Source organism: Pinus tabuliformis, chromosome 6 (genome assembly GCF_031772625.1).
Source record: "Pinus tabuliformis cultivar Carrire ecotype Pingquan chromosome 6, CPIR1, whole genome shotgun sequence".
In the NCBI taxonomy this organism is placed as follows: Eukaryota; Viridiplantae; Streptophyta; class Pinopsida; order Pinales; family Pinaceae; genus Pinus; species Pinus tabuliformis.
The window spans coordinates 947,935,487-948,007,575 of NC_142292.1; positions in this window are offsets into that span (position 1 = coordinate 947,935,487).

Below are 72,089 nucleotides of genomic sequence, written 5' to 3' on the forward strand. Positions count from 1 at the left end.
ACACTAAAATATTTTTATCTTGCATTTAAAAAGGTATGTTGATTTATACATTCATTTTTATTAATCTATATACTATTTTTATTTTATAACTTATACATATATTTGTTTATTTTACTAAAGATGAGGAAGGATGCAAATGGAGCACCAGATAATTTCAGAACCTTTATTGAAAACAATAAGATCGAAAGTCTAAAGAAGCAACATCTTAGGAATGTTGAACTTGATCCAACTCTTACTCATTTCATTTGGAATGGGCTTGACACTATTCAATATCAAGTAATACAAGGCGAATGTGAAGACATTGCTAAAATTATATCTAAAAGGGATTATTCCCTAGTTATTGCAGATATTCCCCATGGTTTCAATATCCCAAACATTGACTATGATAGTGACCCTTATACTTATCAAGATCTTAGTAAAGCGGTTGCGGGATTTGTAGAAGTAACATCATCACCATCATGGAGATTTGTGACATTTCATTCAGACACACAATTGGCAATGTTATTGTCAAGCTTCAAGGGGAAAATAAACTCAAGGATGCAGCTTTCATGGTAAGATGTTTAAAATGTATGTTTGATTAATGTTAACAAATTCATTTATGTACAAGTTAATTGAACTTTTACTATTTCATGTTACAGGAAAAAGTAAAATATTCTTAAACGTGAATGTCAACCATTTATAAATTATTGCGAGTTCATCCATATTGATAGTTCGGAAAAATATGATAGGTATATGTCTATGATTTTTATTTGGGTAGATGGAAAGAGTCATAGCCAAGTACTGGTTTATGATGAAAAAACTAACATATGAAGACAAAGGAGCAAAAGGAGAGATAGTTAACATTTATCAAAAACCACAGTCATTGATTAACTATCTTATAGACATATGTTCAAATGAAGGAGATTGGGTTCTGGATTTATTTTCTGGCTCATGTAAATTTTATTATATGGAATCGAATTTCAATATCGTCTTTCTTAATTTATATGTCATTATACTAATTTATTTCATTATTTCTTTTGTGCTTGATAATTAGGTACAACGCTAGCATGTTGCCTCCAAAAAAAAGAAATTGCATTGTCATTGAAAAAGATCCAGTATAGTGCAAATTTATTCAGTAACGAATTAATGCTCTTCCATTTATTCTAGATGCAATGTAAGAAATTGGGTTGAAGAAAGGGGATTTTAATGAATCACGTGTGGAAAAAAAGGAAAAGGAAACTCAACCACCATTACATGGAATGATTGGAAAGACATACATTGGGGAGATTCATAGACATCAAAGATCCATTAGAAGAGGAAAATGAGCCAAATGAAGTAGAAAATATTGTGGGAGAAGACAATGATGAAACTCTAGAGGTAGAAAATATTGTGGGAGAAGACAATGATGAAACTCTAGAGGATGAAGAGTTTGGATTACATGATATTGTTGATTAAATTTAAGTTATGCTTGGAAATCAAGCTCATTTTTTGTAACTATTAATTAGTTATACTTGTAATGTTTTGACTTTGACATTTTATGAGAAGAATAAGCATTCAATTAATGTTGTTATGTGTTCAATATTTGTATTATGTGATTTTTTCTTTAATTTTTATGTGAATCATTATTTAAAAAAAAATAGTGATTATTATTATTTGTTGACATAAAATTCATTAAAAAAACCATTATTTAACTATTTTTTGTTAAATTTTTCCTATAAAAAATGTGATTTTGACATGTCATTTCTAGCAAAAAATTATCAAAATGTGTAATTTTTTAGTTATATTTATGTTGAAAATGGTTATTTTTATGTCAATTGTTAAAAATTGTTGTTTTTTAGAGACAATTATTTGAGGTGCATTGAAAAATTAATTAACGATATATTTATATGTAGAATATTGAAACTTTAAAATATCGACCTTCTTGTTTAACTATGCAAAAAACTAAAAACCTCACTACAAAAAAAAAAACAAGAAAATATGAAGAAGAAGACCATTACAAAAATTTTTAAATTTAGAAAATAATTATTCACATTTAATACATTAGAAAATTTAAAATAAAAAAATAAGTGTTTTAAAAAAAGGGCTTGACGTAGAATCAACACTTTTTAAAACCAGCATGCAAATCACTAACATTCTAAAAATTAATGCACATAAAAAAAATTTAAAGTGTCAAAAACTATGCTAAAAAAATATGTGTATTCTACATCATCACTTTCCAAAATTGGGCCAGTTTTTTGCTACCTCTACGAAACATATAATTGTATCAGTTCTTGTTTCAAAGTTTACATTGTTTCATGTTCCTTTTCATTATGGTTGTATTAGATGTCCAATATTTCTATTATGCTTTTATGTGTGTTGATGTGAGCGATATGCTAATGAACCAGTTTATGGCTTGTGGCTTGCATTTCTACTTTGAATCCATGCCGTCTTGTTCCATGCAATGTCAATAACTTATTGTGAACCAATTCATAGTTAACATCTCATGCCTTTCCTATTTGTGTATGTCTAAGATGGGTTTAGCTCACTAAACCTTCTTGAGGCATCTTGATTTTTTATTTTTTAGTTGTTTCATTCTTGTACGCAATTCTATAGGGTATCAATCCTAGGTTGATCTCATCCCCATTCTATGGGCATTTCATTATTGCCCTCACTCTAACATATCCTCATTTGATAGCTAGGAGAAAAACTTTCTTGATCATAGACGGGACTACATACCAAATGAGGCTCCTATCCCAAATAATGTGAGGTCTAATTGGGACTTCACATAAGGGAGACACCCTAGCTATTGGTGTGGCATTTTCTTCCACCAACAGAACCTAGCTACTTATTCTTGCATTTTGGGCCAATACACATACGTTTATAAATTGACCACTATCTTGCATACACCAAAATGGATTGATACCTTTGAGGTGTAAGCCTCTCTAATCATGAGGTGTTCCTAAAGTTGAGTGATTGTAGTTGGCCAATACACATAACTTTATAAGTTGGCCATTGTCTTCCCTACATTAAAATACCTTGCAACATTGGAGGTGTAAGCCTCTCTAATTAGTTGTTGTTTTTCACCTTTAGGAATACATAACTTATCCAACCTATAGAATAATAGTACATCCTAGATATGGTAGTCAAATATGTTGTCACCATAATGCACATGAATCTATATTTGTAGTTGTTGAAACAGTTCCTTGAAGTCCTTGTCCTTTGAATATGCCTCTATGTATGTATCATGGGTGAATGGATCCACTTGCATTAAAGTTACCAAAGTTGTGATCTTTGATGTGGGTAGCCTTGAAGGAATGTTGGCCAACTTGTCCTTTTTTCCCTTATTATAATTTATCACTAAATGAAACTGTTATAGAAACCCCATCCACTTGTAATTCCTAATTTATTGTAGTTTACTTTGGGCCTATAAATACCGCAGTAGCCAGTGATTTGTGCATAATACTATCTCTTTTTTGATCAGATATTGTTACTACTTCTTCACAACTTTCACCATAGCATAGAGATCCCTGTCATAGTTAGGGTAGTTTAAAACTTCCCCATGAAATACTTCAGAATATTAGCATACAAGTCTTCCACCCTACATCAAGACCACTCCCATAGGATACCCACTTGCATCTGTCTCCACTTCAAAGGGTTGCTACAAGTTTGGTATTGCCAAAACCAGTGCTTGACTGATCTTCTTCTTTAACTCCTCAAAGGACCACTGTTGACTCTTTCTCCATTGGAAACTCTTGCTATACATTGTTATGGCATGAAGTGGTGTTTCTACTGCTAACAATGAGGCTATGAATTTCCTCAATTATTGTGCCACTCTAACAAAATTTGTGATCTCAAAAACATTAGTAGGAACTAACCACTTCATGATGGTGTCCATCTTGGTAGGATCTATCTTCATCTATCTTCCACCTATCACATACCCCAAATACACTAAAGGCAGTTGTGCAAACTCACACTTATTGAGATTTTCTAGCATTTAGTGCTTCATTAATGTCTCTAACCCTTGTGCCAAATGTAAGATGTGATCCCCTCAGGTAGCATTGTATACCGATATATCATCCAAATATAAAATAACAAATAAATCTATAAAAAAGTGCAAAATATTATTCATTAACCTCATAAACATAATTGGTGCATTACATAGGCCAAATGGAATGACTAACCACTCATACAAACCTTACCTGGTTTTGAAGGTGGTCTTCCAAGTATCTCCTCATCTGACTTGAACCTAGTGATATCCACACTTTAATTCCAACTTAGTGAAGTTCTTGTCTTGCTGCAACTAATCTAATAGATCATCTATCTTGGGTAGGGGTTACCTATTATTGAGAATAATTTGGTTTAATGTCCTGTAAAGTCCCATCCTTCTCTGGCACACTGATAATGGGCAACCCATAAGTTAAGGTACTTTGTTGAATGACACCATATTCTAGTAGTTTTTCCAATTGCTTCTTCACCTCACTTTCTCCTATAATGAACTGCCTATACAACCAAATCTTTGGCAATGGTGAGTCCAATGATAACTAGATCTCATGCTTTAGTTTCCTCTTAGGTGTCAACCCTTTAAGATCCTATGACACATCCTTGTATGATTGTAGCAACTCTTCTAGTTTATATTTCTATTTCTTGGTACACCTCTCCAAGGACGAGTTTTCTGTCACTAACTCTCCTATAAATAAATTTTCTCTTGATAATAGTAAAACATACAACAATGTAAACTTTGAAACGGGAACTATAAACTCAAAACAGGAACTCTGGCCAAAAAACCCTGAAAAAACATCAAAAACAGTGCTAAAAACGAAAAGTGTGTATACTGCAACGATGTTTTTATTTTTTAGGCATCAATTTTGAACATGTTTTAAAAATGGCAGTGACTACGAAATTTACTATTAAATTTTCGTGCAAAATATAGCTTCAAAACGAAAGTGATGATACTGGAACAATGATTTTTTTTTTTAGGGTCAATTTTCAATTTTTTTTAAAAATGCTAGTAAAACCAAATTTTTATGTGTCAAACAAAGTTGTTTATGAGGAAAAAAACACATTAATGTTTTTGGTGGAATATCATTTTTTTTTCTTAAGTATAAATTCAACATGTTTTCAACCATAACATGCTAGATACAAAAGAAATTGAAATTTTTTCAACTATAAAATTAAAAAAACCATGACATTATGAACAAATTACATCACTAAATGAATTCAAAAGTCATTATTTGTATATTGAATAAAACATACATTATATCTCTAATTTAATATTGCATTGTAGATATTGTAAACAATAAAATTTATCATAATTAAGACATATAATCCAACAACATAAAAATGCCTCATAACTTCTCATTTAACACCATATGGAAATCATTAATTTTATTTGAAGATACGATGCATACATCAGTTATATAAACTGTCTTAAACAATTATTCAAAATCACTCATATTTTCTTGCATACCATCAGAATTCACATCTTCAGATGAGTGACTGGATGTTGACGAAGATGTTCCATATTCTTGTCTTTCATCAACTAGTGCCCCATTTGAGTCCACATGCATGCCCAACATTTTAGGTTTCAAAATTCTTCTAGATCTACGACTGGTTTCAGCAGACTCCCATGTCAACACTATTTCTTCTGGTAACAACCTTTTCAGGATCTCTATTGTCTTGAAGTGAAGAGTTCCTCTCTTTGTTAAATTGAAGTCATAAACAAGTATGTCAACATCCTCCAATTTTAATATGTCTGTGCGGTGGAGATTTATATTTGTACCCTTTCTTTTTCTCTTTCTGCCATTTTTTTGTCAACTACCATCTCTGGCTTATACACACCATTGAATGGGTGTGTATTTGTGGCATACCAATGTACTTCAACACTTGTAAAATCCTCATTTTCTGTAAAGACCTTTATAGCTTTAGCAACCCAGAATGGATAGCCATTGGGATCTCCATCTGCTAGCACTGCAATCATGCAACCCTCCTTAATATCCTGTACTGAACCCCTATAAAGGTCTTCCATGGCTTCACGTTGTGCATGAGATCTTCTGGAACCAATATACATCTCTCTTTCCGCTGCCTGTGAAGAATTAATAATACCTTGAGATTGTTGCTGTTCAACAATGTTTATTTCCTCATGTTCATTCGACACATTTTGTGGCCAAATAAATGGATTTTTCAAAGGTATATCTTCATTTGTTGTTGTTGAAATGATATCACTTTAATTATTGAAAAATGACTCCCACCAAATTGAATCAGCGATGTCAAAGTACTCATATGTATATCTAATACATTTTTTAGTTTCTTCCAGGAAATCAGAATAATTTATATCTCTATTCTGTCAGCGTGCATTCTGAAATTCACCAATTGATTTTAATAACAAAATTTTTGATGCAAATATTGGGTGATCTGGAATGAACTTCAAAAATTGCAAACCTGATGACGGTTCCCATTCTGCAGTAGTTGAATACTTCTTGCCCCATATTAGTGTTTTCCCATCAATTTTTTTGATATGAAATTGATGTTGGAAACTAATGTCATTAAGTTGTTCAATGCATTTCCCCTCACCATATGATCCCAGAATAAACCTCCGCATGTCAACAGTTTCTTCCAACACATCAAAAGTAGGCTCTTACATGTATGATTTCTTAATACATTCAATTAGTGATGGCAAGCTCCCAACTTCCTTCCTCCTCAATGTGACTGAAAACCGACTGAACATCTGATCAATATGGTCATGAGTGTGCCCAACAAGAAGGAAACCAACCTTTACCTTTTGAAAAATTCTCAATTCAACAAGCATGTTTAGATATCCAAAAACAACCTGATTTTTGTTTTCACGGCAAGTGTTGTCCAATTGTAGATACAAAACTTCAGGAAGATTACCAAACCAATGAGAAATCACATCATGAATTATGGTTATGGTCATATTTGCATCATTATGAATATTTGGAGCTGTGAAGTACACCCTTGGCAACATTTTCCCATTGAAGACCATACAATCGACCAAGTGAAACTGAATAAAATTTTCCTCCTATAGATTTTTGGGTGTGCGAACAAAATGTGGTAAAATTGTTTTCTTCTGGTCCATACCATCAATTATCAAACCCAAATATTTATTTGGATTATCATAACACTTCTTTCGATGCTTGTACAACTTCTTCCTTTCATTTTTTTGTTGTTCACGATGCTTTTGAAGTTGTTTGACAATTAAATCTACACAACATAAAATAAATTCATTAATAGATACGTTTTCATAGTTGATGACTATACAATTTTAAAAGTTAAAGTTATGAATGCTTACCTCTTTCTGAGCCTTCACATTTGTCCCTTTTTTATTTAAGTAGAAGCACATGTACTGCAAATCCCCATCCTTGTCTTCTTAGGAATACTGACATTGTTGAATTCTTTCTTCCATACCTTCACAAAATATTGATATGTAATAAACCGGCCATGTCCCTCAACACCTTTTGCATATTCTTTGTATAAGTTGTAGAGTATGTATTGTCTCTCTATTTGGCATACACTCTCCATGCTTTGAAAAGAAATCTTTCATCCATGACATTGCAGTATTTGATAATGGCCCAAACTATCTTTTATGATGTAATTCTAAATAAAATGTGGGATCTTTTTCCAAATTTTCTTGAATTCTCGAGAGACGAAAATTCCCAATCGAATGAAACATTTTGAAAGATTTTCTACACATAAATTAATTCCTAATATGATAATCATAACCTGACAATGTAGATTGCATGCACCCAACTAAATATGAATTTTTCATTCTTTTATTCATTGACAAATATCTCTTCCTGCTTTCTAGTGCAAATGTGAAATCCACATGTTTTAAGCAATTTTTTTGGCAACATTCACTTGAAATGAGAGCACCGATAGAACTTCTTCTCGTCAGATATTCTACTCTACCCCTTGTATAACTAGAATAGCTTGCATTGATACGAAAAGGTTTGCTCCTACTCCTCGATACAATATTTCTTGGCAACATCTCCATCATTAGATCATCATTTGTATAAGGATTTTCATCATCATTAAGAGGAATGTTATCCACACTATGATCAACTCTGCTTTTCAAATATTGACTTGGAGGATATTCTTCATCTTCCCCTTCTTTAGTGCTACTATCATAGTCCTTAGAATTCAGACTGAATGGAAAATTTGACTCTATGTTTAATGGATATTCTTCCTCGTGTACATTGTCAGTGCTACTCTCATAGTCCATAGAATTAGGACTACGTCGAAAATGTGACTGTTTACTTATTGAAGATGCTACATCCTGTCTTTTGTCACTACTACCTTTATACTCATTAGAATTAGGACTAAGTGCATCATCCTGTCCTTCATCACTGCTGCTCTCATAGTCCTTAGAATTAGGACTAAGAGGACACTGTGACACTCCATTCTTTTGAAATTCATCATCACGCTCTTCATAACTGTTGCTCTCATAGTCCTTAGAATTAGGACTAAGTGGACACCGTGACACTCCAATATTGTGAAATTCATCATCCCGCTCTTCATCACTGTTACTCTCATAGTCCTTAGAATTATGACTAACTGGACACTGTGAGACTCCATACTTTTGAAATTCATCATCATGCTCTTCATCACTACTGCTCTCATAGTCCTTAGAATTAGGACTAAGTGGAAACTTTGACACTCCATTATTTTGAAATTCGTTATCACGCTCTTCATCACTACTGCTCTCATAGTCCTTAGAATTAGGACTAAGTGGACACTGTGACACTCCATTCTTTTGAAATTCACCATCATGCTCTTCAAAACTGCGACTCTCATAGTCCTCAGACTTAGGACTAAGTGGACACTGTGACACTCCATTCTTTTGAACTTCACCATCATGCTCTTCAAAATTGCTACTTTCATAGTCCTCAAAATTAGGACTAAGTGGACATCGTGACACTCCATTCTTTTGAACTTCACCATCATGCTCTTCATCACTGCTGCTTTCATAGTCCTTGGAATTAGGACTAAGTGGAATCTATGACTCTTTATTTATTTGAAATTCTCCATCCCCTCTTTCATCAGTGCTGCTCTCATAGTCCTTAGAATCAGGACTAAGTGGAAGAATTGACTTTCTATTCATAGTGGAAGAATTCCCGCTATATTCATCAATATGAATAGAGTTGTTACGCGATGAAGATGTTGATGGTGTATAAATCGAAACTTCACTATCAAAACACTCCATCCCTTTCAAATAGAAGATGTTGAATGATACAAATGGAGAGTTTCCTAAAGATATTATATAAAAGAATAAAATTTTCCCTCCAAAAATATTCCCTCCAAAAAGTTTCACAAAATTATTTCCCTCCAAAAATTTTTGCGAAAATATTTCCCTCCAAAAAATTTGATAGATTCATTTACCTTCATTATTTTATTCTACAATTTATTGAAAAATGTAAATTAAATTTTTTATGAAATAAATCACTAAAATTAAAATTGTAAACTACAACTTCTACATTAATTATTTTAATAGTTAAAGTATATAATATTTACTAAAAAATTGATTTTATTTTATTTATTTATTTATTTTTTAAGAATATATTCTAAAACAAATTAATCCCACATTCAACCCGTTGTAAAACAATTCTACAATATTTGCTTTATAATATTTTAAAACAAATTATCCCACGTTAACCATACGGTAAAACATCTTTGTAATTTCACTTATATATTAAATTTCATTATCACTATTACTCACGTCACATTCAGGTTTTCTGAAGTTCGTTAAAAGACTCGTGAATTTGTGGAGTAGCTATATTGCTATCAACAACATGAATTTGTGGAGTAGCTATATTGCTATCAACAACATGAATTTGCGGAGTAGCTATATTGCTATCAACAACATATTCAACGAAGAATTTTCGCAATTGAAAGGTAAGTTAAATTTTTTTCCTTGAAAACTTTTATATTAAATTAATTTAATGAAGATTTATTTATTATTATTTTTTTTTTAATTAATAATTTTTTTGAGCCAAAATAACAATTATGTCCATCATGAGCATGGTGGGCCCAATCAAACTCAATCACCCAATAGCCATGGGTGGGCCGCCGTGGTGTTGCGCAGTGGGCGGGGAGGTCGGGCGGGGTGTGAGGGTGTGGGGGGGCGGGGTGTGAGGGCTGCGGCACCCACCCCGGCGGCTCACCCGCCTATCGCGGGGGTTGGGTGATTCTAAGAATCGCCCAACCCTTGCGGCGGGTGGGAGAGCTTCCGGGGTGGGCGTCGTAGCCCGACTCGCCCCCTACCACCAACCCCCACTCTAGACACTCTGACACCCTTCACCCACACCCCATGCCCTTGCCTCTTTACCCCCCCCTCCACATCCCCACATGACTCGCCAACCCTCCCATCCCTACCCACACCTGCCCCCTCACCCTCATCCCCCCTCACTCGCACGCCCTCCCCGTCATCCACCCCCCCTCACCCACGCTCTTCCCACCCCCTCACCTCACTCGCCCTCCCACCCTCACCCATCCTCTCCACGCGGCCACCCTCCCCACGCCCTCTCTACGTGCCCTATCCACCCCCTCACCCACGCCCTCCCTCCCCGCGCACCCCCCCTCCTTCCCTCCCTCCTCTCCCACCACCCCCCCCCCCCCCCGCCCCCCCCACGGCCCCCTCGTTCCCTCCCTCCTGTCCCCACATGCCACCCCTCTGCTCCCTGCCTCCCTGCCTCCCTCCCCTCCCCACGCGTCACCCCTCCCCTCCTCTCCCTCCCCGTCCGCCACCTGTCCCTTCCCCTCCCACCCCGACACCCTCACCGCTCCCTCCCCCCGTGCCACCTCTCCCCTCCACCCCTCCCCTCCCCTCCCGTCCCCACACGCCGCCCCTCCCGTCCCCTCCCTTCCTCCCTCCCTCCTCACCCCCCTCCCCCCCCACGCACCACCCCTCCCTCCCCACCCACGGCCTCCCCGCCCTCCCACCCGACCGGCCGCTGGGCGGGCGGGTTGGCCGCCAAGGTCGCGCCACACCGGCCGCGCCACCACGGCAGCCCGCCACCCCATCCGATCGGTGGCTGGGCAATTCCTAGATTTGCCCAGCCGACGGGGTGGCCCCAGCGGCTCGTCCCCCTACCCGACCGGCAGCTGGACGATTCCGAGAATCGCCTGGTCGAAGGTTGTGCCGGGGGGGCGCCTGGGTGGCACGGCCAAGGCCGGCGCCACCCCAGTGGCTTGCCCCCCCACCTGATCGACAGCCGGGCAATTCCAGGAATGGCCTGACCGCCGATTGGGCGGGGGGGGGCGAGCACGGGCCACCAGTGAAGGCGAGGAGGCTGTGAGTGGGGGAGGCCATGGGTGAGGAGGGAGGGAGTGAGGGGAGGGAAGGCGGGGGAGGCTGTGGGCAGGGAGGGGAGGGAGGGAGGGAGAGAGGAGAGGGGGGCGGGGAGGGAGGTAGGGGCCGTGGGCGAGGGAGAGGGGAGGGAGGTAGGGGCCGTGGGCGAGGGAGAGGGGAGGGAGGTAGGTAGGGGAGGGAGGGGTTGTGGGTGGGGGTGAGGGAGAGGGGAGGCAAGGTGAGGGTGAGGGAGAGGGGAGGGGCGGGGGAGGCCATCGGTGGGGAGGAGGGAGGGAGGGAGGGACGAACGGGTCGGGGAGGATGGAGGGAGGGAGGGGGCGGTTAGCGTGTGGGTGAGCGAGGGGTGAGGGGGAGGGGCAGAGCGTGAGGGGGTGGGTAGAGATGGTGGCGGGGACGGCATGCGGGTGAGGGGGTGGGCAGAGAAGGGGAGGGCAAGGGAGGGCGAGGGCGGGTGGAAAGGTGGGCAGGCAGGTAGAGGCCATGGGAGGGCCTGTTTGGAAATGGCGAGTGTACGGGAGTGCCTAGTGTGTGAGGGGGTGTGGTAGGGGTCGGGTAGGTGGGGGCGTGTGAGGGGGAGGTGAGAGGGGTGAGGAGGAGCCGGGTGGGTGTGAGGGGGTGTGGTAGGGGTCGGGTAGGTGGGGGCGTGTGAGGGGGAGGTGAGAGGGGTGAGGGAGAGCCGGGTGGGTGTGAGGGGGTGAGGAAGTGTGTGAGGGTGGGGGGGCGAGAGGGATGGGGGAGAGGTGGGTGGGTGTGAGGGAAGAGGGTTGGCGTGGGCGCGTGGGGGTGGAAGGGGGCCGGGTGTGGCGCCCCCACACGCTCGCCCCCACCCACTGCCCGCTCGCCCACTCTCGCGCACCTCTCTCGCCCACACCCACCCTGCCCACCCGCCGACCCCGCCCACCGACTCCGCCCTCCCTCACCCACCCGGCTGCCCACCTCGCCCTGCATCCCTCACCTGACCTTTGGCTTACCCGCCGACCCGCCCGCCCACCTGTTAGGGGTGGTTGGGCGATTTTGATTATACAAATAAAAAATTTATGATATATTTTCGTTGTTAATTTAATTTAATATGTTTTTGTTATTTACTGATTTATGTGTTTCTATTTTTAAGGAAAATGGCAACAAAGAAAATTTCTGTGAATCTTTTTGGACCAAAGACTCTTAAAGGTGCATCTTCAAGAAACATTGGTGAACGAACTCCACTTGAGCTCATGGCTACAAATCTTTCAAGTGCCTCAAGTGATAAGAAGATAATTTCAGACCGGAAGAATTCAAAAGAGGTGAAATTTCCATCAAGAATCTGGTATGTGAAAGAAAAAAAAAGCACAAATATGAATATATATCTATATATTGATATACCAAATGATAATGGAAATTTTGAGGTGATGGGAAGAGTCATAGATATGTGTTCGGTACCAGACACTGAAGTTGTTTACGTAATTACAAAAGCTCCCAAGTCACATGAAAGGATTAAATACCAACTATCATATTCATTGTATGAAATGAGAGAGGTATCTACAAAGTTGTGTAAACAAATCGTAAATGAGATGACATAAAACATTGTAAGTATTGTTATTTATATTTGTATTTTGCGTTCTTGAAAGTGTCTCATTATATTTTTTTAACTTTGTTTTTATTGACATATGATATTTTGTTTGGCAAATTTTGTTGCAAGTTGTTCAATTAGGTTGGGAGGCATTCATTTCGTAGAGCATGATATCATGAAAGTTGTCAGCAGTTTTTACTTAGTGTTAGAAGAAGATATGGAAAACAAGTAAAATGTAGTAATTGATGATGCTATAAAACTACATCCAAAGAATCAGAAAAAAAGGCCTCTGGTGGATAAATCTAGCAAGGGTAAACAAGTTACTTTTGAGGACGATGAAGTTTAAACTGATAGTGAAGCATATGTTGCCATTACTGAAGATGACATTGGAACTGAGAAAAGTTGTAAAAGACCAAAAGTAACAATGCCCAAGAATAAATCTGTTGAGAATGTTATGATGAAGAAAAGTAAAGTTGAAGATTTTGAAGTAGTCATTACCAGCAGTCAAGAACCTAGTGAAACTTCAAAAGAAAGCAGAGAAATCATTACACCAGGAGCTAATTTAGATGATGGAATTATCAAAACAAAACAAAATGCCATTCGACAGAATTTGACAAAGAGAAACTTAATTGATGGTGGTTGTACATTTCAGCTTAAAGTCAGACAAACCTATAAGGCAAGTGAAGGACAATGTCAATATCAAGTCAGAAAGCCACATCATCTGCATGTTCACAACTTGAAGACATTGATGAGGTACAATCCATATGCTCATGTGGTTAGTTATGTGCTTCCTGTTGATCCACTTCAAGTTCCCAACAAAGAAGCATTTGATAAGTCAAAATGTTTTGAATACAATTATTATGTGCATGGGGGGAACCATTCTGTAGAAGCTCAAAGACAAATGATGGAGGAATATCCTAATAACCCACATTTTGAAACAATGAAATGTATCATTTATGCTGGTTTAAATGAAACAGAAGCAAAGTTAGTGGCATGGGATCATAATTTAGATAATGAATATAGGATGTCTATGACTTTCATCCAAAGGGTTATATTTATTCATAGTGAATTTCAAGAAAAATGTAGTGGGGATAGGATAAATGTTACTGCAGATTTCCGAAAAGAATGTTGTATGGAAATAGGCTATCAAATTGAAGAAAAAACCAATTCAATAGGTGGAAAAGGCAACAAAAGTAGTGATTTATTCAGAGGTGTTGATAACATTTTCCAATTGGCATTTATAACTGGAGATGTTTGGAAGTTGATTGATAAGATTTTTAGCATGTGGGAAGACATTGGCATTAAAAACCAGAGGGTCAAAAAGTCTAAGCCATTGATATGTAGCAATAGTAAATCAGCTCCTGAACTGAAGCAACTTCCAGATGATATGACTATCACACCTTGGAGGGCGATGCGAGTGAAAGATGAAAAACTTGTCAAAACAATATTATCTCGTGTGAGGTCAGGGGAATTATCATTGGAGGAAATGCCTGAAGAATTTCAAAAGTAAGTTTGCTGAATTATTTTTATTTATTTCTAGATTATAGCTATCTTTTAAATAAAACATGTTGTTCTTGGTAGTATTTGTTATACATATCATTATATTAACTTTTTGTTACTTTATCTATGCAGTCACAAAGTTTACATGAAAATTCAAGAACAAATGGTTAGATTGTTGAATGAAGATAGTTGGGATGATGTTGTATGCAACTATCCAGATTCAAGTTCTACTTCAACATTAAAAGCTTTTTATCTTGCATTTAAAAAGTTATCTTGATTTATACATTCATTTTTATTCATCTGTGTACTATTTTTAATTTATAACTTACACATATATTTATTTATTTTATAAAAGATGAGGAAGGAAGATGATGGAGCACTAGATAGTTTCAAGACCTTTATTGAAAAAATAAATAACAAAAGTCTAAGGAAGCAACATATTAAGAATGTTGAACTTGATCCAACTTTCAATCATTTCATTTGGAATGGGCTAGACACTATTCAATATCAAGTAATACAAGGCGACTGTGAAGACATTGCTAAACTCATACCAAAAAGGGATTATGTCCTAGTTATTGCAGATATTCCCCATGGTTTCAATATTCCAAACATTTACTATGATAGTGACCATTATACTTATCAAGCTCTTAATAAAGTGGTTGCGAGATTTGTAGAAGTGATGTCATCACCATTATGGAGATTTGTGACATTTTATTCAGACACACAATTGACAATGATATTGTCAAGCTTCAAGGGGAAAACAAATTCAAGGATGCAGCTTACATGGTAATATGTTTAAAATGTATATTTGATTAATGTTGAAAAATTCATTTATGTACAAGTTAGTTGAACTTTTACTATTTCATGTTACAGGCAAAAGTCAAATCTTCTTAACAATGAAGATCAACAATTTATAAATGATTGTGAGTTCATTCATATTGATAGTTGGGCAAAAGATGATAGCCATATGTCTATGATTTTTAATCGGGTAGACGGAAAGAGTCATAGCCAAATACTGACTTATGATGCTGTTGTGAGAAAACTAACATATGAAGACAAAGAAACAAAAGGAGAGATAGTTAACATTTATCAAAAACCACAATTATTGATTAACTATCTTATAGACATATGTTCAAATGAAGGAGATTGGGTTCTGGATTTATTTTCTGGCTCAGGTAAGTTTTATTATATGGAATTGAATTTCAATATGTTATTTTTTTAATTAATATGTCATTGTACTAATTTACTTCATTATTTCTTTTGTGCTTGATAATTAGGTACAACACTAGCATGCTGCCTTCAAAAAGGAAGAAATTGCATTGCAATTGAGAAAGATCCATTATAGTGCAATTTCATTCAGCAAAGAATTAATGCTCTTCAATTTCTTCCAGATGCAATGCAAGAAATTGGGTTGAAGAAAGGGGACTTTAGTGAATCACGTGTGGCAAAAAAGGAAAAGGAACCCCAACCACCATTACATGGAATGTTTGGAAAGACATACATTGGGAGATTCACAGACATCAAAGATCCATTAGAAGAGGAAAATGAGCAAAAGGAAGCAGAAAATATTGTGGAAGAAGACAATGATGAAACTCTAGAGGACGAAGAGTTTGGATTACATGAAATTATTGATTAAATTTAAATTATGCTTGGAAATCAAGTTTTGCAATGTTTTGCTTTGACATTTTATGAGAAGAATAATCAATCAATTAAGGTTGTTATGCGTTCAATATTTGTAATATGTGATTTTCGCATTGATTTTTAAGTTAATCATTATTTTTTGAAAAAATAAAGTGATTATTATTATTTTTTTGACACGATATTCATTAAAAAAACTATTATTTAACCATTTTTAGTTAAAATTTTTGTATAAAAATTGTGATTTTGACATGTCAATTCTAGCAAAAAAATGATCAAAATGTGTAGTTTTTTCATTATATTTATGTTAAAAATGGTTATTTTTATGTCCATTGTTAAAAAATATTGATTTTTAGAAATAATTATTTCATGTGGATTGAAAAATTAATTAAGGATGTATAAATATGTAGATTATCGAAAATTCAAAATATCGACTTTCTAATTTAAAAATGCAAAAAAATAAAAACCTCACTACAAAAAAATTAAAATTAAAATAAAAAACAAGAAAATATGAAGAAAACGACCACTTCAAAAACCATCAAATTTAGAAAATAATTATTTACATTTCATACATTAGAAAATTTAAAGTCAAAAAATAGGTCTTTTAAAAAAATGGTGTAATGTAGAATACCCACTTTTTTAAATCAGCATGAAAATCACTACCATTCTAAAACGTAATGTACATAAAAAAAATTAAAGTGCCAAAAACTATGCTCTAAACAAAACATGTGTGTTCTGCATCACCCCTTTTGAAACTCAGGTCACTTTTTTGCTATCTCTACGAAATGGGTAACAGTATCAGTTCCCATTTCAAAGTTTACACTATTATACTTATTTCTAGAATTAATTTGTTTCGTGGCTTGGTTGGCACTTACCAGTGAAATTTTGAACTTTCCCTTATGCATGTTAATGGTGAATGATTTTCCATCCTTGATGAGATAATACTCGTTAGACCTCCACATGAAGATTGCATCCCACATGAATATAGAGGGACTTCCAAACACCACTCCACATACATCAAGGGGAAATGCATCTAGTTCTACTTCGTCAATAAAACCAACATTGATAGCAAATATGATTTTATAATATTTGGTTACCTTTTATTTTCACATCCTGATTCAACCATCCCAATGGATATGGACTTGGATGATCACAAACTTCCAATTCCAATATGTTGACTATCTTTTCTACAGTGATATCACCTATGATCTTGAGTTGAACAAAGCATCAATATTTTTCTTCTTAAATTTTATATTTATATGGAAAGTATGGTAATTTTGTTCTCTTCATGTTGATGAAGGTTAATCAAATTCACAAATGATCTTCTCATCCACATCCAAGTTTCTTTCAACTAGGTTGCTCGAATCAATGGCCATGATATTCTTCTTCTTTGCATATTTCTTTTTGTTCTTCAGGTTAAGATTTGGATGCAAATTACAACATTTATCCTATATATGACCATCAATGTTATAGTGGTTGTAGTGGTTACTAGGATCTTTATATTGTTTTGTTCTGGCTACTATATTTTTATCTTTTCCCTTATTCCACTTCTTCTTCCCATCCTTAGAAGTGTCTTAGTGCTCCTTTTGCTTCAACCCACTTGAATTCCCATTCATTTGGTCTATGTTCTCTAGGTATTGTGCATGCATACAAGCCTTATCCACGGATCTGAGCTTGAACAACATCACTTTCTTCTGCATATGGTTATGTATACCACCCAAATGCTTGAGGAGTACATCTAAGTTCTTTGGGGAGATACCCAACATTATGGCCATATTTCTAAATTAGTGATGTAATTTTGTATACTCTACCCTTGATTATACCTAAAGTAATGCCACCGGTTAACTTTGTCCTCTACATAACTAATAGGGTAAAATTGTGAATTTGTGAGGGTTTTGAAATCATCCCACTTAGTTACTAGAGGATCTCCCTCCAACCTTAAGGTCTCAATGTGGCCTTAGTTTCAGCTGAGAAAATAAAATATTTTGTTCTTCCATTATATGATGAACACTAAAATAAACTTATAATCGCTACAACCAATGATGTATATCCATATCATAAATCTCACCTTGATATGGCTTAATGTCGAACTTCACTTCCATTTTGAATAGTGTTTTTGAATTGTTCACAACACTCGAATTAGGTTGATCTTTTTTAGGTTCTTCTTTTAGATCCTTCTTTATTTCTTCCCAATATCTTGATCTCCCCTCTGATCAGACCTCTACATTAGAACCTCCATATTCTTTGAATAGCCTGAGCTTATTGGTTAGGGCCTCTATTAGGATGATCACATTTCAGTTTATATATGCAACCTAAGCTTCTAGATACATAAACCTCTCGTCTGTGATTGTTACACGTCAATTTTTCACTATGACACTTGATCATTTTATGGATATTTTTACCATCCGTGAACATGTTGAGACCAACTCTCTTAGAAGTGAAACAACTCAATATATGTTTAAGTACATGAGAAATTTGGGTCAAATAACTCTCACACCTTGTTAAGTTCCACCTACGCTGATTTATCTAGAGTTTCCTGTGCATGCGCTAAAATTGACTCTGAGAATAATGCAGAGTTGCGCTTTGTCTGTAACTATAAAACCACGGAGGTGAATTCTAGAAAGTAAAAATAAAAAGTACATTCTAGAAACATAGTTGGTTGAATATTTCCCAACTAAAAGCTTCCAGGTGATGACTATTCGAACTATAACCCTCATTAGATGCATCTCCATCCCTTTTCTCATGGTAACTTAATCCTTCATTAAAGGAGGTTCATTCTCTTTGTAGGTATTTGAAACTTCCCCCTCTTTGATCTATAAAAGGACTAGAGGGTTGAAGAATAAAGGTGGTTAGAATTCAGAGAATACAAACTTATGTTGTTAGTTTGAGATTGGAAAGATTGTTATCTGAGGAGGAGATTGAAGGAATTTGGGAGGGAACTTATGAAATCAAGGTGAAGGTTGTAAGGCTCCTCTTATATTCTGATTAATACAAATGAGCACTTTCTCCCATTGATTTTGTCTTTTGTGAATGATGAATAGTTTGCAATTGTTTAGTATATTTATTAAGGTAAATTCAATCCCTAATTTCCTTGATCATTAGGCTAAGTTGTTTGAATTATTATATCACATGTGATTTTGATCCTTTTATGGTTTATATTTGCAGGTCTTATCAAGCATTGAAGAGCTAAATCAAGTTAGAACTAAGGATTGACATAAGGAATTTCATGAAACTGGTAAGAGGTCTATCCATTAGCCAGAATGCTTATAACTCAAACAAGTTCAACTTAGGGAAAGAGTTAGTTCATTTGTCATTATTGTTTCTAGTTTCCATTTAAGATCTAGAGAGATCACTATTGTATGTAAGAGGGATTGTCCGGTGTAACAAACTAGTGACCATACTTGGGAACGTCTTTGTTCTCATATTTTTCCTTAGCCTTGATTTTTGATTTTTCGGATTTATCCAGACCCGAGTCTTCATAAATCAATGAAATTTTAGATATGATTGGTTTTTACAAAATAGTGAAATTAATTTCTTTGAGAAAATTGGAAAAGTCATGAGTTGTTTCATTTTATTTCTCAAAATCAAAGAAAACTCTTTCTTTTCTCTAAATAGAATTTCATCAAAATTGAAAGTTGCTTTTGCATTTTACACCCTTGAAATTTTAGGGCAATGGATTTCGCGTTACAAGAATCCTTATTCTACAGTTCCTGGTTTTGATTGGCCCACAATGATTCCTAGAAGTGTTGTGTAAGATACATCCATGTATTCCACTTCTCCGGAGTCCACATTGTATGGTGTTTTTTTAGCACCTGGATATCACTCACTTGCAGGACCTTATTCAGGAGCTTCTTCCTCGAACTCATCTTCAAACATGTCAACTGGTGTAATTAACCCTACCAATGAAGGTTTGACATATAAAAAGGTCATTAATATGATTTTTGGTAATGTTGGTAATCCACGAGCTAACCCAATAGGGGATTATTATCCGCTTGGGGGGAAGCCATCATATCCTCCACGAGGAGGACCACCTTTTGGTGGACCTTACCCTGAAGCTGGGGGGCAACCCCCCACCAGAAACTACTTTAATTATGTTCAAATGCCTCAACCTAGTTTTGGTTAGGTTGTTATGCCTTAAACCATCGTTGGAATGCCTTACCCTGGATTGAATACAATCTGGAATGCTTCTCAACAGTCAATTCTTGTTGCTTCTTAGGTGCCTTTGTATCAACTTGGCCAACCTCTTGGACAACCTATGTAGAAAATGCCTTTTCAAGGTATGTCTTATCAAGTCCAACCAATCATCCAGGCTAACCCATCGACACCTACCTAGCAATCGCTTCAGCAATCTGCCCCAAGTACCCATGAAAGAGTGGGGCAGTTTGCTATGCCAACGACTGTTCAAAACCCAAGTTCAATTTCGCCTAAAAATCATATTTCAGGAGTATCACAAATAACTGTCCCACGTATATCATAGGTCACTATGCAACCCCTTGTTAAGTCTTTACTTCGGGCACCTAGTTTTCAATCCATTCCTATGATTCCTTCAGCACCTCAAATACCTGTTGTTTAGCCTAACGTCCCATATATGCAAGTACCTTTTCAAGGGCTACCTTTCCAAGGTTTACCCCAGAGTTAGTTTGTTCAAGGTACACCTTTCCAAACTCAATTTCTTCAAGGTCAACCCTTGCAGAGTCAACCTTTTCAAGGACAGTTTGTTCAATGTCAAATGGGTAAGAATCTCCCCTTCTAGAATCAACCATACCCAAGTCATATGTTTCAACAACCTATTCAACTACAATATGGTATGGCTTATCCTGGATACCCAGGAGGTATGTAGATTCCAACTACTCAAGCTATCCCAAGATGTCTTGGATATCCTCCTCCTGGTACGGGACTCGCCCCTTAGGGTAATCAAAACCATCACAGGACCCTAATCGCTAGTTTCATTTCTCTGCAACTTTGGATTTTCCTGACCTCTCTCGGTTAACTAATGATCCACTTCTTTATTTACCATATTGGTCAGCTATTCCTACTAAGTTTCCCAGTGATATTCCTAAGTTTGAACGTAAGTCAGGTGAAGATCCATCCAACCATGTCATGACCTACCATCTTTGGTGCGTGTCCAACTCATTAAACGATGGTTCTATTAGATTATGACATTTTCAATGAACCTTAATTGGTTCAGCAGCCAAATGGTATGTAGAATTGTCGCGCGCTTCCTTCAACACGTTTAATGCCCTTGCTACAACCTTTTTGACCCATTTTCAGTTACCCATTCGGTATGACAATGGAACTAAACTTTTGACTTCTTTAAAGCAATCAATGTCAACCCATATCTCATATCACATTCACGAATGGAGACGAAGATGTCGCCTAGTTAAAGTTTACATTCCAGACAATATTTTTGCCTAATGGTTCATACAATCTCTTTTACCAATAATAACTAAAGGTGTGGCCAAAGGGGGTGTTGTAACTGAAGAGCAGGTAATTTCCCACACTCAATATCTTGATCTTGTTTATACTCAGTCTGGTACTTTGTATGAAAAGATCCCAGATTTACCCCGATCTACTGCAAGTAAACCACCTCTTCCAGGATCACACGCCGTAGATGGCATGATTGGTTATGTGAGCTAGAAATATAAGAACATAGATAAAAATTATAATAATGTTAAGGTTTCGTCTCTATATGATTCACCTGATAAAGATCCTTCTCCCGAAGTTACTTCTAAAATCAATGTCGTAGATTCATCCACTGGCAAGAGTAAGTCATTTGGAAATAATAAAAAGGGAAAAGGAAAAACTAAACAAGACAATCGCTCTAAGGAGAAATAAACCAAGAATGAACCATCTAACGAAAATAGGAAAACTCGCTACCCTTGCTTGATTTGTGAGGAAGATCATTACACTAAGGAGTACCCTCATCAGGCCAAAGTTTCCAAATTCGTCAAAAGTTAGCCCACACCCGCTGTTTTGAAGGATCCTTTTCCTCCTCAAGACAATAAAATGGTCTCTCACAACCAATCCTCATCATCCCCATCGGCAGATATCATGATGATGTCTTCAAGAGTTATGGTAGCAAGGAGATCCAAATATTACACGTCAAAGAGTCCTGTTGAAAATGGAGATGACTCTAGTTAACCTGGCCAAACTTGTACGTCTACTCCTCCTTCTTTTGAACCATTACATATTGAAAAACTAAATCTTGATATGACAATTCATTCACCTCCTAAGGGTATGCTTCGTAAGTCAGCCTTTAATCCTCATGTGAGCGCTGCCCAAAATTATAACATTGTCAAAGATCTCGCTATGTCACCTTTGGCCATGTATGCCCTTGAAGTGTGCCAAACTTGTCCAACACAAAGGAAATTATTATTATCAGCCATAGGAGGTGTAGATCCTCAAGACTCCCATTTGATTGTTTTCGATCTAGAGAATCATATCCCGCGTCTCCCACACCAACCAGATTTTTAGATACCAGTTCACATCAAAACTTGATGGGTTTTTCGAACAGTGATTTCAGAAGGAGAATTGACATGTATTATGTCCATTTCCTATTGGAAAGACTTGGTTTCTCCAACAATCAATGAATCTCCCATGAATTTGAAAGCCTTCGGTGGAAGAGGTTTTCATCCATATGAACTTTTAAATGATTTTCCAATCAAGTTAGAGGGAAAAACAATTGCCATAGATGTTGAGGTTGTTGATTCTCAACTTGAATATAACCTTTTTCTTCGTTGGAGCTAGAATTATGCCATGGAGGAAGTAGTCTCGTCATATTTTAGGATGATTATGTTTCTTCAAAAAGGAAGAATTGTGAAAGTAGATCAATTGTCCTACTATACCTTTGACCCTAATTCTACCGACAGTATCCCATTTGTTGGAAACTCCACCACTCCATATGAGGAAGTTGGTGTTGTTCTGCTCAAAGACTCATCTTTGATGGGAACTTTCACGTCCCCTCCACCCATTTTTCTTCATAATGAAGCACAGATTGACATGACTACATCAAGTACTTTCGAAATGGGAGATCCATGGAAAGTACCGTCTGTATAAGAAATGATCTTATATGGTGATGAAATGGCTCGTAGTCATTTTGAGTTAGCCTATGAGGTCATTCAGTCTTTTTCTAACCCATCAACATCTGATGATGATGAAATGAATATGATCGTTGATGAATATTCTCATTTGTCACACTTGGAACCAATATTTATCCCTGATCCTTTCAACATATATTTTTTAACTGATGAAGGGATTATGGAAGTTATGACCTTGGATGAAATGTCGTGGAACGATACTCATAATCGTTCAAATTTCTTACCATCCTTTGATAAAATTGAGAATAATTTCTCATCATTATTTTCATCTCAGACCCTTAGCAATCCTCAAAATCCAATATCTACCCTTTCTTCCAGTTCTGAACAGAATTTAGGGAACATATCGACAATGATACCTATTGATATCTTAGTGAAACCTGAAATAATTGAAAATATTCATATAGGAGCCTCTTGTTCGTTGGAAGAGATTTCAAATTACAAAGCCCTATTTCATGAATTTCGTGAAATTTTTGCCTGGTCCTACGAAGAGATGCCGGGAATTGACTCTAGAATTGTTGTACATGAAATAAAAAATTATCTAGATGTTAAGCCAGTTAGACAACGATTATGTCCTATACATTCGTGAAAAGATGCTGCTATCAAAACTGAGGTTGAGAAATTTCTGAAAGAAAGATTCAATTACGTTGTTCCTTTAACCGATTCGGTATCAAATGTTGTGCCCATTAATAAAAAGAAAGGAACTATTCGAGTGTGTGCTGATTACCGAGATATCAATAAAGCTTGTCCCAAGGACAATTATCCAACTCCGTATATCAACCAAACTATGTGCCGAAAATGAAATTTTTTCCTTTATGGATGGATTTTTTGGCTATAGCCAGATAAACATAATCCCTTCCGATCAATATAAAACCACATTTATATGCCCATGGGGAACTTTTTCTTATCCCAAACTACCCTTTGGCCTAAAAAATGTTGGCACAACTTTTCAACGGGAAATGTCTTATGCATTCCACGATATCAAGCATATTGTTCAACCTTATTTAGATGATCTCCTAGCTCATTCCATGAATGTCAGGATCACCTGTTGCACTTAAAGGAATTTTCATTAGGGGTAGGCATTACAATATTTGCTTGAATACACACAAATGTGTTTTTTGTGTGTGATCCAGTTGCAGGGAAAATTTTAAGAACCCCCCTAAATTTATAAATATAATAAATGGGCGAATCTCCATGGTATATAAGAAAAATTGAAGGCGATTTTATCAATAATATAATATGTATATATAATTTTTTGGCGAATCTCTCACCAGGCATGGCGAATATTTTACTCAATTATAAAATCTCGTAAGATCTTGGCGAGTCTTTCACTAAATAATAAAACTTTGTAAAGTCCTAGTGAATCTTAGCATAGGCTACATGCTGGTTTAATTCCCCCATTTAAATAGGCTACATTCCAGGTGAATACCATGGGTCAATACCATGTGCCATTTTGGTGAATACCATGGGTCAATACCATGTGCCATTTTTATTTTTATTAATTCTAATATTAGGGTTAATAATGGTTTTTTGCATGGTATTAATAACAATCTAGTCCATGGTATTTGTCCCATAGTATTTTGGCCATAGGTTTCACCTAAATATAACCCATTTTTTGAGTGTTTGTAAATATAAGGTGACTTATGGAGTAAATATAAAAAAATGTTTTATTTGTTTACCATACCTCTCATTTATTTATATTTTTATTAATTTACCATACCTCTTTTACAAATATGGTATTTGGTCCATAGGATTCACTTAAATAAAACCTCTTTCTTGAGCCTTCATAAATAGAACGAGGGTTATGGACTAAATATAAAAATAGGTTTTATTTATTTACGATACGTCTAGTTTATTTATATTTTTATTTATTTACCATACCTTTTGAGTAAGTATAAAAAGACGTTTTATTTATTTACCATACTTCCACTTTACTTATATTTTTATTTGTTTACACCCTTACATGTATATAAGGTGACTTGGAGTAAATATAAAAAATGTTTTATTTATTTACCATACCTCTCATTTATTTATATTTTTATTAATTTACCATACCTCTTTTATAAATATGGTATTTGGACCATAGGATTCACTTAAATAAAACCTATTCTTGAAAATGGGCGAATGGATTCACTTAAATAAAACCTATTCTTGAAAATGGGCGAATGGAAGGTTGTAAGTCCTAATTTCAAGGGCTAAATTTACCTTTTTTACCCTCTCCCTTAAAATAAGGTGGGCTATTTGAGGTGATTTGTAAAAATGTACTATGATACAAAATATTAGCCCACTAAAAATTTAAAACCCCTTAATTTCGCCAAAGGGCGAACATTCGCCCCTAAAATTATCCTTGTCCAGTTGCCTTCTAGGTTTCATCATTTCAAAGGAAGGCATTCGTGTTGATCTCCCCAAGGTAGAGGCAATTTTGAGTTTTCCTGCTTCTTCTAGCCTTACTCAATTCCAAAGTTTGCAAGGGAAGGAAAACTTTTATGCTAAACTAATACAGGGTTTTACTCGACTGTTGAGAAAGGGTATTCCATTTTTTTGGGATGAGCTTGCTGATAAAGCTTTTGATGCAGTAAAGAATGCACTGACTACTACACCCTTACTGCATCCACCCAATTATCATCAAGACTACTTTATGTACTTAGCTGCATCCGATGCCACCATTGGCATGGTGTTAGTCCAAGAGGATGATTCTAGCAGTGAACATGTGATTTACTATTTGAGTAGGAGTCTCACTAAAACTGAGATTAAATATGCACATGTGGAGAAGCTAGCCTTGGAAGTTGTACAAGTTGTTCAACGATTCCGTCACTATATACTTCTCCGAAAAACCATTTTTATTTCATATTGCAACCCCATGATGTACATTCTTACAAAAAAATTGCTAGGGGGAAAATACTTGAAGTGGATAGTCATTCTACAAGAGTTTGATTTGGAATTTGAAAAATCCAAATCAAAGAAATCCTTGGTTTTTTCCGAACTATTGTGTGACTTTAGAAACAATAGCAGAAGATTCTTTCGCTGACAAATCTCTCTTTCTTATTAGTATGTTAGATCCATGGTATGGAGACATCATTATATATCTCCGAACAAGAAATTTTAGGTATGAGTTATCCAAAATTGATCATCGGTGAATGCACTACCAATCCCAACAATACAACATTATTAGCGACACTCTTTATCATCGTGGTGCTAATTCTATATTACGATGTTGTTTAAATTCCCAAGAAGCCAAAAAAACTTTAAATGACTGCCATTGTAGAGCATGTGGCAGTCACATGTATAGGTATGCTACTGCCCAAAAGATATTACGTGTTTTCTATTTTTGGCTGTCAATGTTTAAATATTGCATCACTACAGTCAAAAAATTTTGTAATTGTCAAATTTATGATCGCAAAATGTGAGCACCTCCCGCTCCTCTTCACCCAATTGTAGTTGTCGGTCCTTTTGACAAATGGGGAATCGAATTCGTCACTTGTAACCCTCACTCAGCCGGGGGGAATGGATATATCATCCTTGTAGTCAAATACTTTACAAAATGGGCCAAGGCGATGCCTACATATTGAGACGACAGTGAAACTGTAGTTATTTTCATTTTCAATCATGTGATTGCTCGGTTCAGCATTCCACAAGCTATTGTTACTGACCACGATAGTCATTTTCGTAAATTTATGATGGTCGAAATATCCGCGCAACTCAGCCTCTGCCATGATAGCTGTACTCTGTATTATCCATAAACGAATGGTCAGGTTGAAGCTGTCAATAAATTTTTAACCAATATGATTAAACGGATAGTTGGTATGCATAAAGGAAACTGGCACTCTATGCTCTTTTCAGCACTGTGGGCTTACCGCACTACTGTAAAAACATCGACTGGTTTTACCCCTTTCCAACTTGTTTATGGTTTGGAAGTCATATTACCTATTGAATGTGAAATTCCATCTCTTAAATTAGCTATCGAATTATTACCTGCTACCTCTACAGACGAAGAACACTTTGTACATTTAGCCCATCTAGATGAAAATCGCCATAATGCCGTATTGGCTAGCGAAGCTCACCAGAAACGTGTCAAAGCCCAATATGATCAAAATGTTAATCCTCGTACATATTCAGAAGGTGACCTAGTCTTGGTATATGATCAAGCTCATGACAAGCTAGGTGCAGGGAAATTCGAGCCCATGTGGCATGGCCCTTACATCATAAAACACGTATTAGCTAAAGGTGCCTATGAGCTAGTTGATTACGATGGTGTTCCTTTGGGAAAGCCCAAAAATGGTCTTTACCTAAAGAAATATTTTGCATAAAATTTTGGTGAAGATTTGTACATTATTTACCATTTTTAGGTATGTGTGATAAATTAGTGTTTTTTACTACTTCTCCTGCTTATCTCGTTTTTACACTTGATTTGCAGATGTCAACATTTTCTCTAACTTACATTGGCTTTGCTGATGGCACTAGTCATAGTACTTGGAATTTATCTTCCACAGCCTGGGTTATCTATTCACCCAGTGATGAGCTAGTCTCTATTCACGGAATATGTCTCGGTCAAACAACGAACAATATAGCAGAATATAGTGTAGTCATTGAGCTATTAGTTGATGCCATTACAATTGATATCTGACGTTTTATCATTAGGATAGATTCGCAGCTCGTAGTATTGTTGGCATTATGACACAGATTTGACACTATGGCACAAGTGTTGTCCTTGATGGCAACTCACTTAGATGACAGATCATAGTTCAGACTCACAGAATGAAGAAACAGAGGTATATGCAGGTCCCCATTGACCAAGCTGCGTGTACACACGGTCTCGCAAACCAAAAGACGTGTATAGCGTACACACACACACTTTCACGGAAGGAAAAGCGTGCACATGTTGGAAAACTAAGTTTTGGTTTGTGGCATGCGGTCCATGGTATTTTGATCCATGGTATTGGTCCAAGGTATTGGTCCTAAGTGGTTTTGGTCCATGGTATTGAGTAAGGCCTAAGATTATAAAAAGAGGAGAAGATCATTAGGCAAAGGTACTCAAGTATTGAATATCTAATGAAGAGCAAGATCTAGTATACAAGTTATTGGGTTATGGTGCATAGCTGGATCTGAACCAAGGATGAACCTTAGTGTTTGATGGAGGATAAGATCTAATGATGGGTCAAGATCTTAAGGCTTGAAGTGAAGTATCTTTGTGTGGTTTTGATCTTTTATCTGAATAACTGGCGCATGTTGTAGTCTATAAATATGATGATCTGGGTATAACTGAAGTCTGGAATTGTTGTAAAGTTTAAATCATCATTTACAGATCTGTATGCAAGTTCACTTTAGAAAAGGCACATATACACGCTGGTTCTGCATATCAAAATAACGTATACATCTTAAATTTGATTTTCATATCTGTACGCAGATTTGCCTTGAGAAAAGTGCGTATACACGCAAGTTCGACAAATGGAAGTAGTGTATACCTCATAAAATATGTTTTAAGCTACTTTTGTTTGTTGTTGTAGTGTTCTGGATTCTGGCTTGGGTTCTGGTTACTGTATTCTAGTTACAACATTCTAAAAAGTGATTGATTGATTTAGTTGTGATTGGTGAAAAGGAGATTGGTTGATGTAGATATAATTGATGTTTGAATGATGTTATTAATGGATCTAGTCTGAAAATTTATGAAATGTGGTCCTTGGAAGAAAAGAGAAGGTTGTAGCCTTCTGTAGGCCAGCACCTACATACTAGTAAACATATCAGCTAGTACAAGATCTAGGGGGTTGTAGCTCCCTTCCAGGAGAAGCTGGAGAATGAGAGAAGGTTGTAGCCTTCTGCAAGTAGAAGCCTGTGTACTAGTATAAGTCTGCACTAGTACAAATTTGTAAAAAGAAGTTTTCTAATTTAAAAGAAGACAGAGACAATTGCAGCAGATGGTTTTCACCCACATTGGGTTTCCACCTTATATCTTATGTTCTTGTGTGTGATTATGTGTTCTATTTTTTTTTTACTACACCTAGTTACTATTTATATGGTTCTGATGCACTGATTAAAGACATATGATGAATTAACTGAATTAGAAGTTTGCTGAATATACACTAGTTGCTTTAAACACAGTCGCGTATACACGCGAGTTCCATTAACTGAAGTTGCGTATATGATTCTGATTATGGAAATGAAAATTATTGACTTAATAATACTGATTCACCCCCCCTCTCATTATTATTTCCAATAATTGGAATCAGGGCAAGTCCATCAGAAGAAGCTTGATCGCTTGAAGGAAGATCCATCATCATGAGTAATCAAGAAAGAGATGGATCCATCAGACCACCAATCTTTGATGGGAGCAACTTCGTTTATTGGAAGTTAAGAACCACAACCTATCTTCAATCTCTTGGAGCAGATGTTTGGGAAATCATGGAAGGAGGATATACATTTCCATCAACAATTCCTATAGATGCGGTTGGTAAAAAGAAAGATGAAACCAATGCCAAGGCCATCAATACATTATTGGGGATTTTGTCACAATCAGAATTTGTCAAAGTGATGCAGCTCAAATCTGCCAAAGAATTATGGAACAAGATCGTTCTAAGCTATGAAGGTGATAATCAGGTAAAACGTGCAAAACTGCAAACTCTCAGAATTCAATATGAAACGCTCAAAATGCACAATGATGAAATTATTTCTAGTTACTTCTTACGTATAGATGAGATTGTCAATTGCATGAAGAATTTGGGTGAAGAGATAAAAGAAGTTACTTTAGTTGAAAAGGATTTAAGATCCTTGTCTACTAAGTTTGAATCAAAAGTATTTTCCATAGAAGAAAAATAGGATCTTTAGACTATTACTATGACATAGCTGCATGGAATCTTAATTGCCTTCGAAATGAGGTCCATCAGATATGAGAGAAGCCACATTTAAAGCTTCAGGAAGAGAAGAACTCAATGAATCAAGACATATTTCAGAAGGAGAGGAAGAAGCAAACTTTGTCAAGAACCTTCAACGAGGTTCCGGAAGATTCAGAGGTAAACTACCTTTCAAATGTTTTACTTGTGGAAGAGTCGGTCATTATGCTACCAAATGTCCTCATAAAGATAAGCTTGATAAAGGTAAGGAATCAAAAAAATGGAATAGAAAACAAAGTGTAAGTAAGAAGAGCTACTATACGCATGAAGATAGTGATGGTTTATCAATTAGTGATGAAGATGAAAGTAGTAATGACTATAGACTTCTGATTGTTTTTGAAGATGATGATTTCTTGGATGCTTTAGATGAAGATGACCTTTATGAAGAAATCTCTAAACTCAAAATCTATTTAGAAGAAAAGAACATGATTATAGATACTCTGACATTCCAACTTGGTTAAAGAGAAAAACACAATGAAAAACTAGAATGTGAAATTGTGGGTCTAAGAAAGGATATTTAGAAAACAAAAGCTCTCAATATTAGATTTGCTAAAGGATCAAAAACCTTAAATGATATTATCAAAGTGTAGCGTTCTCCTCTGATAAAGATAGGTCTTGGATGTACTGAAGAAGCATCTCAAGCACAGAAGCCGTCAACCTCCACTAAAAGCTATCTCGATGCAACAAAGAGCAATGAACAGGTTGACAATTGTCAGCAAAGGAATAAAGCAGATCACCACGTAAATCAAGCTCAATTTTCTTGAAGAACGAATAGAAGCTACAACCAATCTCAGGTAAATCATACTCAATCTGTTTCAAGAATGAACATCAATAGAAACTACAATCGCCAGGTCAGTAGATTCGATAATCGTAGGAACTTCTTTAATGGCCAATGTTTTTCATGTCATAAGTTTGGACACAAAGCTGCCCAATGTGTTGCTTACAAAACCATCATGACTAGAGAAGAACAAAATCAAAGGAATGTGATAGGGATCATGAAATGGACCTACAATAACTTTTCTCTTATTGAAAATGAAATAGAATGCTCTATCTGCAACAACTTTGGTCATGAAGAATCTGAATGCAGGAGTAAATTTCGGCAAACATCTCAGAAGGAGAAAACTTTATTAAGTCCCAAAATATGGAGAAAGAAAGAACTGCAACCAGAAAGATGTGGTATAGCATTGTATGCAGAAGGACAAGAAAATCATTGGTACAACAACAGTGGATGCTCAAAACACGTGACAGGTGACAAAGAAAAACTTCAGTCATATAATGCCTTAGAAAAGGAAAAGAAGGTCTCTTTTGGAAATGACACTCTTGTTGCCATAAAAGGTAAAGGTTTTGTTCTCTTAAAATAAAAATTTAAAGCTGGGAATGTTATGTACGTTGATGGTCTAAAGCATAACCTATTGAGTGTCAGTCAAATGTGTGATCAAGGAAATGAAGTAGTATTTCGATTAAATGGATGTGTTGTTTGTGACCTTGATACAGGAGAAACCGTGATCAAAGATATAAGAACTCCAAATAACTTATACATACTCAAGGGAGGACAACAACAATGATATCTAAGCAAAAATGATGAACATTGGCTATGGCAAAAAAGATTGGGGCATCTAAGCTTCTCTGAAATAAGAAAAGCATGCAGATTCCAGGTTGTTCATGATCTTCTTGATATCAGCATCCCAGAAAATAAAATATGCAAATCATGTCAATTTGGTAAGCAAACCAGATCACACTTCCTTGAAAAGGAAGGATTATCAAGTAAGCCTCTTGAACTTGTTCATACTAATTTATGTGGTCCATCAAGGAAAAAGTCCCCTCGTGGAGAAGAATATTTTATATTGTTCATTGATGATTTTTCAAGAATGTGTTGGATAGGAATTTTAAAGCATAAAGATGAAGCATTTGAAAAATTCAAAGCCTTCAAAGCTTTGGTTGAAAATGAATCAGAATGCAAAATCAAATGCCTCAGATCTGATCGAGGAGGGGAATTTACCTCGGATGAATTCTTTGACTTTTGTGAAGAACATGGAATAAAAAGGCAATTCTCCACTGCAAGGACTCCTCAGCAAAATGGAGTGGTAGAAAGGATGAACATAACTGTTCAACAAATGGCTCGGGCTATGCTAGATGAGTCTGGAACTCCTACAACCTTCTGGGGTCAAGCTGCATTCACTGTCGTCACTGTTCTCAACCAAGCAGATGTTCGGGTAAACAACACTCAAACTCCACATGAACTTTGGTATGGTAAGACTCCTACTATAAAATACTTCAAAGTTTTTGGAAGCAAATGTTACATCAAAAGGACTGATGAAAACCTTGGTAAGTTTTAACCTAGAGCAGATGAAGGCATTCTCCTTGGTTACTCTTCTTGAAGTAAAGGATATAAATGTTATAATAAAAGATAGGGGAAAATTATTGAAAGTATTGATGTTGTGATTGATGAAGCATGCAAAATCCAAAGCAAGTAAAAACCGAAGATTATGAAGAAGATGAGGATTATCCTTCCACATCAAATTAGACTAATTCTGAAGAGGAAACCAATGAAGCACCAGAAGAACATATAATGGTAGAAGAAAAGACACCATCCATGTATGTTCAGAAAAATCATCTAGAGACTCAAATTTTGGGACAGAAAGAGGCAGTTGTGCAGACAAGAAGAACTATTACAAAAGCTTCAAGCTATTTAGCATTACTTTCCTCCACCGAACCTCAAAATGTAAATGAAGCATGCAAAGATGAATGTTGGGTCAAGGCCATGAATGAAGAACTTGAGAAAATTGAAAAGAATAATACTTGGGAATTAGTTCCTAGACCTCATGATAAAAGTATCATAGGAACTAAATGGATATTCAAAAACAAGCTGAATGAAAATGGAGAAGTTATTAGAAACAAGGCCAGACTTGTTTGTAAAGGATATGATCAACAAGAAGGCATAGATTTTGAAGAAACGTTTGCACCTATTGCTAGACTTGAAGCCATAAGAATGTTCCTTGCTCTTTATAGTTTTCAGAAATTCAAAGTATACCAAATGGATGTAAAATCTGCCTTTCTTAATGGAGACTTAGAAGAAATCTATATTGAGCAACCAGGCAGATTCATTCTTTGAAGTGATGCAAAACTTGTATGCAAACTCAAAAAGGCTCTCTATGGTCTAAAACAAGCTCCAAGGGCCTAGTACTACCATCTTGACAAATATCTCCATCAACAAGGTTTTTCAAAGGGATCAACAGATAGTAATCTATATACGAAGATTGACAATAGTAAATTTATAATACTTGTTGTTTATGTTGATGATATCATTTTTGGTAGCAATGAAGAAGCCATGAGTCGAAATTTTGCCTCAGTAATGCAGCAAGAATTTGAAATGCCTCTGCTTGGTGAGCTTACATTTTTTCTTGGTCTACAAGTTCAACAACATAAAGATGGTATTTTTCTATCACAAACCAAATATCTCAAATAGATCTTGAAATGTATGGCATGGAAGATTCTAAACCAATATGTAGCCCAATGGTAACAGGATGCAGTATTAGCTCAAATGATGAATCAGTAGTAGTACATCAACCAAGTTATAGATCCATGATTGGCAGTCTGCTTTATCTAACAGGTACCTGATCAGACATCATGCATGCAGTAGGAATGGTTGGAAGATTCCAAGCAAATCCAAAAGAATCACACCTTCAGGCAGTCAAAAGGATTTTCAAATATCTTCAAGGGACATAGAATTTTGGTTTATGGTATCCTAGAGATATAGATCTTACACTTCATGCATATACAGATGCAGATTGGGCAGGAAAAATTGATGACAGAAAAAGCACTAGTGGTGGTGCATTCTATATGGATTCCAGATTAGTGTCTTGGTTCAGCAAGAAACAAAGTTCAATTGCATTATCTACATCTTAAGCAGAATATGTGGCTTCTGCATCTTGCTGCACACAACTCCTTTGGATGATGCAAACATTGCTAGACATTCAGATCACTTGTACTCCACCCATCTCCATTCTATGTGATAATACAAGTGCCATCAGTATTTCAAATAATCCAGTCATGCATTCAAAGACCAAGCACATACCCATCAAATATCATTTTCTACGTGAACAAGTGCTTGAAATATAGGTCAAATTGGAGTATTTTCCCTCCAAAGAACAGGTTGATGATATATTCACCAAACCACTGCCTAGAGAGACATTTGAATATCTCATACAGAAGCTTTGAGTAGTTGATGCATCATCCTGCTGTTAAAACTTATCTGTTTCAGAGAAAGGTGGTTATACATGAGTTTCATGAAGCATAGTCGCGTACATACACTAGTTTCTGTGGATACAATCGCGTATATGTTGGTTTGAAGGAAAAACAGTGGACCAGACTCAGGATGAAAGGAGTCTGATATGGGTTTGACAATGATCATCTGGCACAGGTTCAGGGAGAGCATATACTTCTAATAATTCATTGTTGGTATTATCTTAGAAGATCTTGGTACAAATTCACACAGTTGTTTTTGATTCAGGTGGAATAGGTTCAGGGGGAGAACATGGTTCCTGATTGACAGATGTTGCTCATGATAGTTGTTGATAACTATCATGGCCTCGTTTTAGATTTTTAGTCTCTGTTATATATGTCATGTATATCTTTTAATGTAAAGGTCATGAAATGACCTATTTTTTTACCCCACTATGCATGGGATGGATGATGTAATGTTCTTGTTTTGACATGTATAAACAATTGGTATATCCCCACTTGGTTGAGTGGATGAGTCAAACTTGGTATATCCCCACTTGGTTGGGAGATGGATGCATGTATGAGTCATTGGTGATAGGAAGGTCATTTATGATATATGTGTAGAGTCATGTTCTTCTTTTAGAACATCTTTTTGCAGACCTTGCTTATATTCAGGGGGGGCATGTAGCTCAATCAGCACACTTTAGCATATCAAAGAATTCAGCATGAACTCAAGGGAAGGATAACCCTTTGCCCTTGATGACAAAGGGGGAGCGTGACTTGGGGCAAGTCCAAAGGGGGAGATTGTTGGCATTATGACACAGATTTGGCACTATGACATAGGTGTTGTCCTGGATGGAAACTCACTCAGATGACAGATCACAGTTTAGATTCACAGAAAGAAGAAACATAGGTATACGCAGCTTCCCCATTGACCAAGTTGTGTGTACACACGGTCTCATAGACCAAAAGGCGTGTATAGTGTACACACACACTTTCACAGAAGGAAAGGCATGTACATGTTGGAAAACTAAGTTTTAGTCTGTGGCATGTGGTCCATGGTATTTTAATCCATGGTATTGGTCCAAGGTATCTGGTCCGAAGTGTTGACCCCAGGTATTTGGTCCAAGGTATTGGTCCTAAGTGGTTTTGGTCCATGGTATTGAGTAAGGCCTAAGATTATAAAAGGAGGAGAAGATCATTAGGCAAAGGTACTCAAGTATTGAATATCTAATGAAGAGCAAGATCTAGTATACGGGTTATTGGGTTATGGTGCATAGCTGGATCTGAACCAAGGATGAACCTTAGCACTTGATGGAGGATAAGATCTAATGATGGGTCAAGATCTTAAGGCTTGAAGTGAAGTATCTTTGTGTGGTTTTGATCTTTTATCTGAATAACTGGCGCATGTTGTAGTCTATAAATATGATGATCTGGGTATAATTGAAGTCTGGAATTGTTGTAAAGTTTAAATCATCATTTACAGGTCTGTACATAGGTTCAATTTAGAAAAAGCACGTATACACGTTGGTTTTCCATATCAAAACAACGTATACATCTTAAATTTGATTTGCGGATCTGTACGTAGGTTCGCCTTGAGAAAAGTGTGTATACACACAGGTTCGACACATGGAAGTAGCGTATACCTCGTAAAATATGTTTTAAGCTGCTTTTGTTTATTGTTGCAGTGTTCTGGGTTCTGGTTACTGTATTCTGGTTACAACATTCTAAAAAGTGATTGATTGATTCAGTTGTGATTGGTGAGAAGGAGATTGGCTGATGTAGATATATTTGATGTTTGAATGATGTTATTAATGGATCCAGTCTGAAAATTTATGAAATGTGGTCCTTGGAAGAAAAGAGAAGGTTGTAGCCTTCTGTAGGTCGGCACCGATGTACTAGCAAACATATCAGATAGTACAAGAGCTAGGGGGTTGTAGCTCCCTTCTAGGAGAAGCTAGAGAATGAGAGAAGGTTGTAGCCTTTTGCAAGTAGAAGCCAGTGTACTGGTATAAGTATGCACCAATACAAATTTGTAAAAAGAAGTTTCTAATTTAAAAGAAGATGGAGACAATTGCAGCAGGTGGTTTTCACACACATTGGGTTTCCACCTTATATCTTGTGTTCTTGTGTGTGATTATCTGTTCTATTTTTATTTACTGCACTTGGTTAATGTTTATGTGGTTCTGATGCATTGATTAAAGATCAACATATGATGAATTGACTGAATTAGAAGTTTGCAGAATATACATTAGTTGCTTTAAACACAGTCGCGTATACACGTGAGTTCCATTAATTGAAGTAGCATATATGAATCTGATTATGGAAATGAAAAATTATTGACTTAATAGTACTGATTCACCCCCACTCTCAGTATTATTTCCAACAAGTATTACATTTAAATGGTGTCTATTCAGTAAGGAGTCCAACCATGTTAAGGATGCTTTTACGAGTCTGTCTCTTGGAAAGGAAATTTGATTATATCGAATATCAACACATTTCGAGATATTTAAACACATTGACAGATCCATTGGCGAATCATGTGTTTAATAGACTTTTGCAACATTTGTAAATTAAAAAAATATTCATTCATACATTGATCGAGATAAACATAGATAAATGTAGCAGATTTTTCATTTAAAATAGTGTTTGGGTGTGTCTACAAAATATGTCATTTGAGGACATAAGGCCCCATGGCCTTTTATTTTCCAAATATGATGACACCAAAAAGTAAAAAATGGTCCTATAAACTAGAACAGCTAGGCATGGTGATGCTCATGATAACACACGATAGCACGAGAAACTCGACGCAGCAAATGTCTGAGAGGCCCTGGAACCCCAACTACGTGCCTCTGATAGGAATGTGGAATGTCATCGACTCCAGTCTCTAGGATGTTGGCAGTCAACCTCTCAAGGTTATGCTCCAACTTTGTCAGGATGTCATATGCCTCTGGGTTCACTTCCACAACTACCATAGGCCGCTCGCCTAGTCTATCATACCGTCTCATCCTGGTTGCTTGGGTTGGACCCACATTTGCACATGCATTTTGGATAATTAGCCTTTGAAGACAAAAACACTTAAAACATCAAAAATTTTGAAAATATGTCAAAATGAGAAAACTCTTACCTAGATCACCCCATTGAGCTCTGTTTGGAAGTGGGATATCAAGATCACCTCTGTAATCCATCCCGGCAAATGGAAAGTCCTCGATCAGAACAATCTGTTGGGTTAGCCAGTGAGAAAATGTTGTCGTATATCACACTACAATCCCATCGCCGCCATGGCGTGCCATCAGTGCAACCCACCTCATCAAGCATGGATCCCTCAAACCCCCCTCGTCTGCCCGAATCTATTGTGGCCGAAGAATAGGAACCCTCTCTAGGGAAAAATCAACTAGAATGGCACCATAACCGAAATTTTTCAGTTTACCATTCTTGCACCTAGTCAACTGGCCCTTCATATTTACCACTACTGCCTCGCACTAGTTGTATACCGTGGACTCCCAGCATTCCATGATCATCTACATCTATACCTATGTGGCTAGATGAAGGGTAGCATTGCCACATAGTTTACAAACAGTGAAAGAAATGGTCCTCAAGGGTAAAAGTTCAATGGACTGAATGTCAATCCATCCATCTTTGGGCGGTGCACCCCTACAAAAGCATCGTAGACATCAATTAGTAGTATCTCCCCCTACCCTCAATCCAAATAGTGAAAGATTAACTCCCCAATGAGACAACCCAGTTAGGAAATAGATTTCATCGACATCAATGATGAGGTGATGATCAACAATCACAAAACACTCTTCCTGGACATTCCATTTCCTCACCAACCACGTCATCAGATCTACCTGGGCTTTCATCCCAGGGATTAGCCTGTATTTCAGGAGGCCATAGGTCCTGAGAGCCAGCAAAGTGGTCGAATTCTCCAAAGCAACCAAATCATTGGCTTCATGCTCTCTTTCCCTCCATTCCATGTTTGAGCAATCAAATGACTTGAAATGACCATTTTAAAGTAGTTAGAAGAATTGTTTACATACATTTCATGTTTTTTAGGCTTCAACATTTGTTTTAAAAATAGTCCACAACACCTGCACAACCACCCTTTTATGGACAAGGTGCAGCTGCGCGGAAATTTCCAGCAGAATTCTGAGCAGATCGAGAATTTCCATATGGAAAAAGTTATTGGGCTGCGTGGGCCCGATTGAACGAAACCTGCGCAGGGCCGAGGGTGCATTTTTCGACAAATCTTTGTCCCAAAAAACCAAATGAAGAAATAAATGGATAGAAAGCTAAGTTATGGAGATATCTTCTACCTGGAGGAAATAGTGTTCGATTTTGTCCACTGGTTGGCTCAGAATTAGTCTTGGAAGTTTCATAGTAAAAACCCCTTTCTGCTCTAAACTGGTGAAAATGTAAATGGCAAAAATAAATTACATTTTCCCACTTTTATAAGGCTTTTTAGCTTAAAAAATATTATTTTTTATATTTTGAATCTTTTTAAGAGGGAAGACATCTTTTGGAGAATTTATGATGAGTTATTGAGTTTAAATGTGCAGGATCATTCATGGAGTCAAGATGAATCAATTTTGACATTTTAGCAGACTTTTATCACTTTTTATGCTCTTTAAAAATTATGAAAAGCGAAAAATCATGGAGTCTTGTTTTAAGCCATTTTTAGACTTTTTTTAAATGAAAAGATTGCTGAGTACTTGCTTGTTCAAACTCGTAAAAGTAAATGAACAACTGTGCACTCAGTATAAGTTTACCCATTTTACGGACTGATCCAAGGCTATGTAATAAAAAGGTATACGTTGATCAAACATGGTCAATAGAGTTCTCTCTTGTATTATTTTATCCTTTTTCAGACATGGGAGACTAAATTGATGAAAAAGAACCTGATGGAGTCTACTTATGTTTTTATTCTAACTCTCTAAAACTGAAGAATGTTGAGCTTTACTTTCTTGAGCCTCATTAAAATTTTATGGTTAAAGAGCTGAATGATTTTTCTTTTTGTTTATTTTTCAAACTCTTAAAAGAAAACAACATCGGCTTACCACTGTACTAGACTCGTAAAAGAATAAACAGTATAGGACTCGTTAAGCATGACGATACTAAACCATTCCTTCTTATGGTTCATTAAAAATACTTTGATGGACTCATCTAAAGGATGAGCTTACAATCCAAGCATATGTTATCCTCCTCAATCTTGTAAAAAATAAAGAGGTACTTGCCAGTAATGGTGGGAGGAAATTGGGAAGGTGTCTATTCTACATCATCAGTTAAAAGGTAGCATGTCACTCTTGAACACGGCGCTCCATCACATTCATGTCCGGGATGGGAAATCCATTTGCCTTACAGTTAATCAAACCTCATCGAAAGCATTCATGGTTTTGGGTATTATTGTTCAGTCAAATGCTGCCAAATCATTATAGTGCCGTTATGTGTTCAAGAGAAGTTCAACCTTCGTTCAAATCCCTTTGCAAAATCTTTACCTTCATTCGTGTCAGTCATCCTTGAATCATTCCTTGAAATTATTTTCAAAACTTGATATCATGTTTCATGTTGTAGGATTTCCTACAATGAATCGCTTCCTATCGACTTCAACTCATTATCTAGGAAGATGATTTAGAAACGTTTAGCACCTTGAAACCTACATGTCTTAATGATAGGTTTTTCGCTTTTGACGACAAGTTCTCATCATTGGCCTACCTCAAAGATGATTTTTGATATATCTTTTGTATTATGTTCCCTTGAATGTTCCTTGCAAGGTTTCCGACCATTGCCTCTGATTTGATCCTTGTAATGATAAAGTGCTTCAAGATTTTTAAACTTATTTTTCATACTTTTCACTTTATGGGGCAATTTGTTACATGCCAATTTATTGCCATGACACTTGATCAGTTTATGGATATTTTTACCATCTGTGAACATGTTGAAACCATCTCCCTTAGAAGTCAAACAACTCAATATGTGTTGAAGTACATGAGAAATTTGGGTCAAATATCTCTCACACCTTGTTAAGTTCTACTTGTGCCTATTTCTCTAGCGTTTCCCGTGCATGCCCTGAAGTTGACTATGAGAATAGTGTAGAGCTGCGCTTTGTCTGTAACTATAAACCCACATAGGGGAATTATAGAAAGTAACAATAAAAAGTACATTCTATAAAAATAGTTGGTCGAATATTTCCCAACTAAAAGCTTCCAGGTGATGACTATTCGCGCTATAACCCTCATAAGATGCATCTGCATCCCTTTTCTCATGGTAACTTGATCCTTCATTAAAGGAGGTTCATCCTCTTCTTAGGGATCTGAAACTTTCCCCTCTTTGATCTATAAAAGGACTAGAGGGTCGAGGTATGAAGGAGATCAAAATTCAGAGAATATAAACATATGTTGTTGTTTTGAAATTGGAAAGCTTGTTATCCGAGGAGGAGATTGAAGCAATTTTGGAGGGACCTCACAGCATCAAGGAGAAGGTTGTAAGGCTCCTCTTATCTTCTGATTAATACAAATGAGCACTTTGTCCCATTGATTTTGTCTTTTGTGAATGATGAATAGTTTTCAATTGTTTAATATATTTATTAAGGCAAATTCAATCCCTAATTTCCTTGATCATTAGGCTAAGTTGTTTGAATTATTATATCACATGTGCTTTTAATCCTTTTATGGTTTATGTTTGCAGGTCCTATCAAGCATTGAAGAGCTACATCAAGTCACAACCGGGTATCGTCATCAGGAATTTCGTGAAACTGGTAAAGAGCTCTATCCATTAGCTAGACTGCTTATAATTCGAACAAGTTCAACTTAGGGAAAGAGTCAATTCATTTGTCATGATTGTTTCTAGTTTCCATTTAGGATCTAGGGAGATCACTCTTGTTCACAAGAGGTATTTTCCGGTGTAACAGTGAGATCGTGAGGGTCATTCAGAAATTTGTCGACAATGACTGTTGTTTTATCTTTTTTGGCTTAACTAGACTTGGATCCCTTGTAACTCCCCATGATATAGCCAAAACAACCTACTCTTATGCCAATATGATAATTTGTAAACTACCGTGGATATTCTATTAGCAATTGAACAAAACATATATACTAAAATATATTAGAAAATTGAAATATATACTATGTAGGTTTATTTCTCCTTATATTTATGGATCTATTAATTATTGTTTATTGTGTATGCATGCAAATCATAATTATTTAGAAAATAGAGAACAATGAATTATGTGATTAATTGATGGTCTCTACTCTAATCTAGAAGTAGATACTCATATACTCCTCTCTATACTTCTAAAATTCAACTATCTAGACTCCTCATGGTGGATCCAATAGAATAAGGCTCTAAGTAGGACCTTACCTAGATAAGGGTTAGGTGATTATTTATAGTGGTGAGGTAGGAAAGCCAATGGAATTCATTGAGTTATGCCTACTATTCCTCATTTCTCTCTTGACATGTTTATATGGATTCACTAGGGTTATTGATACAGAATGGATAATTAGATAAATTTTCATCTATATTTGTACTCTTTGGGTGGAAAAATAGGAGGAATTTTCTTGTAAGGCATATTTTAATGGTAGGTCCTATTTTGGAGATTTGGGGTCGAGAACCATGTAGATCCAATTTGAGGCATAAAATGGAACTTTTTGGGTAAAAAACTTTTGAATATAACTTTGAATCCATTAATGTTTTTCTACACATCTAGAGATTTTAAATAGTTCAAAATTACGTCAATTAGAGTTTGTATGTGAAAGTTATGCTTCCCACAAGTTGATATGCCCTATTGACCACTATGGTACTATGTGAATGCCATTTTGCTCCCCATAGCTCACTTATGTTAAGATATTCATGTGTGAATTTCAAGAACATTATATATGTTCCAAACCCATAATGTTAATTAAGAGTTGAGGCATTCAAAAACCTTAACTCTAGCCCTAGATGACTATGAGGCTATGTTATATAATAGGCCACTAGGAAGAGAAGGGGTTGCATTCTTTTAGAATTATAATTGTTGCATAATTGATAGAACATCTAATATTATGATATTAGAGAATAATAGAAGAGGTAGACGATTTTGTAGTAGCCATTCAAGCCATAATATCAAAGGAAACTCCAGAGTGAATGCCTCTTTCTTTATACTTGCATTTCATAACTGAAGAAAAGAGGAAAAAACAAAATCCTCACCTTCTAGTTGGGTTTACTCCAATATTAGGTTTCATATGTCACATCTTGTGTTTATTTAAGTGGATGGTGTGTCCTTTCATTTTTTCTTTGTTATAGCCTTTTTTCTACCCCTCTCAATCTTTGAGGACTTACTTCACCCACTTGTTGAAACACCATAATTTTTCCTTTGTCTACTAGGTTTTTAGGGAAGTAGCACCCTTCCTTTAATGTAAACATTATTAATCATTTCTTGGCATACTCGCAACATGTAACCATCACATGATGCAAATTTACCAATACAAGATTGCTTTTCTAGTAGTTGAAATTTATGATCCTAAGAAGAATCTATGCATGACGGGATGCATACTTTACATATATGGTCACAAACTTGTATTGGACTCAATTTTCACTCATATCACTCAAGCATCTGAGCTTATCCCTTTAATCTATTATAGATTCTCACTCATATATATAATGAAAGGCATATCAAGGGGAAAGACATAATTTTTATGTAATCTTAAGTTGCTTGAGTTCATATTTAATTGTATCATATATGTTGTAGGTTTTAAACCCATACAAAAATTACCTGCATATGAATTCTAAAACACAGAAAATAAACAATGCGAGAGCATAACACATAAAACATATATCCACAGAGATTTTCCCCTAGATCCCAAAACCGGGACTACCAGCTTGATTTTTCATTATGTTGCTTTCAATGTTACAATACATATTTATACATGTTGAAGCATCCAATAACATGGACTGAAAACCATCACGTCCAAAACCATGGACTGAAAACCATCGCGTCCAAAACCATGTGCGAAAATCATGCACAAAACCATAGGTAGGTTTGCCAAACCTAACATAGGGTCCAAAAACAAAATTTTCTAGGGCACTGCCCCGAACCCCATAGAAGGGGGTTACCTGCACCCCTCAAACCCCCTGTGACACCCCCACTACACAATTGGTGCAACGAAGAGGGGGCTCTGCCCCCCCTCTAACCCTCTGGTTAACTACGTGGGTTAGTCGTGGAAAGAATATAACAAAACCCAACATTCTCCCACTTGTTGTTTTCTTTCCACATGGGGTCATAAGAGAGCTTAGTCATTTATCCAGCCCTACAATGACCTTTTTTTCTCTACACCAAGAGAACTTCTCAGAGCTCATAGTTTTTGTCAATGCATCTGCAGTATTCTTCAAAGTGGCTACCTTTACCAGAAACACATTTTTGTATTCTATCGTATCCCTCACAAAGCGATACTGAACATCAATGTGCTTTGTCTTTGAATGATATGCAAGGTTCTTTGCCAAGAAAATTGTACTTTGGCTATCACAGTCTATCCTTATAGCTCCCTGTACTAACCCCATACTTGAACACAATCTCTGCAACCAAACTGCTTCCTTGCTTGCATGAGTGGCTGCCATGTATTCTGCCTCTGTAGTTGATAGTGGCGCTACAGATTGCTTCTTACTCATCCAACTGACTACACCTCCAAATAGGTTAAACACATACCCACTTGTAGATCTTCTTTGATCCAGATCTCCAACCCAGTCTGCATCAACAAAGCCACGAATATCCAACACTCTGTCCAATCTTGGTCTTCCTTGGTAGCACAAACCATAATCACTAGTGCCACGCAAATACCTGAAAACCCACTTCACTGCTATTTAGTGCTCCTTCCTTGGTTTTGACATAAACCTACTCAATACTCCCATTGCATCTGCAATGTCTGGTCCAGTACATACCATCGCTTACATCAGGTTACCGATTGCACTTGCATATGGAACACGAGACATGTCCTCTTCCTCTTCTTGTGTCTTGGGACACTATTCAACAGATAAATTTACACCTACATGAATAGGAACCTTCATATTATCTGGACATACTTCCTCTGGTTTAACTAGAGCTTCCTCTTAGTCCGATCTCTTTTAATTTCCATGCCCAAAATATAGTTTGTAGCACCAAGATCTTTCATGTCGAATTTGGAGGATAGATGGGTCTTCAAATCCTGGATAATTTCTTTGTCATTTCCAACCACCAACATATCATCCACATACAAGACTAGATAAATAACATAGTCACCAATTAATTTAAAATACACACAATGATCTACTTTGCTTCTGGTGAAGCCAAGTCCCCGTATAAATTTATCAAATTTCTGATACCACATCCTTGGTGACTATTTGAACCCATACAGAGACTTCTTTAACTTGCATACCGGTTCTTTCTTACCCTTCACCGCAAAGCCTTCAGGTTGCTTCATGTATATTTCCTCTTCTAGATCCCTGTGAAGAAATTTTGTCTTCACATCCATCTTTTCTACCTCAAAATCAAAAGCAGCAGCAATAGATAAAAGTATCCTAATAGAAGCTACCTTGACAATAGGAGAAAAAATATCACCAAAATCAATTCCCTGCACCTGGGAATAACCTTTTGCTACCAACCGAGCTTTGTATTTCTCCACCTTTCCTTCTGCATTTGTCTTCTTCTTGAACACCAATTTGCTGCCAATGGGTTTCCTTCCAGCCGGCAACTCCACCAAATCCCAAGCCTCATTTTTGTGCAAAGATGCCATTTCATCAACCATGGCCTCTTTCCAGAGTTTTCCATCCTCTAGATCTACTGCTTCTTTCACAATTCTAGGATCATCGTCAGTAATAGATAAAGCAAAATTTGAACAAAAAGAACATGGACTATACCTTTATGGCTTCCTTATTTCTCGAACTAATCTTCTCACACTCGAAGTTTCTGGCTCTTCATCTTCTAATTCCTCCTCTATTATAGATTCTGATTATTCCTCCTTAAGCTGAAACTCTATCTTCTAAGGTTCCTTTGGTTGGAATTCATGTTTAATAACATCTTTTACCTCTCTGAACACCACATCTCGACTGTACACAACCTTCTTTGTTACTGGGTTCCAAAGCTTATAACCCTTTAAACGATCCTTTTACCCAATAAAGATGCACTTTTCAGATTGACTATCCAACTTGGTTCTTTTCTCCTTTAGAACATGTACATATGCATCACATCCAAATACCCTCAGATGTGAAAGAGAAGGTTTCTTACCAGTCCATACCTCTTGTGGAGTCTTATCTTCCAATGTTGATGAAGGTGATCTGTTGACCAGGTAACATGCAGTCTCCACCGCCTCTGCCTATAATTCTTGTCCTAACTTGGCACCACTAAGCATGCTTCTTGCCCTTTCCATCAGCGTCTTGTTCATTCTTTCTGCAACTCCATTTTTCTAAGGTGTATATGGAGTAGTCTTCTGCCGTGCTATACCACACTTCTTACATAATTATTCAAATTCCTTACTGCAAAACTCTCCACCGTTATCTGTCCTCAGCACCTTTATCTTCTTCTTTGTCTAGTTTTCCACCAAAGCCTTAAATTTTTTAAACCTGTCAAAGACTTCAAATTTCTTCTTAAGGAAATATATCCATGTATTCCTTGAGAAGTCATCTATAAATGATACATAGTACACAGACTTACCTAGTGATGGAACCTTCATAGGTCCAAACACATCACTGTGCACAAGCTCTAATATATGTTTCGCCCTCTTACCACGAGAGGGGAAACTCACCCGATTATGCTTCCCATATACACAATTTTCATAGAAATCAAAATCCAGAGAGCTAGTACTCATACCTTCTACCATACCTTTACCATGAAGTATTCAACGACCCTTATCTCCAATATGTCTAAGCCTTCGATGCCACAACATGGTCTTCTCTCTAGAGACCACTAGATTTTCTGCTCCACTTTCAAGAACCACAAAATTATTGCACCCATCAATCACAGTGCTACTATGCAGCTTGTAAAAAGTTCCAATCCGAACTCCCTGCATCAATACTAGTGCTCCCCAAACCATTTTGCAGGTATCCTTCTCGAACACTGTTTTTACACCTAAACTTGCTTACGGAAATCAGATTTTTGGCCAATGCAGGAATATGCAGAACACCCTGAAGTGTTTTGACCCTTCCACCTTGAAACTTCAACTTTACGTTTCCACGACCAACGATTCTAGCCTTCCTGTCATCCCCCAAGAAGACTTCACCACCATCATATTTCTCATACTTGTAGAACCACTCTCTATGGGGAGTGAAGTGAAAGGATGCACCTGAGTCAATCAGCCATGTGTCATGATCTACATGTGTACTTGAAGAAGCCAAGTACACAGCCCCACCTTCATCTGAGGTAGTTTTCACCTTTGCAGAAGGAGCATAATCAGATCCCTTTCCTTTGTCAGGAGCTTTAGATTTACAATCCCTTTTGTAGTTCCCTTCCTTTCCATATTTCCAGCACACCACTCGATGACTTATTTTTGTTTCTGTTCTAGGATTGTCCTCATACAGACAATGCATCACCATTCTGGCTCTCCATATTTTTCCATCTCATATCCTTTGTCAGCAAGGATGAGACTATTTCATCAAACTACAAGGCACTTGCATTGCTACCTATTGCAATAACTAGACTATCCCACGAATCTAGTAGAGAACACAACAATCTGATGCACTTATCTTCATCTAAAATTTTAATATCAACAGATAATAACTGACTTACCACACGTATTAAATGCATTCAGATATTCTGTCATTGAGTCTCCATCTTTCATCCCCGGGTTATACAAATTTTTCTGTAGGAACAGTTTATTCACCAGAGACTTAGATTGGTACAAAGTCCCTAACTTGTCCCACAAAGCCTTCACCATAGCTTCCGCTGATACATTCAACAATACTAAATCTGAGACACAGAATCGTATTGTGCTCTTAGCCTTCCAATCCAATTTCTTCCATTTTTCATCAGACACTCTCATTGGTTTAGTACCTGGATCTACCATGACCCACTGATCTTTATCCACCAACAGATCCTCCATATTGAGTTTCCATAACTTAAAATATGACCGTTAAATTTCTCGATCTCTATCTTTCCACTGCTCGCCATCCTCTTTCACCACCAGAATCGATCCCGCAGATCTCCCACTGAATAGGGTCTACCACAGGCCCGTGTGAAACCCCTCAGCAAAAAAGGTGTCCCCTTGAAGCCAAAACAACTCTAATACCAAACATAGGTTTTAACCCCGTACAGAAATTACCTGCATACGAATTCTAAAACACAGAAAATAAACAATGTGAGAGCATAACACATAAAACACATATACATAGAGATTTTCCCCTGGAACCCAAAACCGAGACTACCAGCTTGATTTTTCATTATGTTCCTTCCAATGTTACAATACATATTTATACATGCCGAAGCATCTAATACCATGGACCGAAAACCATTGCGTCCAAAACCATGGACCGAAAACCATTTCATCCAAAACCATGTGTGAAAATCATGCACAAAACCATAGGTAGGTCCGCCCAACCTAACATAGCATCCAAAAACAAAAAATTTCGAGGCGCTGCACTGGACCCCATAGAAGGGGGTTACCTTCACCCCTCAAACCCCCTGTGAGCCCCCCGCTATGCAATCTACACAACGAAGGGGGGGCTCTACCCCCCCTCTAACCCTCTGGTTAACTACGTGGGCTAGTCGTGGAAAGAATATAACACAACCCAACATCTTTCATCAAAGTTAAGATACTTCTATGAGGCTCAAGGAGGAGAAATTAAAATTAGTTATGAGAAAGTTACAATTGGAACTCAATGTAAACCAAACTAGTTTATGTACCATTGTTCAAATCAGTTACAAATATATCTATATGGTTCCCCCTCTCACATATTGCATATTTAATGTGCATGTTGAATTATCGGTTGATCTAGCTTTTCTTGAGTAGGTTAGATTAGATTCATTTTCAACCAAAATTCCTTTGTGTTGACAGTCCCATAAATCCGTCAAACGAGGGGGTCTCCATAATATGAAGTCCCAATTAGTCCTCACACCATTTGGATTAGGAGCCCCATCTCGAGTATCAACTTGACTACCATAATTCTAAGGTTTTCCTTGGCTGCAATGAATCACATAATAGAGTATGCACATAACATTTGAAATCAGCTAGTGAGTTGACACTGTGAAACACCAATTGCTATGTGTAAAGGGATGCTTTCATGAGAGAGGAGTAAGAGTGAGTTTCTATAAGGAAAGTAGTAGTACTATCCTAAGAGAGGTAAACGAGGGAAAGGACAGTATCATTAATTATATAGTGAATTAGTTCACATAGACAAAACAGTCATTAAAGAAAATACAACACACATTCAACAAGATAAGTACCAAATCCAATGAAGTAGTTCAATTTCTTTAGTACATATAAAAATAACATATACCATAAACATCTAAAGAATAGTCTTACAATATTCATGATGCATGCATGAAGATATATTGGCTCAATGAGCTTCTAATTATTAGGTGAAAGATCGAAGTACATAGTTATAATGGTGAGACACTAGCTCCAATAGTGTAACATTAAGCCACTTCTTTCTTCTCTAAAGCATGATCTTCTGTCCCATGCCAAGCTAGAGAAGTGAAGACTATGTCTCCAAAGTTTATGACTCCAAAAGTCATTTGCTTGAGTTATGAGGTTTCTTTTATAAAAAGAGGAATGAACTTTCATATCCCTATGACTCTTGAACTTCCCTCGTGACTCTTGGATTTCTAATGTGACCTTTGGAATTCTATATGACATTTGGGCCTTTTCATGTGACTCTTTTGTCCATATGTGACTTTTCATATTCCACATGTGACTCTTAGACTTCCACATATTCCATTTTGTCATTTTCATTCTGATAATTACATCATTACATCCATAAATGATGTGGTAAGATAGATTGACACATATGACATTGTGATGACATTTGTACAAGCCATAACTTGGAAATCATGATATGCGACTTCATGATGATGTGGAAATGCCAAGCTGCTCTCTTTGCTGCTTTGACTTTGACTTTTTCATGATAGGTATTTTCTTGTTCTTTATCTTCACCCTCCAAAGGGTTTAGGTGAATGTTGAAACCTTCCAAGTCAACTTCTTTGTCTTGATCAAAGATTCCTTTCTGTTCTTCATGATGGTACTTCCTCACCTTCTTCTTCACAAGTGATCTCCCGCTACCTCTCCCTGATGGCCTCTCTTAAGAATTACCCTATCATGTTCTAATGATTATACATGCAGATGGAGATCACTCATTCCAAACCAACATCAATATAGAAACCATCCATTCTACATCTTGTTAATCATGGAAGATGTTGGTTAAGATGAGACAAAATGCAAGGGCCTTGAGAGAAAAAGGTTGAGGATTGTGCAATTGAGGGATGTAGAAACTCGAGGAAGCTACACTGCTAATTATAACTGTACAATGCATGTTACAGGAGGAATTGACATGGCTTATTACATAATGACGAAGTCAGAAAGGAAAGGTATTGATCTTGCTGATAGATGAAGTACAATGAGGAGTTCCTAAGGGGAAGGAGGCATGGATTGTGTATTTGGGAATCACAGGGACTAGGGAAGGCCTCAATGTTCACTAGAACTACACAATTCATAATAGGGAGAAAGTTAGGGAACAATATTTCACAGTGAGGGATCTTAGTTAATAAGAGTATTCATTGTAACTACACAATGTAAAATGATTGTAGACAAGCTCAGTGAATTTCGCAGTGGAGGGGCTCAGTGACTCAACAATGACCTCTTTCTCACTGGAACTGTGAAACGTGTAGTAGAAGGCTCATCTTGTGAAGAGAATTACGTAGTTTTGGAAGTCAGAGAGATAAGGAGGTAGGGTTGATCACTAGAACTATGCAATACATATTTCCTAAGGGAAAGGCTTATGCAATTGTGTAGTTGGAAAATTTAGGGCGACAGGGAGGCTTGAATTCCCACTACAACTACACAATGTGAAATTCAAGGTAAGATAGGGCAAGAATTACGTAGTTGACATAGTTACGCACTTGAATTGATGGATTAAGCTCCAGTTAGGTTGCTCAATGTGAAAATTGAGGAAGGAGATTTTTTTCTAGGACTGCATAGTAAATAGTTTCAAGAGACAAAGGGGCTTCATTTTTTCCTAGGACTATGCATTGCACAATTCTAGGAGGGAGGAAGGTTGTCTAAATATTGGGCAAGTTGAAAATACAGTGAAGGCTCCAAAATGACTAAGTGTGGAATCATTAAGGAAAGAAAGATACAAACATGCAATCAAGTTATGAAATGGTGATATCACACTCAAATAACATAAAAAAACACAATAGAACCCAAAATTCACATGGATACCATGAAATGACAACAAAGAAGAACTTATTCCTAAGTGCGATAGTTGAAACATCACATTGCAACACTTAGAATACAAGTAATGACAAAAGTGTTGACCTCAACCAATTAGTGCACTAATATATGGGGAAGTGTCTAGTTCATATTCTCATAACATATATGATCAACTAATGTAGAAGAATATGTTAGGGTAGCCTCTACTGGTGCACTAAGATGCAACACATGCAAGAGTGAAAATCATCAAAAGCGATGGTTGGGACAGTAAGGAAACGTGAAAACAACACTTGCAAAATCTAAAGAGAGTGAAAATGACACATGCTATAGTGAAGAGAAGACAAAAATGCCACTTATGTAAGTGAAAGAAAGAAAAAATTACAATTGAAAAAATGAAAGCGACACTAATGAAAATCAAAGCACACAAAAATGATAGTTGGGAAAACTCACCTTAGAGATGATACAATTGCAATCAAAAATGAGGGAACTATTGATCTTGGGATTGTACACTAACTGTCAAAAAGGATTTTGTAGTCTCTACCTCCAGGAAATGTGTAAGAACTGCCTCTTGGGACTGCGCAATCATCGTCCATAGAGAAATTTGCAGTAACTGTTCTCATCATCTGTTCAACCACTGTCATTAGCATATGCGCAATGACTCTCAGCAAGAATTACATAGTTATTGACTTGCTAGGTTTTCCTCTGGCTCCTAGGCTTGCTTGAAAGAAAAAATCTTATAAATTAATTGAAAGTTGAGCATGTGTAAGCAAGTGACTTCAACAACTAGGACTTTGGAGGAAGAATTAAGAAAATAATCAACCAATCATGAAGATTCTATAAACAATCAAGGAACGACATATCATGGGATTACGAGTAGGCTGCAAAATTTAATTGTAGGCAAAATTTTGGAGGGTGTTTGTCACAGTGACAAAACTTGGCCACATAGTGGTAGAAATCCAACTTCTCTATTTATGTCTTGCACTTAATTACAATGTATCATTCTTTAAGGAAGCATTTATTCACCATGTAGATTACCCCAACTTTGCCACTTATCCGAGTTAAATATATAGTCTCTTCTATTCCTTGCTTAGCTTGAAACACATCAACATAAGACTATTTGTACCTTAAATGTTTCGATAGGGGATAAGGATGATAATTATACCGAGTTTTTGATAATTAGAGTTAAGAACATTCCCTAGTGTTGTTGAACTGCCAAGGAGCCTGTTCAGTGCCCCGACAGAGCCACCTCAAGGAATCACATGCATTGATTTTCTACTAGAAGGCTTGTTCAGTACCTTGACGAAGTTGTTTTCTTCACCTCTTTGTGCGAAAAACCTTTCTCTTATTCACCCTTTCATCATATTTGAAAGATATGCTTGAATCATTTATTTAAAATTCGTAACATGGGTGGAAGAGGGATCCTAACTTATTTAGAGTAGGAAAGATTGTTCCTTGTTTAAGGAATTTGTAAGATAACTAAAGTTAATATGATCATTTCAACATCCTCCTTTCCCTTCTCTACTTGATTGAGTCAATAGGTCAAAACACCATTCAATATAGGGTTGTGTTAGAATGAATATCCTAACAAAGATATTGGCTTCTTAGTTCAACAAAAGGTTTTCCGTCGGGAAAGAATCATATTTTGGGTTAATACATCATTGACTTTAAAGATATATAACAAAGACAAAGAAGAGGATGATAGATTAGCCAAGCTTTCGTCATCATCATAGTTTCCCTTTTCAAGTTTTTCCACATTAATTTTTGATCCAAAAATATCATCTTTCACACAGAGTCTTATTAACTAAACATGAAGGAAAATACATGACAAAGGAGAAAAAAAGATCAAAAGAGCAAAGAAGATGGAGAATTGAACTAAAAATAACACACGTAATAAAAAAAGAAAATAAAACAAATGCAGAGACTAGATGGAGAGAAAGTGCATGATGAGTATGCAAGGGAACTAGAATGCAAATAGACCTACTCCTAACCTAATTGCCTAGAAGTTCAAGGCTAAGTGTAGTGAAATTTCCAATGTAGCCACCATAACTATTCCCAACCTACAACCACAAAGATACAAACAATTAAAATCATTGAGCATAATGTGAAACAAAAAATAAGAACTTGAATAAATTATACAATAGATTGAAGATCTTGCCCACAAGTAGAAAGAAGTGTCATCACAACTTACCTTAACCAACCTACAACCTTACCTTTTCGATTAGAAAAGCAATCATAAAAGCCTTGAAAACTTCTCTTGAATGTACTTCCATCTGTATAGTCTTTCTTAGCAAACGCCAAGAAATATTGAAGCTTATTAATTGCAAAACTTTTTGCTAAGTAATATTCTTCTAAGCTTTCATAGATTGGATCACAGAATTCAAAATCATCCTCTTGAAAGCCCTAAAACCCTTGAGAAGATAATTTTCCAATTATTGGCATGGAATCAAGATTAGACTCTTTAGAGGGAAAATGAATCTAATCATATTTAGGAGGCTTGTTAAGATAGTGAGGACTTGAGATGACCACCAACGAAGGATGAAGTGCCTCGACTGCTTGACAATTATTTGAATAACGAGATGATCAACCATAAATATCAATTACTGTAAGACAAATATCATTAAGTACACTAGTGGGAAAATGATTAGTCGAATGAGAGTTGTTAGGCCTAGAATTATGATCAGATGGATTGATTAAGGCATAAGATTCTCGTATAGTGGGCAATAGAGATAAAATAGTTTGAATAGCTTTGTAAATGCCTTGAAAAGTATAATCATGTTCCTCGTATATTGAGTGTGGAAAATCATTTCCTTCTAACTTGTTGTAAGTTGAAATAACATCACAATAATTAAAAGCATTGAAAATGAATCTGAGCATAACAAATACATGAAACCAGTCAAGATGTAATGGGTGAAAAGGAGGAACTTGATTCACCAGATAACTCAAGAATTCACTAACACTCAAGAGGACCTCTAGTTTCATGAAGAAAATGACTAACATTATGAAATTACCAAAAAAATGAGGATTTGATTATTTTAAAAAGAATGTGATATGTATGCATCTTTCGGCCAATGATAATCTTTGAAATGACCATCACTACTAAATTTGGGAGGAAAATGTGAAGACAAGATCCGACAAAATGAATAAAATTGGAAAAGTGTCTGAAGTTAAATGTATTTTTTGGTTTTTCTTTCTAAAATCGAGACACCTATTGAATATCCAACAAGTGTTATTTAAAGGTCGAATATTTAATGGAATATCCTATCCCATCGATTATCCAACATTTTTGTTACAATCCTCTTGTCATCGAATATCTGATGGGAGTTCTTCTACAATCGGATATTTGACGTGATATCTAATATAAATATGTGTGATGAAATTTCTCTCAAATGTAAAATCACCATTGCATCACATTCAATTCCATCATTAATGACTTTTTACACTGACAATGTCTAATATGGGACCGCTTTACATTGATCAGTTTAACTAATTAAAATAAAAATAACATTAATATTGTAATTAAATATAATATTACTAATATATAATTAATATATATTAATATTAATATAGTATTATATGATTATAATATAAATGATATATATAAATCTATTAAATATATATATATATATATATATATATATATATATATATATATATATATATATATATATATATATATATATATATATATATATGCACTAACATCATATAATGTTGACATAGTTTCTGATGCAGGAGCATCTAGCTGAAGGGGATCATCATGACAGAGGGTCATTTGGTCTCTGTGAGGACTGAGGGAAAAATTCAAGTGAACACTTTAGTTTTCATTTTTTATTTTAATTTCTTAGTGATGTAGCATTTAGGAAGGTAAAGGTCGAGTTAAAAGAACTGTTGTAGGTAACTGTTTTTTTTTTATTATTATGTTATCTTTTACAAATTACAGCGTAGGAAAAACAAACAGTTTTAGAAACTGAGAAAACCATCAAATGTAACTAACAACAGTGAAGAGAAAATTGTTTTTCAAAATCATTCAAAAGACAACAGAATGTATTGTAACGGGTTCGATTTTGGAAAAAGAAGAAAGTAATAGAAATCTCTGAACACACAGAAGTTTACATTTGAATTCCCATAGCAGTCCATTCATAGTCCTTTAATCTGTGTTATCTAATACAGTGAAAACGAAGTTTTTTTTTTATCCTACAGAGCATATACACTTCTCTATCTGCAAGAATTTAACAGGCCTATAAACAGCCAAACTTCTCAAGTGTCAAAGTAGGAGAACCTACAGAAGCCCAGGCAGACATTGGAGTTCCAGATAAATCAAAGCAAATAGAGCGAAAGGAAGCCTTAACAATACACGGTTCCAGACAGCGAAATAGAATGAAACAACACAGGTATTTCCTAAGCAATAGAATCTTTTTTACTTATTTATTTACAATGAAGAACAATATAGTCTCTATCAAAATAAATTACAGTCCATACAAAATTTAAACGCTGTCCAAGTTCAACAAAGTTCACAATGGAAAACGGGTTGAGAAACCCTAACATATAAACCCTACAGCCGCTAACATAAACTAAGACAGAGTAAGACCAGAGGTCTATAGAAAGACTATGCAGAAGTAAAGGCAGAGAACTCTACGCCTAAAACCTAACCGGGCCATCACTTAAGCCAACGACAACAAAAGCAATTAAATAGACAGAGTTATCAAGGAGTGACCCTACCGGGTCTTGCCAGCACGCGTAATAGAGGAAACCAGGGTCTCCAGAGCGATTCCACCTGCGAGCATTCACCAGAACAGAGTGTGAGAACTACGGTAAAATAGACGGAAGGAATAAAATGACAGAGAGCCCAGGGTTCGAAACTTACTAGAGAGGAGACGGAGTTTCAAGGTCGTAGCCACCGAAGGATTCTCTACTCACAAGGAGTAGTTGTGTCAGTTAACGGAGGAAGAAGCAAAGGTTAATGATAGCGTGGAACAAAAACTCACCTTGTGGTTGGTGGACAGAGCCGAAGCCACAAACCCTTGAGACCACAACCTACAAACAAAACCGAGCAACATAAACTGATAAATCTCAAGAGCAACTAAGTGGAAGAAACCGAGAAGAAGGCACCCATTAACAGTTAGGAAAAACGACTTGCAGAGAATGTATACAAAGGAGCTAAAAGCCTCCACGACAAGCACACTTTCCACAGAGTGACAGACCTCATCAAATGTGGAGACAGAGGAAAAAAATAAGCACAGAACGACGAGCATACTTACCAACTAGTAGAGCAGAGGACGTAACCAGACCAAGGCCAAACCATAACATCAGTGGCAGCACATTCATACAGAGAAACCAACACTGAAGAACAAACAATAGAAACCCTCGAGCCACCACACAACGATGAACAAATGACCAAGTGAATAGGGTTTGAGAGCATTAACCAAGGCAAGAGGGTGTTTTACGAGGCAGGGACACATGTCCATCATCTAACAGCGCAAGTACAAACAATAAAGGCCAGAACTAAAATATCTATGCAAGTCACTGTAATCACCAGTTGATTAAACTAATAACACAATTAATCACCATCAAAATCATTATATTAATCATCATCCATTTTATATAGTTTGTTAAGGGTAAGAGGGGGTTGGACCCATCAAGTGGTATCAGAGCAGGAAATTAAAATTGCTAGGATAGACATGGAAGTTGGAAGATGAGGTCGTGGGAGAGGTGTGCGCAGAGTAGCAGATGAAGGACTGAGGGAGGAAATTAGGATCCTTACTGCCCGTTTGGAGGCAGTTGAAGCAGGAAGGAGAAGGGATCCGGAGGTAGGAGATGACAGTGAAGAAGAAGCCATAGTTACAATAGATGGATCGGATGAAGAAGGGCCAGAGATGAGATTGTTGAGGTTGGTCCTATTGGCTAGCAGCAAGCCTAAGCTAGAGATTCCAAATTACGATGGCAGCTTGTCCAAAGAAGTTTTGTTGGACTGGATCAGTGAATTGGACAAATATTTCGAATGTGAAGAGGTCAGTGAGGATTGGAGAGTTAAGTTCACTGCAACAAAGCTGAAAGGACACGCAGCCCTGTGGTGGGACAATGTCCAAGCGGAAAGAAGAAGGATGAACAAGTTGCCAATAAAGAAATGGCCAAGAATGGTGGCCAAGCTTAAGGACAGATTTTTTTCCCAAATATTACCAGATCGCACTGCATCGGCAAGTGCAAAAGCTGAAGCAAAAAGGGATGACAATGAGAGAGTATACTGAAGAATTCTACTGGGTAAATTTAAGAGCTGGTTACACAGAGGACACCCCAGAAAAAATAGAAAGGAATGTAAATGGTCTGAGATTGGAAATATTGGATGAAATTAGCATTCTTTCCCCAAAAAATATAGAGGAAGCCTACCAAAGTGTCGTGAAGGCAAAGGAGAAGATCACCAGAAAACAAAATGCTAGGAGAGGACCAGGAATCGGCAGAGGAAGAGGATAGTCCTATGGCAGAGGACGAACTGCAAGTAATAGTGAAGAGGACAACAGTTCCAAGACTTCAAGAATAGCAGAAAGAGGAGACAACACTAGAGGTGGCAGGCCATATCAGCGAGGAAGAGGGAATGGCCAAGGTAGAGGAGCTAACTATTAGTGCTATAGGTGCCACAAGTGGGGGCATAGATCTTTTGAGTGTCTTGAGGCAGAATAAGCTGGTCAGAGAGGAGCATATGTTGCATAGCCAGAGGAAGCAGAGGCACCTCCCTAGGAAGCAGAAAATGTGTCGGAAATAGGGAAGCCTTAGTTTTGAATAAAGTGTTGTTGAAACCAGCCAAAGAAACAGCTGAACAAACTCAAAGGAAAGAATTATTCTGGACAGTTTGCAAGTCGCACGGAAAATGTTGCAAGTTGATTATCAACAGTGGGAGCACGGATAATCTGGTTGCCACAAAGATGGTAGAGAAGTTTGGTTTGAAGCGGCTGAAGCACCTTACTCCTTACAAGGTTTTGTGGCTGCAGAAAGGCCATCAGCTATTGGTTGACGAATAGTGTGAAGTTGAGTTCCATATTGGCAGGTATAAAGATAAGGTTATTTGTGATATTATGCCAATGGACGTATGTCATATACTGCTAGGAAGGCCATGGCAGTATGACCAGAAGGCAGTGCATGATGGGAAGACAAACTGTTACAAGTTTGTCAAAGATGGGATCAAGCACACACTTGTGCCCATCAAGGAGGAGGAAACAGTAGAAACAAGCAAGACGAAAGTTTTACTAATGGGGGGAAAACAGTTTTTGAGGTAGATTAAAGATAGTGAAGTGAACTATGATGTTGTGAGGAGGGAAAATACCATGCTGTTGCACACAGAAATGTTTGATTTAACTGCAGAAATTCAAAAAATGCTGCAGGAATTCAACAATATTGTAGTGGACGATTTCCCAGAAAAGTTTCCTCCTAAGAGAAGTATCAGTCATCATATTGACTTTATACCTGGAGCAAGTCTACAGAACAAGGCAGCATATCAGATGAGCTCCAAAGATAATAAGGAAATTAGAAAACAAGTGCAAGAGTTGCTAGATAAAGGGCTGATAAGGGAGAGTTTGAGCCCCTAGCAGTACGAACAGTTCTCGCTCCCAAGAAAGGAGGAGAATGGCGAATGTGCACGGATTCGGGGGCCATCAATAAGATCGCCATCAGGTACATATTTCCACTGCCACGGATGGACGATATGATGGACTACCTGAGTGGGGTAGCATACTTCTCGAAGATTGATCTAAAGAGTGGCTATCATCATATTCAAATTAGGGAAGGAGATGAGTGGAAGACAACCTTCAAGACTAATGAAGGGTTGTACAAGTGGTTGGTAATGCCATTTGGTTTAAGTAATGTCCCTAGTACCTTTATGTGACTGATGAATGAAATGTTGAAAGAGTTCATTGGAAAGTTTGTAATAGTGTATCTTGATGACATATTAATTTTCAGCGATACTAAGGAGGAACACTTTCGACATGTTCGAAGTGTGTTGGAAAAATTGCAGCAGAATAAGCTACTGATAAATCTGAAAAATGTACTTTTATTCAAAGAGAACTGGTTTATCTGGGTTTTGTAATTGCAGAGAACGAGTTGAAGATGGACCCAGAGAAGATTGCAACAATCATTAACTGGCCATCCCTGAAAAGCCTGTTTGAGGTACGTAGTTTTCATGGGCTGGCAAGTTTTTATCGCAAATTTATAAGAAATTTTAGTGAAATCTGTGCACCTATGTTGGACACTATAAAAAAGGCAAGTCAGCCTTTTTGTTGGACCAAGGCAGCAGAGAAAAGCTTTCAGCTACTGAAGAAGAAGATTACAGAAAGACCAATTCTAAGATTTCCATATTTTAATAAGCTTTTCCAGGTTCACTGTGATGCAAGCAGTACAACCATTGGAGCTGTACTTAGCCAAGAAGACAAACCTGTTGCGTTTTTCAGCGAGAAGTTGAATGAGAGTAGGTAGAAGTATTCATCTTATGACAAAGAATTCTATGCTGTCATCCAAGCACTGAAGCATTGGAGACACTATCTGTTGGGGAGTGAGTTTGTTTTATTTTCTGATAATTCTGCGCTGCAATACGTAATGCAACAACATAAGCTGAACCACAAGCATGCTAAGTGGGTCGAATATTTGTAGAGTTTCACCTTTGTGTTGAAACACATTAGCGGGCAGGCCAACAAGGTGGTAGATGCGTTGAGCAGAAGAGCCTTGCTCTTGCAGGAAAGTACGATACAAGTGTTGGGCTTTGAGCATTTGAAAGATTTGTATCAGACCAATGCAGATTTCAAAGAGGCTTATGAAGCCTGTCAGAATCCCTTGCTGAGAAACAATAGTCCATGGTTGGACTATAATTTATAGGAGAAGTTATTGTTTAAAGGGGGACAGTTATGCATTCCCGATTGTTCGATGAGAGAGAATATCATTCGAGAGAAGCATAGTGGAGGTCTAGCCGGACATTTCGGCATAGACAAAACTTTAGATCAGCTCGGACACTTTTATTACTGGCCAAGAATGCGAAGGGATGTGCAACGATATGTGAGTAGGTGTAAAGTCTACCAATTGGTGAAAGGACACAGTCAAAATACAGGACTTTACACACCACTGCCTGTTCCAAGTAGACCATGGGACTCGGTCAGCATTGACTTTGTCTTGGGTCTGCCAAGAACGCAACGAGGTTTCGACTCGATGATGGTGGTGGTAGACTGGTTTTCGAAAATGGCACATTTCATCCCTTGTAGGAAAACCAGTGATGCCACTCACGTAGCTCACCTGTTTTTCACTGAGATTTTCAGATTGCACGGCCTACCCAGATCTATTGTTTCTGACAGGGACGTGAAATTTACAGGACACTTTTGGTGCACCTTGTGGAAGAAGTTGGATACACAGTTAAATTTCAGCTCTGCATATCACCCACAGACTGACGGGCAAACAGAAGTGGTGAACAGGAGTTTGGGAAACCTGCTACAGAGCCTGACTGGAGAAAATTCACGGTTGTGGGATTGTGCGCTTGCTCAGGTAGAATTCACTTATAATGATTCACTAAACCACAGCACAGGGCACAGTCCATTTCATATCTTGTATGGCATGCACCCTCATGGAGTACATGAGTTGCGGGATCTGGGAAAATTGGAAAAAAGAAGTGTTGATGGGGAAGATTTCGCCAAAGCAATGAATGATCTACACGAGCAGGTAAAATCAAAGTTGCAGGACAACAGCCAGAAATATAAACAATAGGCAGATTTGAAGCGACAAGAAGTGCAGTTTAATGTGGGGGATGAAGTCCTTGCACACTTACACAAAGAACGGTTTCCTAAGGGCGCATATAATAAGCTGAAATTTAAGAAGATTGGCCCCTGTAAAATTCTGCGTAAATTCTTAGCCAATGCTTATGAAATACAGCTACCACCGGATATAGGCATATTGCCTATTTTCAACGTGGTAGATCTATTCCCATATACTGCCAACCCTGAAGATGACAGTGTGGTATGGCCAGAACGGGACACCCAGGTTGAAGGCGGTTCTTGGATGAGGCAAATGCCTTCGGCTCAACCCCATGAGATCAAGAAGATTCTCGACACATAGGTAGCCAAGCGAACTTGCATAAAGGAGTATCTGTGGTACCTTTTCAAGTGGAAGAACCATCCCATTGAGGACAGTTCATGGCTCGACGCAGCACAGATACAACAAGCAGGTTATTCTATGGAGGAGCTCATGGAACAGAGCCATGAATTTTTCATTACCCTGGGAGCTTGATGCAATAGCATGTAGCTGAAGGGTACCATCATGATAGAGGGTCATTTGGACTCTGTGAGGACCAAGGGAAAAATTCAAGTGAACACTTTAGTTTTCATTTTTTATTTTAATTTCTTAGTGATGTAGCATTTAGGAAGGTAAAGGTCGAGTTAAAAGAACTATTGTAGGTAATTATTTTTTTAATTATTATGTTATCTTTTACAAATTACAGTGTAGGAAAAACAAATAGTTTTAGAATCTAAGAAAACCAACAAATGTAACTAACAACAATTAAGAGAAAACTATTTTTCAAATTCATTCAAAAGACAATAGAAAGTAATGTAACAGGTTCCATTTTGGAAAAAGAAGAAAGTAATAGAAATCTCTGAACACACAGAAGTTTACATTTGAATTCCCATAGCAGTCCATTCACAGTCCTTTAATCTGTGTTATCTAATACAGTGAAAAAAAGGTTTTTTTTTTAATCCTACAGAGCATATACATTTCTCTATCTGCAAGAATTTAACAGGCCTATAAATAGCCAAACTTCTCAAGTGTCAAAGTAGGAGAACCTACAGAAGCCAGAGCAAACATTGTAGTTCCAGATAAATCAAAGCAAATAGAGTGAAAGGAAGCCTTAACAATACACAGTTCCAGACAATGAAGTAGAACGAAACAACACAGGTATTTCCTGAGCAACAAAATCTTTTTTTTTATTTACAACGAAGAACAATATAGTCTCTGTCAAAATAAATTACAGTCCATACAGAATTTAAACGCTGTCCAAGTTCAATAAAGTTCACAATGGAAAACAGGTTGAGAAACCCTAACATATAAACCCTACAGCCGCTAACATAAACTAAGACAGAGTAAGACTAGAGGTCTATAGCAGGACTATCCAGAAGTAAAGGCAGAGAATTCTACGCCTAAAACCTAACCGGGCCATCACTTAAGCCAATGACAACAGAAGCACTTAAATAGATAGAGTTATCAAGGAGCAACCCTACCGGGTCTTGCCAGCACGTGTAATAGAGGAAACCAGGGTCTCTAGAGTGATTCCACCTGCGAGCATTCACCAGAATAGAGTGTGAGAACTACAGTAAAATATACGTAAGGAATAAAATGATAGAGAGCCCAGGGTTTGAAACTTACCAGAGAGGAGACGGAGTTTCGAGGTCGCAACCATCGAAGGATTCTCTGCTCATGAGGAGCAGTTGTGTCAGTTAACGGAGGAAGAAGTGAAGGTTAATGATAGCGTGGAACAAAAACTCACCTTGTGGTTGGTGGACAGAGCCAAAGCCATGAACCCCTGAGACCACAACCTGCAAACAAAACCGAGCAACATAAACTGATAAATCTCGAGAGAAACTGAGTGGAAGAAACCAAGAAGAAGGCACCCATTAATAGTTAGGAAAAATGACTTGCAGAGAATGTATACAGAGGAGCTGAAAGCCTCCATGACAAGCACACTTTCCACAGAGTGATAGACCTCATCAAACGCGGAGACAGAGGAAAAAAATAAGCACAGAACGATGAGCATACTTACCAACTGGCAGAGTAGAGGACGTAACCAGACCAAGGCTGAACAATAACATCAGTGGCAGCACATTCATACAGAGAAACCAGCACCGGAGAACAAACAGTAGAAACCCTCGAGCCACCACAAAATGACAAACAAATGACCAAGTGAGTAGGGTTTGAGAGCATTAACCAAGGTGGGAGGGTGTTTTATGAGGCAGGGACACATGTCCATCATCCAATGGCACAAGTACAAACAACAAAGCCTAGAACCAAAATATCTATGTGAATCATTGTAATCACCAGTTGATTAAACTAATCACACAATTAATCACCATCCATTTTATATAGTTTGTTAAGGGTAAGATGGGGTTGGACCCATCAGTTTCTATATATACTAGTTGCTATTGTTTTGAAAGGTTGTAGGCTTATTTTGAAGTTAATTTTTGAACAAAATCATCACTAAAAGTTTGGTGACAAAAAATGTCACATAACGTTCCTCAAGGAGATCAAAGATACATGGGATCGACATCGAGGGATTCTGACAATTGAAAATGTTATTTCCCTTGTAGAAATTGCAAGTGTTTGAGGTCAAGGAAAATTCTAATAAAATTAGCTAAAAGGCATTGTAGAGACTATGGACACTGCAAAGGGAGACATAAAAATCATCCATTTTAAAGTTATTTATTATATGTCTTTGTATTGTAGATTGTTTTTGTAAATGTTTATATGTATATTGTATTTTAGATTGTATGTATTTTTATTGTAAATTTTATTATCTTTCTATTGTAAATGTATTTTATAATATTCTTTTGGGAGGTGTTTGAACTATGTTGTCATCTTGATGTGGACTAGAAATATTATTTGATTATTTTCGTTAGGGTCGATTAAGGGGTTAGGTCGAGTTAAGGGTTAATTAATTTATGGGATTAGGGATAAGGGATTATTGTTTAAGAGTTTAAGGGTTAAGGGTTAAGGGCTTAGGCGTTTACGGGCTTAGGGGTTTACAAGCTTAGGGGAATGGGGTTAAGGTGTCAGGGAGTTAATTTGGACCAAAAGGATTTAGAGGTTAATAATGGGTTTCTATGGAGCATTATTAATAAGTTTTAAAGTATATTATGCAAAATATGACATTATAAGGATGAATGAAAAATAAGGTCAATATCTCTTTTATTATGGTCATGACTATATATCTAAGATGTATCACTTCCTACATTTCAAGAAAAGTAACATATTTCTTATATTTTTATAACATATTATTAAATATCATGATAAATTGCACAAGAATCATCATTGATTTGTTGTCTTTGTTTCTTGGTCTCACTTAAGTTATCTTTCTCTTTGTCTTTGTTGTCTTTGTTTTCCTTATATATTGTATTTGTAAACTATTTTTATAGCAACGTTTTAATATTTTCTATATATCCTAATATTATTTTTTCGATTGTAATTGCATAGTATGGGCCTCAGGGCATTGCTCAATGAGGAAGAGGTGGTTGTAGTACAAGCGTCTATTTAAGAAAATTGAGTTATTAATATTCAGGATCAAGCTAATGAACCTATGGAAGAAGATAATGATGTTGATAACATAGTTGAAGAAGATGGTGTTAGTGCCTAAATCTTCCTCAGGCTGAGAAAGGCAAGATCTAGGGTAACATCAAACCATGCTTAACCTGGTAGCTAGCCCTACTGGGTCGGGAGAGGGCTCTCTCCTTATCATTCTCAGCAAAATATGATCAATAATGGCTTGAGATGACTGATGTAATGACTGATTTTAGGCTAGGTATGTGTACAGAGGTGTTTGATTGAATTTGATGATGTTTTGTTGGCTCAAATGGAAAGGCATTTTTTGGGTCTTGGGAATAAGGCTCAGTTTTGCATAGGTCTCAATGGGGCAAGGTAGGCAAGTGATTTGATACTTCAAATTGAATGAAATGGAAAGATTTAGATAGGTGAGGAGTTGAAGAGGGCAAGAAAACCTCAAGGATCCTCTTCAAACAGCTGAAAACATCAATAACTAATCAAACCCTAGGTAGAGCACTACAATTTCAATGGATTCTACCTTTATCCTTGTTTGTTTTAGTTAAGAAGAAGCAAGAGAGATAATGGCATACATAAAACACATATAAAATTACAAGTTACAGAAGGAAACAAAATATCAAAGTGACATGCCACATGAATCCCATAGAGTGCTGCAAACCACTGGTCTATTCCTTAGCCAAAACTACTGAAATGAGTATATAATAAGCTCCAAGCTTTCCAAAAAGTCCAACCATGCTAATGATTTAAAAAACATAAGATATAGGCAAAAAACAACTCATCCTACCCTCTAGGGGTCGAGCTCATGAGTTTGGGAGTTGTTCCAACTAATTCCAAACTGAGAACTATAAATTAGGTAGTGGAATAGCTTGCCTCTAGAAACTAGGGAACTGATTCATTCAGTTGCAAACTACCTTTTCATGGATGAATCTACTTCTATGAGTGAAAATTCAACATAATTACATCAAGATCCATCAAATTACATCAAATTAAATCAAATTACATCATGAGTTTGACATTAAGATGGAGAAAAGTCAAACTGTCAAGAAACTAGGCGAAAAATAGAGTATACTTGGTCAAACTGAGCAAAATTTCCCCTATGCGCCGCACTGATTTCTCTATGCGTAGTGCCTGTTTTCAGCCACCTTTGGAGGCCTTCCCAGTGTCAAAATTTGCTCCAAGTGTGCTTGTTGGAAAGGTCTGCCTATCTACTTTCTAGAAAAAGTGGAATTTTTGAATTTGGCCTCCATTTGCCCCTCCAAAACTGAGTTCTCCCAACACTGCTTCCTGTGTGTCAAAATAGGGGCAGTAAGGTCATTTTTTGAGTGTTTTTGACTTTTTGAGGGCTCAAAACCTATCAAAATTTCTTGGCCATTGGTAGGAAAGCATATTTTTTCATGCCAAATCCAAAAATGCTGAGTTTTTGTCATTTGGAGGCCTCTAATTTTACACAGTTTTTCTCCAAGTTCACTCCCTTTGCTCAACACGACCTTCACTTTGCTCGATTTTTCTTCTTGGAATGCCAATGAGCTTTTGAATTGTAAAAAATGATTTATATACAAGTGATTTTTAATTTTTGATTCATAAAACCCACTTTTAGAATGTTTGCAATGTGACTTTGTTTTTCACCTCTGTTTTTTGAGCAATTTGTTTTATTTAAGCCTTTTGATGAACTGAATGACTTGATCTTTGTTTTGCTTGCAGGGGATGGAGATACTGAAGCTTGGCAAGGTGACCAGGGTTGCCACTGAAGTTATGTACATATGAAAGAACTGAAAATACATGAATTTATACAAATAAACTCTGTTTTCCGAGTGAAATTTATTGATACTGGAACTTTATTCAGCCTCCTCATGTGCCTGCTGACTGTTATTGGAGATTTTGAAGACATTTTTGATGAAGCCCTAGACCTAATGAAACTGAAACCATAGAAATGACTCTTGCAAATTTAAAGACAAAAAGTGACTGCAGATGATCTTGATGAATGGAAATGAGCCAGCAGGTAAAGGACATGAGGGAAAAAGTAGAACAAGCCACTACCGTCAGATGATCCATGCTCCTAATGGAATGTAGCTGACTGAGCAAGACACCTAATATGCAATGCAACAAGAGAATTTGATCTCTGAGGGAGGGATGAAGATACCGACACTAACAGATAGGACAAATAGATTGATCCATGAGACATTTAATAATGTTGGAATGGATGATGATGAAAACCAGTATGATGACCATGCTTATGATTTACCTGTACTTTAGTGGGAAACTAAACCTCTTTGTGAAGGCTCAAAAAAATGTCTTCTATTTGTTGTATTGTTGTTGGTCAACTTAAAGGTGGTGAATGGTTTGTCAAACACATGTGTGACACAAATCCTAAGGTATGTAACATTGTGACATTTAGTACTATATACATGATAAAGAAATTATTTTTTCCGTTGTTTCTAATGTTAGTACATTTACCTACAACATTTCATTAATTTGTAACATTTCGATGAAATATGTATGATTAATATTGTTTAGTACAATAACCAGTACTAATTTTTTTATGTTGTAGATTATTAGGTGAATTTCTATTACCACCGTCAAATGTTTTACCTTCTATGTATTGACATTTACATGCCATTATGAAAGATAGTTCAATGCCATATCAAAATATTCATGCATGCCCTAATGATGATATTCTCTATTATAATGAACATGAGTTGAAATACAAATGCCCAAAATGTGATGAGAGTAGATATCAAACTGATAAAATAAAAATAAGGGTGACTTGTAAGGTTCTTCATTATATTCCCATATTTCCACTTCTGTGACAATTACTCAAGTGCAAAAGCATAGAAGAACTTATGGATTACCATTCAATGAATATAAGTTAAGATGGTGTTCTTCGAATTCCTGCACATGGATTTTCATTTAGGAATATAGAGGAAAAGTGGTCAGAGTTTAGAAGAGAACCTCATAATCTTAGGCATTCATTGGCATTTGATAGTTTCAATCCATTTGGAGAAACCAGATCTACTTACTCATTATGGTCCATTTTTGTTATCAACAATAACATTCCTTCGTGGAAGTCAATAAAGGGGGAGCACATAATGTTGACAATGATTGTTCTAGGTATTAATTTGTTAGAATAATATTTTTTAGCACAATAACATCTCATTTTTCTTGTTTGTTTCATAATTATGTACTATATATTTTGTTAATTTACTTATATATGTTAATTTATGCCTTATAATTATGTCTTATATTTTTTTTTATTTACTCATATATGTAGTAATTATGTATTGTATGATCAATCAATTAGGTAAGTATCCGGTCAAAGTATGAATATATATATATTGAGCCTCTTATCGATGAGTTAATGGAGTTATGGAATGGTGTCACTATGTATGATATCTCTAGACCAGTAGTTGCACAGAGGGAATTTTAATTCCATTCAATGCTTGTATGGAATATTCACGATGCTCGAGGGCTAACACATTTCTGTTGTATTTTATAACATTACCCCGCACTTTAATAATCTTTAATTTTATGAATATCATTTCAAGTATGTTTTTTAAATAGTTAAACAATCATTGTACATAATTAAAATAATTGATATAAAAATTATTCCATTTCTTGCAAGTCTTCAAACAAAGGATAATTTTGTTTGTCCAGTTTGTGGTCTTAAGATGAAATCTTGTCCTTCAATATGCTTAGGAAAGGAGGTGTTTGATGAGTATAAACACTTCTTTTATAAGAACAATAGGTACCAAAGTACCGAAAAACATATTTTCAATGGGAAATAAGAGAATATATTAAGACCACAAATAATGATACCTCGTGCATGGAAGTTGCAATATAATAGAGACTCTCAAGGTATGGATCAAATTGTCTATGTATCAATATACATGATATGTTTGGATTATTTTATACTTTTATGGAATTTTCTTCACTATACTAATATTTTTGTTATAATATCTTTAACCATGATTCATGTTGTAGGTTGTCAAGTCATTAATAATAGGGAACTTCCAGGAGGAATGAAATGTTATCCTGAGAAATTCAATAGAGTCCCCTACTATGAGCACCTAGAAATTGTTCATGTTTGATACAATGTACATCAGGAAGAATGTAACAAAGACCTTATGGCAAATCTTAGATGGAAGGAGAGGTAAAGAAAAAATTGTCAAGATTTGTAATGATGTTAAGGAGGTTGACCATGCATTTCAAAGTGCAATTCATTCAAATAGTGATGGAGATGACAAAAATATAAGCACCCTTCCATGGTTATTGATAGAGAAACACGATGACCAAGGCACAGGGAGCACCTACCCATAAGACCAAATGAATAATGGACAATTGAATACTCTTTATTGATAATGTGCCCTACTTATAAATTGTATTTTGTTCCCGTGTTCTCACAATCTATCATAGGCTAGGTAGAGGGGATGGCCTGCCAAAAATTTATGCATATAATCTGTATAAGGGGTCATCTATGAGATAGTGTGAAGGGATGATGACAAACATGGTAAATTTTCATCTGCCAGGTCATTTTGAGATGGCGGTGACAGACCAGTGCTAGCCCATTCAAGGTTATAATCATTGATGGGCAATGTGCAGAGGACAATTCATACATCCCATCATGGACATTACACTCATATGTACTTAAATTGTCATCATAATCACAAACTATTGTGAATTGAAAACTAATATATGTTATAAGATTTTTAGACTAATATAGATTAGAAAATAAAACTAATATATAGATTAGTTACACCAAATATAGTAGAAAATATAACATCCATTCCCACAATGTCGACTAGTGCATGAGATAAAGAAAAATCTAATGCTATTTTTATTAATTAAAAATAATAATAAAATATAAATTTAACATTTCTTTCTTGTTACAGCTGATGATCCACCCCTCTTGCGCCAACCTTGAAAACATCACCAGTACATGAATAGGCCATTAAAAATAAAGAAAAAGAAAAAGAAATGAGTGTACTAGTTATATCATTAGAAACATCACGTACCATATTATGAAAACATATTTTTGATGATAATTTTTTTAGATGAAGTATTTTGTGTCTATCATTAATGAATGAATGAATTTTATATGTTAATGAATAATGTTATTTCTCTCTTTATGTACATGACCATTTTTCATATTATGTAAACATATTTTTTATGATAAACTTTATTGAGATGAAATATTTTGTGGATTTACAAATGAACAAATGAATGCTTTCTATTTGTTTTTTTATGTATATTAATGTATTTCTTTCAAATATTTCCTATATAGTAGATATATTGGGTACTGGGGAATGGAGAGTGATGCGAGGGGTGGGGAGCATGAGAGCTTCCACCTTCACGTGGTTGGCTCTATTCAGTATAACATAAATTAGGATTTGGATAATATTGGAGCAAACCACTCTCAATCCAATAGAGAAACAACAAAGCCAATGTTGACTTCACTACTACTTTATCGAGTGGAGGTATGTTTGCTCCAAGATTAAACTGATCCAACAATTTATTCTTGAAACAAAGAGGAGACCATTCAAATATCCATGCACACAAGTACTTTTAATTATTACTTATTCATGCAATTAAATTTAATGTTTGGTCAAATTTAATCTAATTTTTCCTTATTAGTCTCGTGAATATGTGTAGGACAACTATTTTCAATTCATATGTTGAAGTGGAACAACTATTTGAAGCAAATAACACAAAATGGTAAGAGTTTAGGTGAGACAAAAAAATTGTTTGATATTTTTCTTGTATGTCTTGGTCGAGTGGGAGTTACATAATGTTTTATAAGAAATAACAAACTTTTCCATGAACAAAATTCATGTAGTATTTGTATTTCATTGACAATTTTGTTTGTATTTGAGTGAAAGACCACAAAATGTCATTTTTCATGTAGGTAAGTAGGAGAAACTCTTACTCTTTTAATTAGATATAAGGCACTGGTATGATTGTTATTGTATTTTATTAATTATTTATCACATCTAACTTCTCCTCCTTCCTTTGTTTTGTAATTACTTTTATTCACATATCTGGATTTGAAAGATTAAGTAGGGTTTGAGTCATATACGCGAAAAAAACTCATCGAAGTACTGCTCAACTTTAGCCCACCAAGCGCTTGGCTACTAGGTGCATGATTTAGTTTTGCGTTGCATTTGATTTCAAGCAATTTTTTATTTCTACATTGTAAATATTCCAAGACCATAGATGTTGAGAAAAACTAGGGCAAACATAATTAGGGTTTCTTTTATAATGTTTTCTCTTTTTATATTGACAATTCTTGTGATATAATGTTAGTTCATAATCATCATTATTATTATGTGTTCATCATTAAGACAATGCCAATAAAGCATATCACAATTCAAAAAAGAACATGAGAAATAAGCTCCAGGCTAGGGAAAAACCCCTCCAGAGGGAAAAAACCCAAAAATTATCTTCTTATAGAAATTCAAGGAATACTTCCAAGACCTTTGATCAAGACAAATCACCAAGTGATAGGCCAACCACCCAAACAACAATGCTTCTCTCTATAACTCAGTTTTCTCCTCTTCTTTAGCTCGAAATCTGGACAAATATAGTTTTCTTCCCATACATGTGAGCTTGCCAAACATGAAAGAATTGATGCACAAGCCAAACAAATAGGCCTTCTTTCTTTCCTCATCGTCCTTCACCTATTTCTCACTATGAATTCACCTCAGACTTCTTTAAGAGATCGAATTACTTGTGTGACTCAAATGAGGTCCAATACCTCTCCGTTATATAGTCTTTTGGTGAGTTTCAACTACCTCTTGTGGAGCCAACTTGATGGGTTGTTCGACCACACTCAGGGAAAACATTTTTCCCTTGAGAAAAATAAGCTATACATGATCAACAAAGAACGAGAATAAAACCAACAATAGAATATGTTTTAGTAGATGATTTTCCTCACCTACTGTACTTTTCATCCTTTGACAAGGGAGTTTAGTTTTGAATTACTCAACGTCCCTCTAGAGCTAACTAACATAGTGAGTCAAATTTCACTATGCTTTAATAAAATTTCAATATTATTTCTATATAATTTTATTTACCCATCTAAAAAACAGCCAATGGAGATATCACCTATATGTAAAATATACAAGTCTAATGTAGCCCTGCACAAAAAAAATTATATTTTATAATTTCCTAAAATTAGTCATTATTAACCACCTATGTGGAATCCTTTCCTTTTTTTCAATAGAATTTTTTGACAAATCATTACTCAACATCCCTATGTGCACCTTTCAGATATTTCCAAATAAATGTTCTTCCTAATAACCAAACTAGATAATAATATATTAATTTTCACTCCAAAAGTGGGTAATTTTTAAGTGAATTAATGTTGGCAAGTCCACTTATATTTGTATTGTGTAAGTAGAATTTGGAAGGATTAGTGTTGGGGAGTAAGGATTACACACCACTGATTCATGTGCTATATAAAAACTATGAAATAAAGACTCCATCCCCTTATTCCCATTATTCCGAAGGTCGAGGTATTCAACTCACATATTTTACAAAGTGGGACTAGTTCACTTGTTGTCCCATTACATTACTTATCAACGTTGTCACTATCAATGTCACAGAAAAATGAGTTAAGTCAAAGCAAGAAAATAATCATAGTACTTGTCATGGTAAGGCATCAATGTTAGGTCTATCAATTCATATTTGCATATCTCAATATTCTATATTACAACATAGTCCAACGGTGTTGTTTCTTCATGAACTATGATTGTCACATTAACACAAAACCATTTCAATGTACCACTGTCCAAGACATTATCATGGGTGCATATCTATACTCAAAAACTACTTTTACAACTCATAAGGTCACTATGTTAAGTTACAAGTTGTCTTAAAGTCATTATTTCTATGTCAATTTTAATATATCAAGGTCATTACAGAATAAGTTAAATTGAAAATTCAATAGTAATGTGTCACTGTCATAAAGTGTCAAATTCAAACATCTTATCATAGCATGCTCTCTATGTCAACCAAGGTGTTTTTTGTAACCTTGTTATATTACAATAATGAGTGTAGGTATAAGCCAAAACTAAGGTCTTAACAAGTTGTAGGATATAGTAGGTTCGCTGAGATTAGAATACTAGTGAATAGACTACATCAATAATTTGGATTCAAGGTCATGCAATTTTTTTATTAATATGTAAAGACCTATGAGTCAAACAAACATGTCATTTCATTGTTTTCACTAGGACAATACATCACTTGTTAGGTTTGTATACATCACATAAGAAATAATGT